This window comes from Rhinoraja longicauda, chromosome 12 (assembly GCF_053455715.1).
Source record: "Rhinoraja longicauda isolate Sanriku21f chromosome 12, sRhiLon1.1, whole genome shotgun sequence".
Taxonomy (NCBI): domain Eukaryota; kingdom Metazoa; phylum Chordata; class Chondrichthyes; order Rajiformes; family Arhynchobatidae; genus Rhinoraja; species Rhinoraja longicauda.
This window is the reverse complement of record NC_135964.1, coordinates 53,560,545-53,631,703: the sequence shown is the minus strand read 5'-3', so window position 1 is coordinate 53,631,703 and position 71,159 is coordinate 53,560,545. Positions and strand designations below refer to the sequence as shown.

Below are 71,159 nucleotides of genomic sequence, written 5' to 3'. Positions count from 1 at the left end.
CAAGGGTTATGTGGAGAAGGCAGGAGAATGGGGTTAGGATAGATCAGCCATGATTGAATAGACTTGATGGGCCGAATGGCCTAATTCTGCTCCGATCACTTATGAACATGAACTTTATAAACCTGTGGTAGACACAAAATGCTGGAGTAACTCAGCGGGTCAGGCAGCATCTCGGGAGAGAAGGAATGGGTGACCTATGTAAGGTCACCCCTCAGTAGGGTTTTGCCAACTGTCCCATGTTAGCCGGGACTTCCCGTATTTTCTCGCTAAATTGGTTTGCCCCGTACAGGACAGCTAGGTTTGCCAACTTCCTCGCTCCTAAATACGGGACAAGGTGACGTCACCGCCCCGCGCCCCACGTGACTAGGTTAATTCCCGGAATGGCGGGACTGTCATATGTTGAAAGACTGGAGCGACTAGGCTTGTATACACTGGAATTTAGAAGGATGAGAGGAGATCTTATCGAAACGTATAAGATTATTAAGGGGTTGGACACGTTAGAGGCAGGAAACATGTTCCCAATGTTGGGGGAGTCCAGAACAAGGGGCCACAGTTTAAGAATAAGGGGTAGGCCATTTAGAACTGAGATGAGGAAAAACTTTTTCAGTCAGAGAGTTGTGAATCTGTGGAATTCTCTGGCTCAGAAGGCAGTGGAGGCCAATTCTCTGAATGCATTCAGGAGAGAGCTAGATAGATCTCTTAATGATAGCGGAGTCAGGGGGTATGGGGAGATGGCAGGAACGGGGTACTGATTGAGAATGATCAGCCATGATTACATTGAATGGCGGTGCTGGCTCGAAGGGCCGAATGGCCTACTCCCTGCACCTATTGTCTATTGTCTATTGTCTATTGTCAGTAGGGTTTTGCCAACTGTCCCAAATTAGCCAGGACTTCCCGTATTTTCTCGCTAAATTGGTTTGCCCCGTACAGGACAGCTAGGTTTGCCAACTTCCTCACTCCCAAATACGGGACAAGGTGACGTCACCGCCCCGCGCCCCACGTGACCTCACCCAGCCAGCGGCCACGTGCTCCCGCTCCACCAATAGCGGCCGCCCGGGCCAAGAGCACGTGGCCGCTGGCTTGGTGAGGTCACGTGGGGCGCGGGGCGGTGACGTCACCTTGTCCCATATTTGGGAGTGAGGTAGTTGGCGCCCCCTACCCCTCAGCCTCTTGCGTCCAGGGTGACGGAAGGTAGTTGTGTGTGGTGAAGGTCGGTGTGTCCAGCCCAATGACATCAGTGCAGGACCGTCTCTGGGCCAGTGTCCTTGGCCCAACTATCTTTAGCTGCTTCATCATAGACCTTCCCTCCATCTTAAGGTCAGAAGTCGGGATGTTTACTGATGATCATAATCATAATCATACTTCATTAGCCAAGTATGTTTTTGCAACATACGAGGAATGTCATTTGCCTCTACAGTCATACCAATAAAAAGCAACAGGACACACAAAGTACATTTCAACATGAACATCCCCCACAGTGACTCCTCCACATTCCTCACTGTGATGGAAGGCGAAAAAAGTTCAATCCCTTCCCTTCTTTGTCCTCCAGCTGTCGGGGGCCTCGAACCTTCCGTTGGCGGAACGATCTTGACTCCCGTAGCCAGTGGCGGGCTTTCCTCGTCGGGGCGATCAAGCTCCAGCATCGGGGGGGGGGGGGGGATCTCAGCTCCCCCGCTCCGGGCGATCTACCCCGGGTTGGTCGAACGTCGTGTGGCTTTTGGAGCTTCCCAACGTCGGTCTCAACCCGAGACTGCAAGCTCCTCGATGGTGATGTCCGCAGGCCACGGTTGGAGCATCGTTCCCAGGCAAGGAATTGGCTCCGATGGTAAGTCCACGGCCCTGCGGTGGGGCTCAATAGACAATAGGTGCAGGAGGAGGCCATTCGGCCCTTCGAGCCAGCACCGCCATTCAATGTGATCATGGCTGATCATCCACAATCAGTACCCCGTTCCAGCCTTCTCCCCATACCCCCTGACTCCGCTATCCTTAAGAGCTCTATCTAGCTCTCTCTTGAATGCATTCAGAGAATTGGTCTCCACTGCCTCCTGAGGCAGAGAATTCCACAGATTCTCAAAGTCAGTCCTGAGCAAGGCCGCCAGCTCCACGATGTTAGGCCGCAGAGCGACCGGAGATACGATCCACTAAACAATCGTATCTCCGGCAAGGTAAGAGACTGAAATCTTCAATCCTGTTTGCAACTCCTCACTAGAGTAAGCCACACAACCAAACCTTCACACTGGAAACTGGCGGTTAACAATCACCCCCAGGAGACGTTCACCAAGGCAGGGTCGCACCTCCTCCAATCCTTGACACCCATCACCATTAACTTTACTTTAAGAAGGAACTGGAGATGCTAATTTTAAAACCAAAGATAGACACAAAGAGCTGGAGTAACTCAGCGGGACAGGCAGCATCTCTGGAGAGAAAGAATGGGGAAACTTCATCCATTCCTTCTCTCCAGAGATGCTGCCTGTCCCGCTGAGTTACTCCAGCTCTTTGTGTCTATTTTTAGTTTAGTTTGTGATAGTCCCAGCCTCAGCTACCTCCGACGGCAGCTCGTACCATACACCCACCACCCTCTGTGTGGAAAAGTTACATCACAGGCTCCTAACAAATGTTATGACTTATTGAATTGAATTGAATAAATTGTATTGGCCAAGTATGTACGCATACAAGGAATGTGCCTTGGTGCTCTGCTCGCAAGTAACAACACGACATACAGTAAACAATTAAGAATAAAATATAAAACATTAAAAATAAAACATTATAGTTTAAACATGTGAGGAATGAAATAAAATACCAGAGCAAAAGGAGGGACAGACTTTTGGTTGTTGAGTAGAGTTGCTGCTCGTGGACAAAAATGATCTGGCGACGTGGTTGGGCCAGGGCTGTGGTGGAAAATGTGGCCCGGTAAAACCATAGACTTGAACAGAATGGATCGATGTGCAAACCACGTCAGGAATACTGCTGGTCACCACAGGCCTGTCGGCATTCAGAGTTAGTGAACAATCGGTTCAAAAATCGATTGGCCAGGAATACCAAAAACATCATAACTTGATATTTAAGTCGTCCAGTTTAGAGATACAGCGCGGAAACAGGCCCTTCGGCCCAACGGGACCGCGCCGACCAGCGATCCCCGCACATTAACGCTATCCTGCACACACTAGGGACAATTTACAAATTTCCCAAGCCAACTAACCTACAAACCTGTACGTCTAGATAGAGCTCCTAAGGATAGCGGAGTCAGGGGGTATGGGGAGAAGGCAGGAACGGGGTACTGATTGAGAATGATCAGCCATGATCACATTGAATGGTGGTGCTGGCTCGAAAGGCCGAATGGCCTCCTCCTGCACCTATTGTCTATTGTGGGAGGAAACCAGAGAACCCGGGAAAAACCCACGCAGGTCACGGGGAGAACGTACAAACTCTGTACAGACAGCACCCGTAGTCAGGATGGAACCCGAGTCTCTGGCGCTGTGAGGCAGCAGCTCTACCCGCTGCGCCACCGTGCTGTTTAGTTTAGTTTATTTATCGTCACATGTACTGAGGTACAGTGAAAAGGATTTTGTTGCGTGCTAACCAGTCAGCGAAAAGACTACATAATTACAATCAAGCCGTCCACTGTGTACAGATACGGGATAAAGGGAGTAACAAGATAATAGCAAGATAAAGTCCAATTAAAGATAGTCTGGGCGTCTTCAATGAGGTAGGTGGGAGGTCAGGGCCGCTCTCTGGTTGTGGTAGGATGGTTCATTTGCCTGATAACAGCCGGGAAGAAACTGTCCCTGAATCTGGAGGTGTGCGTTTTCACACTTCTGTACCTCTTGCCTGATGGGAGAGGGGAGAAGAGGGAGTGGCCGGGGTGGGTGAGACAGACAATAGACAATAGACAATAGGTGCAGGAGGAGGCCATTCGGCCCTTCGAGCCAGCACCGCCAATCAATGTGATCATGGCTGATCATTCTCAATCAGTACCCCGTTCCTGCCTTCTCCCCATACCCCCTGACTCCGCTATCCTTAAGAGCTCTATCTAGCTCTCTCTTGAATGTATTCAGAGAATTGGCCTCCACTGCCCTCTGAGGCAGAGAATTCCACAGATTCACAACTCTCTGACTGAAAAAGTTTTTCCTCATCTCCATTCTAAATGACCGACCCCTTATTCTTAAACTGTGGCCTTATTTATTCTGCTGCTGGCCTTGCCGAGGCAGCATCACCGTCCTGGGGTCACCATTCACCAGACTGGGCTAACCACAATCACACACTGACGGTCAGAGCTTGGTACATGTTTACAAGAACGATCCCAGGAATGAGTGGGTTAACCTGTGATGAGCGTTTGTGGGCACTGGGCCTGTACTCGCTGGAGTTTAGAAGGATGAGGGGGGACCTCATTGAAACGTACAGAATAGTGAGCGGCCTGGATAGAGTGGATGTGGAGAGGATGTTTCCACCAGTAGGAGAGTCTAGGACCAGAGGGCACAGCCTCTGAATTAAAGGGCGCTCCTTTAGGAAGGAGATGAGGAGGAATTTATTTAGTCAGAGGGTGGTGAATCTGTGGAATTCTTTGCCACTGAAGCCTGTGGAGGTCAAGTCAGTGGATATTTTTAAGGCAGAGATAGATAGATTCTTGATCAGTGCGGGTGTCAGGAGTTATGGGGAGAAGGCAGGAGAATGGGGTTAGGAGGGAGAGATAGATCAGCCATGATTTTCCAATCCGGATTCCGCTCAAACCACTGTACTGAAACTGCGCTCCTCAAAATCACAAACGACATTCTCCTCTCCTCCGACGCTGGCAACCTCAACATCCTCATCCTACTTGACCTCAGCGCCGCCTTTGACACCATAAATCACTCCATTCTCCTCACCCGACTTGAAACCTCCCTTAACATCACCGGCACAGCCCTATCCTGGTTCAAATCTTACCTCTCTGACAGACACCAGTTCATCTCCATTAACAACTGTAAATCCCCCACCGCTCCCCTCCCCCAAGGTGTCCCCCAAGGCTCAGTCCTTGGCCCCCTCCTCTTCATCCTCTACCTGTTCCCCCTTGGTCAATTAATCCGCCGTCATGGTCTCAACTTCCACTGCTTCGCCGATGATATCCAGCTCCTCATCTTCACCAAGTCAATCTCCCCCACCACACACTCTACACTGACAAACTGCATCACTGAAATAAAATCTTGTCTTCAATCAAACTCAATTGCAACAAATCTGAAATCATCATCATTGGTCCAAAAACGCTCACCAAATCCACCCAAAACTTCATCCTCACATTGATGGTCTCCCAGTATCCACCTCACCTCACATCCGGAATCTTGGAATCATCTTTGATCAAACCCTCTCCTTCGACAAACACATCAAACACATCACAAAGACAGCCTTCTTCCACCTCAAAAACATTGCCCGTCTCCGTCCATCCCTCTCCTCCACAGCTGCAGAAACCCTCATCCACGCCTTCATCACCTCCCGTCTGGACTACTGCAACAGCCTCCTCTATGGCGCACCCTCAAAAATCATCAGTAAACTTCAATACATTCAAAACTCCGCTGCCCGTCTACTCACCCACACCCCGATCCGTGACCATATCACCCCCGTCCTTTATAAACTCCACTGGCTCCCCATCCCCCAGAGAATCCAGTACAAAATCCTCCTCATAACCTACAAAGCCCTCCATAACCTGGCCCCATCCTACCTGACCGACCTCCTCCACAGGCACACTCCCACCTGCACCCTCCACTCTGCTGCTGCCAATCTCCTATCCCCCCACATTCGGACCAAACTCAGATCCTGGGGGGACAGGGCTTTCTCCATCGCTGCTCCCACCCTATGGAACTCACTACCCCAAAACATTAGAGACTCCTCCACACTCACCACATTCAAAACATCGCTGAAGTCTCACCTGTTCAGTACTGCCTTCAACCACTGAAGGTCACCTCACCTTCTGTCTCCTTTCTCTGTTCGTTTATTTATTTACTTATTTATCTATTTATTAATTTCCCTTATGTTCTCTAAATCTCTGTAAAGCATCTTTGAGTATATGAAAAGCGCTATATAAATAAAATACATTATTATTATTTATGATTGAATGGCATAGACTTGATGGGCCGAATGGCCTAATTCTACTCCAATCACTTATGACCTAATGACATGGTCTGGTTTCCTCCTACACTCCATAGAAACACAGGTTTGTAGGTTAATTGGCTTGGTATAATTGTAAATTGGTCTGAGTGTGTGTAGGATAGTGTTAGTGTAGGGGGATCGCTGGTCGCCACGGACTCGGTGGGCTGACCAGTGATCTCTGTATCTCTAAACTAAACTAAACCACTAATAGCACACAAGTGCTACATCCCACACACTGCCGGCACACGTGCTCGAACAAATCTCCCACGCATGCCCTCTCTCCCAGTCCCTCTACTCTGCCCCACCAGGCCCATCTCTCCCAGTCCCTCTACTCTACCCTACCAGGTCCATCTCTCCCTCCCTCTACTCTACCCCACCAGGCCCTCTCTCCCCCCCCCCCTCTACCCTGCCCTACCAGGCCCATCTCCCCCCACCTCTACTCTGCCCCACCAGGCCCTCTCTCCCCCTCCCTCCCTCTACTCTGCCCTACCAGGCCCTCTCTCCCCCTCCCTCCCTCTACTCTGCCCTACCAGGCCCATCTCCCCCCCCCCTCTACTCTACCCCACCAGGCCCTCTCTCCCCCTCCCTCCCTCTACCCTGCCCCACCAGGCCCTCTCTCCCCCTCCCTCCCTCTACTCTACCCTACTAGGCCCATCTCTCCCCCTCCCTCTACTCCGCCCTACCAGGCCCTCTCTCCCCCTCCCTCCCTCCCTCTACCCTGCCCCACCAGGCCCCTCTCTCCCCCTCCCTCCCTCTACTCTGCCCTACCAGGCCCCTCTCTCCCCCCCCCCCCTCTACTCTACCCCACCAGGCCCTCTCTCCCCCTCCCTCCCTCTACCCTGCCCGACCCTCTCTCCCCCTCCCTCCCTCTACCCTGCCCCACCAGGCCCCTCTCTCCCCCTCCCTCCCTCTACCCTACCCTGCCCTACCCTCTCTCCCCCTCCCTCCCTCTACCCTGCCCCACCAGGCCCTCTCTCCCAATCCCTCTACCCTGCCCTACCAGGCCCTCTCTCCCCCTTCCTCCCTCCCTCTACTCTACCCCACCAGGCCCTCTCTCCCCCCCCCCTCTACCCTGCCCTACCAGGCCCTCTCTCCCCCTCCCTCCCTCTACTCTGCCCTACCAGGCCCATCTCCCCCCCCCTCTACTCTACCCCACCAGGCCCTCTCTCCCCCTCCCTCCCTCTACCCTGCCCCACCAGGCCCTCTCTCTCCCCCTCCCTCCCTCTACTCTACCCTACTAGGCCCATCTCTCCCCCTCCCTCTACTCCGCCCTACCAGGCCCTCTCTCCCCCTCCCTCCCTCTACCCTGCCCCACCAGGCCCCTCTCTCCCCCTCCCTCCCTCTACTCTGCCCTACCAGGCCCCTCTCTCCCCCCCCCCCTCTACTCTACCCCACCAGGCCCTCTCTCCCCCTCCCTCCCTCTACCCTGCCCTACCCTCTCTCCCCCTCCCTCCCTCTACCCTGCCCCACCAGGCCCTCTCTCCCCCCCTCTACCCTGCCCTACCAGGCCCTCTCTCCCCCTCCCTCCCTCCCTCCCTCTACTCTGCCCCACCAGGCCCATCTCTCCCCCTCACCCCGGGCATTTTTAACAGATTCCCTTGTAGGGAAGGAACTGCAGATGCTGGTTTACACTGAAGATAGACACAAAGAACTGGAGTAACTCAGCGGGTCAGGCAGCACCTCAGGACAAAAGGAATAGGTGACTTTTCGGGTAGAGACCCTTCTTCAGACTGGACAGATTCTTGATTAGAGTGGGGGTGTCAGGGGTAATGGGGAGAAGGCAGGAGAATGGGGTTGAGAGGGGAAAGATAGATCAGCCATGACTGAATGGCAGAGTAGACTCGATGAGCCGAATGGCCTAATTCTGTTCCAATGACTTTAGGGACCGGCAGGGGCCAGGGATGATCCCAGTTCGGCAGTAACGTGGGTCAGTCGGCATTGCAAGTTCTCAGGCTCCACAAATGACCCTGCAGTGGATGTGTTTACTTCTATCAGAGGACACGCTGATTGTTAATCAGGATGTGAAGCACATCACCATATAAATATCATTGTCACTGAGTGACTAACAATAATATTTGTCCGTGGGCAGATGCGCTCCCTCGTGGGGAGTGACTGATTGCGGCCGGCCGTGGGGGAGAGCGCGCGAGGGGAGAGAGGCATTTCTGGTGATGACACGAGGGATTGTAACAGGAGCCCACGGGACGGTGCGCTGCCTCACCGCGCTGCTGCTGTTAGTAAACGCCCGGGAGATGGTGTCCAACGCAGCCAGGGTGAATTACAATGGTGAAGCGAGGAGCCAGGCCTGGAGGCACAGCACGCACAAACACAAGGCCAGGTGGCAAGGTAGGGCTGGGGGGCAAGGGACTGGCTGGACAGGGCTGGTCTGGGCTGGTCTGGGCTGGACAGGACTGGTCAAGGCTGGACAGGGCTGGTCTGGGCTGGTCAAGGCTGGACAGGGCTGGACAGGGCTGGTCAGGGCTGGACAGGGCTGGTCAAGACAGGACAGGACTGGTCTGGGCTGGACAGGGATGATCAAGGCTGGACTGGAGAGGGCTGGTCAAGTCTGGGCTGGACAGGACTGGTCTGGACAGGGATGATCAAGGCTGGACAGGGCTGGTCTGGGCTGGACAGGGCTGGTTAAGGCTGGACAGGACTGGTCAAGGCTGGTCTGGGCTGGTCAAGAGGGGATCTTATTGAAACATATAAGATTATTAAGGGGTTGGACACGTTAGAGGCAGGAAACATGTTCCCAATGTTGGGGGAGTCCAGAACAAGGGGCCACAGTTTAAGAATAAGGGGTCGGCCATTTAGAACGGAGATGAGGAAAAACTTTTTCATTCAGAGAGTTGTGAATCTGTGGAATTCTCTGCCTCAGAAGGCAGTGGAGGCCAATTCTCTGAATGCATTCAAGAGAGAGCTAGATCTATCTCTTAATGATAGCGGAGTCATGGGGTATGGGGAGAAGGCAGGAACGGGGTACTGATTGAGAATGATCAGCCATGATCACATTGAACGGCCTACTCCTGCACCTATTACACAGGGGGGGGTGGGGGCCTGGAACGTGCTGCCAGGGGTGGGGGTGGAGGCAGATACGACAGTGGTGTTGAAGAAGCTGTTGGACAGGCACATGGATACACAGGGAATGGGGGGATATGGATCACGTGCAGACAGAGGGGATTAACTTGGTTTCATGTTCAGCACGGGCACTGTGGGCCGAATGGCCTGTTCTGTGTTGCACTGTTCTGTGTTCAATGAACCAGCACTTTCCCCGACCATTTGACACTAGTCTCCCTTTCATTTTTTTAATTAGACCTTTCTTTACTTTGTCTCTACGTTGACGTGTTACCCTGGAACTAATGTCTCTGAGTGCAGGGAAAACTGCAGACGCTGGTTAAAATCGCAGATGGACACAAAATGCTGGAGTAACTCAGCGGGTCAGGCAGCATCTGTGGAGAACAGGAATGGGTGACGACATTCCTTCTCTCCAGAGATGCTGCCTGACCCGCTGAGTTACCCCAGCATTTTGTGTCCCCTAACATCTCCAATCCATGTATGGGCCTCCCATGACAAAGTCTGGCGGTGAGTTGGATTAAAGGGTTTCCCATCCCCTGAGTCCCACATTTCCCCTCCCCCCCTCCACCTCTCCCCGTCCCCGTCCCCTTCCACCCATATCCTCCTGTCCACTTTACGCGTCACCCCTCCTCCGTATCTGAGCCCCTCCCGTCTCCGCTTCACCTGCAGCCTTTGTCACTTGCTCCACCCATTTGACAATCACCCCCCTCACATGTATCCACCTATCACTCGCTAGGCTTTGCCCCCACCCCCACTGCTCTTTTCCAAATTTCGCCCCCCTCCCCACTCCAGTCTGAAGAAGGGTCCCGACCCGAAACATCATCTGTCCATGTTCTCCACAGATGCTGCCTGACCCGCTGAGTTACTCCAGCACTCTGTGAAACGTCACCTATCCATGTTCTCCACAGATGCTGCCTGACCCGCTGAGTTACTCCAGCACTCTGTGAAACGTCACCTATCCATGTTCTCCACAGATGCTGCCTGACCCGCTGAGTTACTCCAGCACTGTGTGTTTGCCTTGGTTTGAGGATTGTTTAAGTTTTAGTTTAGAGATACAGTGTGGAAACAGGCCCTTCAGCCCAGTTAGTCTGTGCAGACCAGTGATCACACATACACTATCCTACACATTAGGGGCAATTCACAGAAGCCAATTGACCTACAAATCCGCACGTCTTTGGGATGTGGGAGGACACTGGAACACCCGGAGAAAACCCACGCAGTCACGGGGAGAACGTACCAAAATGTGACAGGCCTGGATAGAGTGGATGTGGAGAGGATGTTTCCACTAGTGGGAGAGTCTAGGACCAGAGGGCACAGCCTCAGAATTAAAGGACGTTCCTTTAGGAAAGAGATGAGGAGGAATTTCTTTAGCCAGAGGGTGGTGAATCTGTGGGATTCTTTGCCACAGACGGCTGTGGAGGCCACAAGTTAGTGGATATTTTTAAGGCAGAGATAGATAGATTCTTGATTAGTGCGGGTGTCAGGGGTTATGGGGAGAAGGCAGGAGAATGGGGTTAGGAGGGAGAGAGAGATCAGCCGTGATTCAATGGCGGAGTAGACATGATGGGCCGAAGGGCCTAATTCTGCTCCTATCACGTGATCTTTTGAATGTGCAAGCTCTGTACAGACGGCGCCCACGGTCAGGATGGCAGCGGGGTCTCTGGCGCCGTGAGGCAGCGGCTCTGCCCGCCGGCAAGAACAGGAAAGCAGAGTATTACCTGAATGGTGGCCGATTGGGAGAAGGGGAGATGCAACGTGACCTGGATGTCATGGTGCACCAGTCATTGAAAGCAAGCATGCAGGTGCAGCAGGCAGTGAAGAAAGCGAATGGTATGTTGGCATTCATAGCAAGAGGATTTGAGTTTAGAAGCAGGGAGGTTCTGCTGCAGTTGTACAGGGCCTTGGTGAGACCGCACCTGGAGTATTGTGTGCAGTTTTGGTCTCCTAATCTGAGGAAAGACATTCTAGCCTTAGAGGGAGTACAGAGAAGGTTCACCAGATTGATCCCTGGGATGGCAGGACTTACATATGAGGAAAGACTGGATAGACTCGGCTTGTACTCGCTGGAATTTAGAAGACTGAGGGGGTATCTTATAGAAACATATAAAATTCTTAAGGGGTTGGAGAGGCTAGATGCAGGAAGATTGTTCCCGATGTTGGGGGAGTCCAGAACCAGGGGTCACAGCTTAAGGATAAGGGGAAGTCTTTTAGGACCGAGATGAGAAAACATTTCTTCACACAGAGAGTGGTGAGTCTGTGGAATTCTCTGCCACAGAAGGTAGTTGAGGCCAGTTCATTGGCTATATTTAAGAGGGAGTTAGATGTGGCCCTTTTTGCTAAAGGGATCAGGGGGTATGGAGAGAAGGCAGGTACAGGATACTGAGCTGAATGATCAGCCATGATCATATTGAATGGCGGTGCGTACAGGCTCGAAGGGCCGAATGGCCTCCTCCTGCACCTATGTTTCTATGTTTCTATGTTTCTCTCTGTGAGAGTGACTCTCTCCCTTGGCCTGCTTCATTCCCCCAGGGTCGGATGCTATTCTGGTCCCTTCCCCGTGGGGCTTGGACCAACACAGGACGTCGTGGCTGAGGAAGGGAGCGGGCAAACAGCAGATCCTCTACTGCCGAGTGGGAATCGGCTTCCACCTGCAGATACTGCCCAGCGGCAGAGTCAACGGGACCCACGAAAGCAGCCAGTACGGTGAGTGACGGGACAAAGCCCGGTGCCCTGCACGTCCCAGCCTGGCACCCAGGGGTGCCGACAGTCCCGTATTAGCTGGGACATCCCGTACTTTAGGCTAAATTGGTTTGTCCCGTATTAGGCCCGGGGCAGTGCTGTAGGCCCGGACACTGTAGGCCCGGACAGTGTAGGCCTGGACGCTGTAGGCCCGAAAAGTGTAGGCCTGGATTCTGTAGGCCCGGACGCTGTAGGCCTGGACGCTGTAGGCCCGGACGCTGTAGGCCCGGAAATTGTTGGTCCGGAGAGTGTAGGCCCGGAGGCCCGGGCGCTGCTTAACAGAGGTTGCGCAGCCGCCATTGGTGGAGCGGGAGCACGTGGCCGCTGGCTGGGTGAGGTCACCTTAACCCTTATATAGGAGTGAGATAGTTGTCAACCGTACTGGCACCAGAGCAAGAGTACGTGTCAAACGCAGGTACACAGCACCAGCTTAGTGGCGCAGCGGGTGGAGATGCCACTTCACAGCGCCAGGCACGCCGGCTCAATTCTGATCCTATCCATGTAGAGTTATAGAGTGATACAGCATGGAAACAGGCCCTTCGGCCCACCTTGCCCACACCACCCAACAATGTCCCAGCTACCTTGGTCCATATCCCTCCAAACCTGTCCTATCCGTGTACCTGTCTGTTTCTTAAACGTTGAGATAGTCCCAGCCTCAACTACCTCCTCTGGCAGCTCGTTCCATACACCCACCACCCTTTGCATGAAAATGTTAGCCCTCAGGTTCTTATCTTTCCCCTCTCACCTTAAACCTCTGTCCTCTGCTTTTTGGTTCTCCTACTCTGGGCACAAGACTGTGCATTAAAATGCTAGGTATCTATTGTACACAAGAAAATAACTGTGTACATTTTCCTTCATTCCCAATATGACAATATCTTGCAGTTAGGATGAATGTTTGCCTTTTACCTCTGAACATTAATAGCTTCATCAATTTGATGAACCTGTTAACTTCATTGTGTGGATGAAACTGTTTATCACAGTTAATCACAGTCCCGTTACACGAGAACCCTCCTTACAAACATTCATCCTTGCTTGCAGCACCTGCCACTAACAACCAAACTCCCTTCCATTGACTCCATCGGATGGCGGGACTGTCGTATGTTGAAAGAATGGAGCGGCTGGGCTTGTATACACTGGAATTTAGAAGGATGAGAGGGGGATCTTATCAAAACATATAAGATTATTAAGGGGTTGGACACGTTAGAGGCAGGAAACATGTTCCCTATGTTGGGGGAGTCCAGAACCAGGGGCCACAGTTTAAGAATAAGGGGTAGGCCATTTAGAATGGAGATGAGGCCCTTGTGGCTAAAGGGATCAGAGGATATGGAGAGAAGGCAGGTACAGGTTACTGAGCTGGATGATCAGCCATGATCATATTGAATGGCGGTGCAGGCTCGAAGGGCCGAATGGCCTACTCCTGCACCTATTTTCTATGTTTCTTTTTTTAAAATATTTTTTATTTTTGAAAAGCATACGTACAAATAGAAATTAAAAAAACACATTTGTTACAAAGTTCTTACATAGCTTCAATTTTAAAATTTTTGAAGAGAGAAAGTAAAAAAACCCCAAAAAACTATAAACTTGGGGAGAGAGAATAAGAGGGTTAAAAAAAAAGGATCTAACAATAAAACTTAAAGGGAGTAGATCCGGGAGACAATAACCACAGTTGTACATCCAACCCCTAACTCAAGTTTCAACTTTTAATTTAAATTTTTTATTTTAGTCCTGTGCCAAACCCATTTACTTTTCTAAAAATTCAATAAATGGAGACCATATTTTTAAAAATAACTCAGGTTTGTCGATTAAGGCAAACCTTATTTTTTCCAAATGCAGGGTCTCTGTCATTTCCATAGTCCACATTTTAATTGTGGGGGTTATTGGTTTTTTCCAAAATTTAAGTATTAATTTTTTCGCAGTTATTAGACTGTAATCAAGAAAATGTACCTGACTTACTGTAAAATTTGTAGTATGTTCTGATAATCCTAATATAATTAATTTTGGATCCATATCTAATTTTTTATTAATAACTTTAGAAACTATTTTAAAAATCTCCAACCAGAAGTTTTGCATTTTTATACAAGTTACGAAAATATGAGTTAAATTAGCTTCTTGAAATTGACATTTATCACAAATAGGAGAGATACTAGGAAAAATCCTATTTAATTTCGTCTTCGAATAATGTAATCTATGTATTATTTTAAATTGTATTAAGGAATGTCTAGTATTCAATGAACATTGATGTATATGTTGTAAGCTTTCATCCCATATATCTTGCATTATAAATTGATTCAATTCGTCCTCCCATGCTCGTCTATAAGATTCTGATGACGGAATGTCAGTGTCAAGGAGAGTATTGTAAATAAAGGATATTAATTTATTTGAATTATAATGTCGATTCAGGCATACATCAAGTGTTTCTGGACCTCTAAACTTATATTCTTGCATGTGTGATTTTACATAATCTCTAAGTTGTAAATATCTAAAATAATTATTAACATGTAATCCGTACTTCTGCTGTAAATCCTGAAAAGAAAGAAAAGTTCCCTTATGATAAAGATCTCCCACCCTTTTAATTCCATAACTTTTCCATTGAGCAAAGCCTCTATCTAAGACAGACGGTTTAAAAGAAGGATTATTCGCAATAGGAAGGAAAACAGATAATTTACTCCATTTTAACGTAAGCTTTAATTGTTTCCAGGTACGGATAACACTATGTATAATGGGATTACCTCCATATGTTTTTTTATTTAAATTTATTGGAGCTAAGAGGATCGCACCAATATCGAATGGTAAACAATCCTCTTTCTCCATCTTTAACCAATCCGGTTGTTGATCAGAATCATCCAACCAGCAGGTTATATTTTTAATATTAACCGCCCAATAATAAAATAAAAAGTTAGGTAAAGCAATTCCTTCATTAATTTTAGACTTACATAGATGTCTTTTATTTATTCTATGAGTCTTGTAGTCCCAAATAAAATTAGTAACAATTGAATCAATTTAAAAAAAAAACTTTTTTGGAAGATAGATCGGAATTGCTTGAAATAAGTATAGTAGCTGTGGAAGAAAGATCATCTTTATAGCATTACTACGACCAACTAATGATATAGGGAGTGTTTTCCAAAATTGGATATTTCTGTGTAATTTAGTGAGTAAAGGAGGAAAATTTAATTTAAATAAAGAAGTATATTTCCTAGTCACGTAAATTCCAAGATATTTAAACTTTTCATAGGCAATTTTAAAAGGAAATTGTTGAAGTATGGCCGGATTATGCTCCATTATTGGCATAATTTCACTTTTATACCAGTTAATTCTATAACCTGAAAATGAACCAAATTGAGTTATGAGATTTAATAAATTCGGAATGCTAATTTCTGGCTTTGTAATATATATTAATACATCATCCGCATATAAAGAAATTTTATTGGTTGTATGTTTAGTGTTATAGCCATGAATATCTGAATTTGATCTAATACTCTCAGCAAGTGGTTCTATAATAAGGGCAAATAGAAGCGGGGATAGTGGACATCCTTGTCTACAACCCCTAGATAAATGAAATTTTCTATGTTTCTATGAGGAAGAACTTTTTCAGTCAGAGAGTTGTGAATCTGTGGAGTTCTCTGCCTCAGAAGGCAGTGGAGGCCAATTCTCTGGATGCTTTCAAGAGAGAGTTAGATAGAGCTCTTAAAAATATGGGGAGAAGGCAGGAACGGGGTATTGTGGATGATCAGCCATGATCACAGTGAATGGTGGTGCTGGCTCGAAGAACCGAATGGCCTCCTCCTGCACCTATTGTCTCTTCTCCCCTCTCCCATCGGGCAAGAGGCACAGAAGTGTGAAATCGCACACCTCCAGATTCAGGGACAGTGTCTTCCCGGCTGTTATCAGGCAACTGAAGCGTCATCTCACCAGCTAGAGAGCGGTCCTGACTTCCCATCTACCCCACTGGAGACCCTTGGACTATCTTTAATTGGAATTTGTCTTGCACTAAACATTATTCCTGTTATCCTGTATCTGTACATTGTGCACAGATTGTAATCATGTATCGTCTTTAACTGGGCCAGCATGATGCAACAAAACAACTTGTCATTGTTCCTCCATTGGCAAAGTCAATGGATATTTTTAGATTAGAGATAGATTCTTGATTAGTCCGGATGTCAGGGGTTATGGGGAGAAGGCAGGAGAGTGGGGTTAGGAGGGAGAGATAGATCAGTCATGATTGAATGGCGAAGTAGACTTGATGGGCCCAATTCTGCTCCATATTAGCTGGAACATCCCGTATTTTGGGCTAAATTGGTTTGTCCCGTATGGGACCGCCCTTGTCCGGTATTAGGCCCGGACACTGTAGGCCCGGACAGTGTAAGCCCGGACACTGTAGGCCCGGACACTGTAAGCCCGGACACTGTAGGCCTGGACAGTGTAGGTCCGGAGGCCTGGGCGCCGCCTAATGGAGGTTGCGTAGCAACCCGCCTCCCGGATCGGGCGGCCGCCATTGGAGGAGCGGGAGCACGTGGCCGCTGGCTGGGTGAGATCATGCAGGGCGCGGATGTCACCTTGTCCCTTATTTGGGAGTGAGGAAGTTGGCAACCCTACTTATGAATGACCTCGATAAATGCGTCTAAACAAGTCTAAACCAAACTATTCTGTACTCATCTCCCCCAGTGTTGTGTGTGTCACTGTGAGCCGCGCGATGTGTGGACTCATGGCTGATCACTGCTCTCTCCGGCAGGTATCATGGAGTTCTTCTCCATCAAGGCTGGCATCGTCTGCATTCGAGCCGTGGTCAGTCAGCTGTTCCTTGCCATCACCAGCCAGGGGAAGCTCTACGGTTCAGTAAGTGTTGCCTTGCACACACACACCCTCGGGGAGGTGCAATGAGACCTGGGTGTCCTTGTACATCTGTCACTGAAAGTAAGCATGCAGGTACAGCAGGCAGTGAAGAAAACTAATGGCATGTTGGCCTTCATTGCATGAGGATTTGAGTTTAGGAGCAAGGAGGTCCTACTGCAGTTGTAAAGGGCCCTGCTGAGACCACACCAGGAGTATTGTGTGCAGTTTTAGACAATCGACAATAGGTGCAGGAGTAGGCCATTCAGCCCTTCGAGCCAGCACCGCCATGTTGTTAAGCAGGGAGGTTCTGCTGCAGTTGTACAGGGCCCTGGTGAGACCACACCTGGAGTACTGTGTGCAGTTTTGGTCTCCTAACCTGAGTAAAGACGTTCTTGCCTTAGAGGGAGTACAGAGAAGGTTCACCAGATTGATCCCTGGGATGGCAGGACTTTCATATGAAGAAAGACTGGATAGACTCGGCTTGTACTCGCTGGAATTTAGAAGACTGAGGGGGGATCTTATAGAAACATATAAAATTCTTAAGGGGTTGGAAAGGCTAGATGCGGGAAGATTGTTCCCGATGTTGGGGAAGTCCAGAACCAGGGGTCACAGCTTAAGGATAAGGGGGAAGTCTTTTAGGACCGAGATGAGAAAACATTTCTTCACACAGAGAGTGGTGAATCTGTGGAATTCTCTGCCACAGAAGGTAGTTGAGGCCAGTTCATTGGCTATATTTAAGAGGGAGTTAGATGTGGCCCTTTTTGCTAAAGGGATCAGGGGGTATGGAGAGAAGGCAGGTACAGGCTACTGAGCTGAATGATCAGCCATGATCATATTGAATGGCGGTGCAGGCTCGAAGGGCCGAATGGCCTACTCCTGCACCTATTTTCTATGTTTCTATGTTTCTAATGCGATCATGGCTGATCACTCTCAATCAGTACCCCGTTCCTGCCTTCTCCCCATACCCCCTCAGGGGTTTGAGGAAGGACATTCTTGCTGTTGAGGGAGTGCAGCGTAGGTTCACCAGGTTAATTCCCAGGATGGCGGGACTGTCATATGATGAAAGAATGGGTTGACTGGGCTTGTATTCACTGGAATTTAGAAGGATGAGAGGAAACATATAAATTTCTTCAAGGATTGGACAGGCTAGATGCAGGAAAATTGTCCCTGATGTTGGGGGAGTCCAGAACCAGGGGTCACAGTTTAAGAATAAGGGGTAGGCCATTTAGGACTGAGATGAGGAAAAACTTCTTCACCCACAGAGTTGTGAATCTGTGGAATTCTGTGCCACAGAAGGCAGTGGAGGCCAATTTACTTGATATTTTCAATAGTTAGATTTACAGTAGCTTAGTGCTAACGGAATCATGGGATAGGGGGAAAAAGCAGGAACGGGGTACTGATTTTAGACGATCAGCCATGATCATATTGAATGGGACGAATTCTACCTATTTTTGCTATGTTTGCCTGATGACTTATCTGTGTGGGGTGTGTTGTGCAGTTCCCACTAGGCTTGCCGGGACATCCCATATTTTGGGCTAAATTGGTTTGTCCCGTATGGGACCACCCTTGTCCTGTTGTGGAGATGAGGAACGCAGAGCCAGATCTAGCTTATTTGGACTGGTGAGACCACACCTGGAGTATTGTGTGCAGTTTTGCATGGGCATAACCTCAAGCAGGTGCGAGAGAGAGAGAGATAGCCTCAAGCAGGTGAGAGAGATAGCCTCAAGCAGGTGAGAGAGATAGCCTCAAGCAGGTGAGAGAGATAGCCTCAAGCAGGTGAGAGAGAGAGCCTCAAGCAGGTGAGAGAGATAGCCTCAAGCAGGTGAGAGAGAGAGCCTCAAGCAGGTGATTTAACCTAGCACACAATGTTGCAAAGTCCATGCAAAGTCCAGTGCCCCAAGCAAACAAATAAGATAAATCTGGCTCTGCGTTCCTCATCTCCACATTGTATTAGGCCCGGGGGCGCTGTAGGTCTGGACAGTGTAGGCCCGGAGGCCGCCTGACGGAGGTTGCATAGCCCGGGCGGCCGCCATTGGTGGAGCTGGCTGGGTGAAGGCACGTGGGGCGCGGGGCGCTGATGTCACCTTGTCCTGTATTTAGGAGTGAGATAGTTGCCCTCACTGTGCTGAACCCTAACTTCTTGTGTGCAGGAGACCTTCACTGAGGACTGCATGTTCAAGGAGCAGATGGAGGAGCATTACTACAACACATACGCGTCACACACGCACCCTCGCCTGTACGTGGCTTTGTCAAAGCGAGGAGCAGCCAGGAACGGAAGCAAGGCCCGCAGGTTCCACGCCAGCACACACTTCATCCCCCGGCCCATCAGGGGCTCGTGACCAAGGCTGACCGCTCCCTCCTCACCGCCACAGGCCGCACAACGTCAGCACCCCACGCACACCGTTATTTAAAGCATCGACCGTGGCTGTGGGGCTGCCAGCTGACAGACTGAGGGAAGGAAAGACACCACTCCCTGCCTGTAGAGAATTGTGTTTAAGGTTCAGTTTGCACTGCTGGTGGGGATCTGCAAGACTCCGACCACTGAACACAAGGGGCTGGAGTCAGGAGTCCAGGAATCCCACCCATGGGAGAATAGGGTTGCCAACTATCTCACTCCCAAATACGGGACAAGATAACGTCACCGCCCCGCGCCCCCTCACCCAGCCAGCGGCCACGTGCTCCCGCTCCACTAACAGCAGCCGCCCAGGCCAGGAGGCGGGTTGCTACGCAACCTCCATTAGGCAGCGCCCGGGCCTCCACTGTACGGGCCTACAGCGACCCCCGGGCCTACACTGTCCGGAAGGCAGGCACAGATTTTAACCAGCACCTGCAGTTTTTTTCCTACTACACTGTACAGGCCTACTGTGTCCAGGCCTACAGTGCCCTCCGGGCCTAATACGGGACAAGAGCGGTCCCGTACGGGACAAGCCAATTTAGTCCAAAATACGGGATGTCCCGGTTAATACAGGACAGTTGGCGACCCCTATGTGGGAAAGGGACGGGACTCCACTAACTTGCATTGTTCTACTGACTCAAAGTTGCTCGATCTAACACCGTAGAAAGCGTACCGTTGGTCAGCACGCATCACGGCTGGGTTTGGGAACAGTTCTGACCAAGGCACGAGAAACTGTGTAGCATTGTGGATGTAGCCCAGTCCATCACGCACACAGACCAGGCATCCCAGCATCCACTCCATCTACACCACGTTGCCTTGGGAAAGCAGCCGACACCATCAAAGACTCGTCCCGCCCTCTCCCTGTTCCTGTCCTGCAGGGAAAATATTCCCCACGTTGGGGGAGTCCAGAACCAGGGGTCACAGTTTAAGAATAAAGGGGAGGCCATTTAGGACTGAGATGAGGAAAAAAAGTTTTCACCCAGAGAGTTGTGAATCTGGAATTCTCTAGCACAGAAGGCAGCGGAGGCCAATTCACTGGATGTTTTCAAGAGATGGATTTAGCTTAGGGCTAACGGAATCAAGGGATTATGGGGAGAAAGCAGGAACGGGGTACTGATTGTGGATGATCAGCAATGATTATATTGAATGGCGGTATAAGAAAATAACTGCAGATGCTGGTACAAATCGATTTATTCACAAAATGCTGGAGTAACTCAGCAGGTCAGGCAGCATCTCGGGAGAGAAGGAATGGGTGACGTTTCGGGTCGAGACCCTTCTTCAGACTGATGTCGGGGGTGGGACAAAGGAAGGATGGCGGTGCTGGCTCAAAGGGCCGAATGGCCTCCTCCTGCACCTATTTTCTATGGAAGTTTGAAAGCGTGCACCACCAGTCTCAGCTTATTCCCTTCTGTTATCAGACTTCTGAACGGCCCTTCCATAAGCTAGGGTACTATCCCATTCACCTCTACCCCATTGTGGACATTGGACTTTGTCTGTGGAACTGATTCGCTACGATGCTGAGGTCCATATTCTGCACTCTGTATCATCCCCTTTGCTCCACCTATTGTACTTGAGTTTGGCCTGATTGTATTTAAATACAGTACCATCTGATCCAATGGAGAGCATGCAAAACAAAGCTTTCAATGTCCTGTCCCTCACTCGGTACACATGGCAATAATAAACCTGAACCATTTTGTGGAAGCAAAGGGACAAACATCTCCCAGGACTGAGTTCCATCTGGGTTTTCCACACTGGGTTGTTAATAAACAGAGGATGAAAGCAAACACCGTCATTCCCAAAGAACAGCCTCATCTGCATCTGAAAACGCTTCGGCCATCAGCACCGCGAGCAGCAACTCTCTCACTCTGAAACCAGCCTTTGTTACGAGACTGTCACAGAGCTGTTCCTTCACCAGGACTGGCACCGACCGGAGAGACAGACAGCATCGTGCGTTCCAAGTGCTTTCCGGTCTTTTGTTTACACTGCCTCTGAGCCCAATTTTGCACCTAACACTTTATTGCCGGAAATACAAAGGTTATTTGATATAAATGTTTATGTCCAGGTTTCCAAGTCAATAATTTGCTCAACACGTGCAATAAATCCGAGGTAAAATACTTCACACAAGCCCAGGCGGCGTCACGGTGGCGTAGCGGTAGAGTTGCTGCCTTACAGCGAATGCAGCGCCGGAGACCCGGGTTCCATCCCGACTACGGGTGCCGTCTGTACGGAGTTTGTACGTTCTCCCAGTGACCTGCGTGGGTTTTCTCCGGGTGCAAATCACTCTACTTATGATAGGACAGTTCAGTAAGGTGATAAAGAACGGATGCAGAACAAGACACACACGCAGATGCTTGTTTACAAAAAGAAAAGACTCTAGGTGCTGGAGTAACTCAGCGGCAAATATAGAAAACATGCATAACGTGACATTTCGGGTCAGGATTTTTCATCAGTCTTCAGACTGATAACAGTGGCACTGCTGTAGAGTTGCTGCCTCACAGCGCCAGAGACTCGGGTTCTATCCCGACTACAGGTGCTGTCTGTATGGAGTTTGTATGTTCTCGCCATGACCTGCGTGGGTTTTCTCCGGGTGCGTCGGTTTCACCCCATAGATGGGTTTGTAGGTGAATTAGCCCCTCTGTAAAATTGGCCCCTAGTGTGTAACGAGTGGATGAGAAAGTGGGATAACGTAGAACTGGTGTGAACGGTGATCGATGGTCAGCGTGGTCTTCGTGGGCTGGAGGGACGGTTTCCACAATGTATCTCTAACATTAACCAAGAAGACTAACAAAATTGAATGCAGGTTGTTACAGAGAACAACGGGAGAAATTCCATCAAAGGATAAAGAAATAGCAGGGAAATTGAACGCAATCTTAGTCTTTCTGCGGATGACACACAAGTGCTCCCGGAGAAACTATCGGACGCTCTATACTTGGTTTCTCGGCCTCCAGTTCAATCTGAGACAGGTGGACCTACGCCACAGAAGATTAGATCACAGCTCTTGGGACAGAAAGGGAAAAATATAACAAATTTATAAACAAGACTGAAATAGCTGTGCCCTTGATCTCCAGCACAAAAATACAGTTCCCAAAACAAGCTGACATTCTTGGTGGGATAAAGATGCAAAAGCAAGTATTTCAGGAATGAGAAGCCACTTGTTGTGTACATTCCATGTCCTTTCCTAACCTAAATTAGTGACATGTTGATAACTCTGCAAACTGACCCTGGACTTCCAAAACAGACCCCTTCATTGACGCAACTGTTTGATGGAATGAGAGGAAACCATTTCATTTTTCAGATATTTGGGGTGCTTTGAATTCCAAACTGAGCACTTGAGTGAGTTTTGAAGATGTACAAAGAAAAATAGAAAATAGGTGCAGGAGGAGGCCATTCGGTCCTTCGAGCCAGCACCGTCATGCAATATGATCATGGCTGATCATCCAAAATCAGTACCCCTTTCCTGCCTTCTCCCCATATCCCTTGATTCCCTTAGCTCTAAGAGCTAAATCTAGCTCTCACTTGAAAACATCCAGTGAATTGGCCTCCACTGCCTTCTGTGGTAGAGAAATCCAGATTCACAACTCCCTGGGTGAAAAAGTTTCTCCTCATCTCAGTCCTAAATGGCTGACCCCTTATTCTTAAACTGTGACCCCTGGTTCTGGACTCCCCCAACATGTGGAACATTTTTCCTGCATTTAGCCTGTCCAATCCCTTAAGAATTTTATGTTTCTTTCAGATCCCCTCTCATCCTTCGAATACAAGCCCAGTCGACCCAGTCTTTCATCATATGTCAGTCCAGCCATCTCGGGAATTAACCTGGTGAACCCAGGCTGCACTCCCTCAATAGCAAGAATATCCTTCCTCAAATTAGGAGACCAAAACTGCACACAGTACTCCAGGTGCGGTCTCACCAGGGCCCTGTACAACTGCAGTAGGACCTCCTTGCTCCTATACTCAACTCCTCTCGCAATGAACAGGGCTGGTCCTTGAGATGCATCAAGTATGGGGAGAAAATGCAAACAACAGTGGTTAAGACGATCCCCACCTCACCAAAGACAGACACAAAATGCTGGAGTAACTCAGCGGGACAGGCAGCATCGCTGGAGAGAAGGAATGGGTGACCCTTCTTCAGATCTTTGGTTTAACTCAGCATCTGCGGTTCCTTCCTGCACACTCCCCTCCCCACCACCTGGGGGAAGTCTGAGGAAGGGTCCAACCTGAAACGTCACCTATCCATGTTCCCCAGCGATGCTGCCTGACCCGCTGAGTTACTCCAGCACTCTGTGAAACGTCACCTATCCATGTTCTCCAGCGATGCTGCCTGACCCGCTGAGTTACTCCAGCACTCTGTGAAACGTCACCTATCCATGTTCTCCACAGATGCTGCCTGACCCGCTGAGTTACTCCAGCACTCTGTGAAACGTCACCTATCCATGTTCCCCAGCGATGCTGCCTGACCCGCTGAGTTACTCCAGCACTCTGTGAAACGTCACCTATCCATGTTCTCCACAGATGCTGCCTGACCCGCTGAGTTACTCCAGCACTCTGTGAAACGTCACCTATCCACGTTCTCCACAGATGCTGCCTGACCCGCTGAGTTACTCCAGCACTCTGTGAAATGTCACCTATCCATAGATTCAAGATATTGTCACAGGTACCAATTAAGGTACAGTGAAATTTGAGTTACCATTCAGCCATACTAAGTGAAAAGACACACAGCCACATAAATTTAACATAAACATCCACCACAGTGGATTCTACATCCCTCACTGTGATGAAAGGTAATAAAGTTCAATCAGCTTCCTCACCACCCTCTGACTAAAGAAATTCCTCATCTCCTTCCCAAAGGGATGTCCTTTAATTCTGAGGCTGTGACCTCTGGTCCTAGACTCTCCCACCAGTGGAAACATCCTCTCCACATCCACTCTATCTAGAGATGCTGCCCGACCCGCTGAGCTACTCCACCATTTTGTGTCTATCTTCGGTATAAAGAGGCATCTGCAGTTCCTTCCCACACGAGCAGGAACCTTCTCCGTCTACATTTGCAGTGTGGTCAGGCAGCCATTCTGAAGCTAGCTGCTCCAGCCCACACTGTGCGATCCTGTACACGGACGAGCACAAAGGCTGTTCAACAGATGGCTGCAGGGTTGGAATGCTGATGAAGCCGTGGGGTTGAGTGGAGAATACTGATGGAATCTCCCCCCCCCCCCCACCCCAGGGACCGGCAGAGATGCCGCCAGATCCACCCGGAGACCAGGAATTAATTCACCGCGGAGCTGATCTGCATTAATCAGAGGCCAAAGCAACGGCAGAAGCAGATTGAAATGTCGTGTGCTGGGAATCGCAGGGAAGGCAGATAGAAACCTAGCATAGAAAATAGCAGGCCATTTGGCCCTTCGAGCCAGCACCACCATTCATTGTGATCATCCACAATCAGTAACCCGTGCCTGCCTTCTCCCCATATCCCTTGATTCCATTAGCCCCTAGAGCTCTAACACTCTTTAAAATGTATCCAGTGAATTGGCCTCCACTGCCCTCTGTGGCAGAGAATTCCACAAATTCACAACTCTCTGGGTGAAAGTGTTTTCTCACCTGAATTTTAAATGGCCTCCCCTTTGTTCTGAGACTGTGTGGCTGTGCAATGCTGCAGGCAAGGTCCTAGCTCCACCAGCATCGCAACAGGAGCCTTAGTTTAGAGATACAGCGCGGAAACAGGCCCTTCGGCCCACCTGGTCCGCGCCGACCAGCGATCCCCGCACACTAACACTATCCTACACACACTAGGGACAATTTACGTTTATACCAAGCAGCCAATGATCCTACAAACCCTGTACATCTTTGGAGTGTGGGAGGAATCCGAAGCACCCGGAGAAAACCCACGCAGGTCACTGGGAGAACGTACAAACTCTGTACCGACAGCACCCGTAGTCAGGATGGAACCCGGGTCTCTGACGCTGTGAGGCAGCAGCTCTACCCGCTGCGCCACTGTGCCGCCCGTTGTTGCAGCCCTTCTCTGGGGTGTAGCTAACATAAGAATTGGGGGGGGGGGGGGGGAAATTTAATGGGAAACTGAGGGGTAACATTTATTTTTACACAGAAGGTGGTGGGTGTATGGAACGAGCTGCCGAAGGAGGTAGTTGAGGCAGAAACATTTGGACAGGTACATGGATATGTCAGGTTTAGAGGGATATGGGCCAAATGCAAGCAGGTGGGACTAGTGTAGGTGATATATGTTGGTCGGCGTGGGCAAGTTGGGTCGAAGGGCCTGTTTCCACTCTGTACGGAACAAACACATGCCTGCCACACCATGTGTGTGACTCAGTAAAACACATTAAACAGAGAAAGACACAAAATGCTGGAGTAACTCAGCATCTCTGGAGAGAGGGAATGGGTAACGTTTCAGCTCGAGACCCTTCTTTAGACTGAGAGTCGGGGGAGGTGGAGACTTGAGATATGGTGGGGTAAGATGTGAAAACAACAGATCAAAGCAGATGACAATCGGGGAAATGTAGAATGATTCCGACCCGAAACGTCACCTGTTTTTTTCTCTCCAGAGATGCTGCCTGTCACACTGAGTTACTCCAGCATTTTGTCTATCTTCGGTTTAAACCAGCGTCTGCAGTTCCTTCCTACACATTTAACAGAGAGCTTCAGGACAGCAAACACACGCGCAAACCCCACACACACACACCCCACACACACACACCCCACACACACACACACCACACACACACACCCCACACACACACACCCCACACCCCACACACAAGCACACCCCACACACACACAAACACACCCCACACACACACAAGCACACCCCACACACACACAAACACACCCCACACACACACAAGCACACCCCACACACACACAAACACACCCCACACACACACACAAGCACACCCCACACACACATACACACCCGCACAACGCTTCCAAATTTCACACAGTGGCTCTGGAGGGCAGCCTGCCAGGTTGGTGTTTATTGCCCAAGTTTGCGGTACATCTCAGGAGGCGGTCGACAGTGACGAGGAGAGTCAAGGGCTCGCAGTAAACAAAGTGGGAGCGACATCTTCTGGCCGCCGAGGTAAATGCCTTCATGAAAGGAGGAGACCGTGTTGTGTGTCTGTCCCCGCCCGGGGCCTCGGCTCATCTCAACAGCAGCTGTCCCACCAGCCAGGTGCAACCGTTCCAGCTCCCAGTTATTCAACTTTCTCAAACATCTTCAGGACTTTTGCAGCTGATGAACCGTTGTGTGGGAATGGGACTGGATGGGAATGGGATGAGATGCCAGTGGAAGTGGGGCACTCCCTCACTCCTGCCCTCCCTCAGTCCCGCCCCTCCCTCCTTACCTCCACGGACTGGGGACTCGGATTTGAAGGTGACAGCGGTGCCTCTCGCAGCACCTGCACTGGCAGAGTCGCCCTGGGGCTGAGGTACACGACCTCAACCACAGCGAGCACCTCACAGAGCAACGGGGCAAAGCAAGCTCCCATTGCCTGGCCAACAGACAGAGAGAGAGAGAGAGAGAGAGAGAGAGAGAGAGAGAGAGGGAGAGAGAGAGAGAGAGAGAAAGAGAGAGGGAGAGGGAGAGAGAGAGAGAGAGAGAAAGAGAGAGTGTGTGAGAGGCAAGAGAGAAAGTGTAAGAGAGAGGGGAGAGGGAAAGTGTATGAGGGAGAGAGGTTAGAGAGAAAGTGTGAGAGAGAGGGGGAGAGGGAGTGTGTGAGGGAGAGGAGGTTAGAGAGAGAAATTGTGAGAGAGTGAGACAGGGAGAGAGAGAGAAAGTGTGAGAGAGAGCGGGGGAAGAGAGAGTGAGAATAGTGTGTGAGGGAGAGAGGGTGAGAAGGTGTGTGTGAGAGAGCGAGATATTGAGTGAGAGGGGGTGAGAGCATCGACCACCTCACTGAATGAGCTAAGGGGACACTATGCTGGGGGTCCACAGAGGGGAAGAGTCCGAGTGTCTGAGCCGGACCCCTTGTTGTAAGGCAGCTGTGGTGGGCTCAGAGGCCCATGGCCAGGGGCCATTTGCTGGTGGTGAACGAGACTCGCTTGTGCCGAAGGACGGAAGGGGAGCCAGGCGAGGAGTTGGCCTTCAGCACGCTGTGACGAGGCTGCTGCTTCGGGTCGAAGGCGACGCGGGACGTCCCAGCGGGGCTCACCAGAATGCTCTTGTCTGTCCTTTTGAATTCTGAAAATTAAAACATTAAAACCTGAACAACAGATCTGAAAACATTGTATCTTTACATAACACAGCTCATGTTACCGACAGCATGGAAATGGCACCTCAGTCCAACACATCTGGACCAACACAGGCTCAAGGTGAAGGGGAAAACAATTTAGCCCAGAATACGGGACAGATGGCAACGCTAGTCCTGGGTCTCCCCCATCGTCAGAGTGAGTGAGGCCAAATGCAAATTGGAGGAACAGCATCTCATATTTCGTTTGGGCAGCTTACAGCCCAGTGGTATGAAGATTGACTTCTCTAACCAAGTAACCCCGGCATTCCCTCTCTCTCCACCCCTTCCAAGTCACACCAGCTTCTCCTTTTCACCCAACAAACAGCTTAATGGACAGACAACAAAAAGGCTTGTGTAACTCAGCGGGACAGGCAGCATCTCTGGAGAGAAGGAGTGGGTGTCATTTCGGGTCGAGACCCTTCCTCAGACTGATGTCAGGGGAGGAAGTGGGACTTTGTCTAACCCTAACTTTGTCCCGCCCCCTTCCCTGACATCAGTCTGAAGAAGGGTCTCGACCCAAAACAACACCCATTCCTTCTCTCCAGAGATGCTGCCTGACCCGCTGAGTTACTCCAGCATTTTGTGTTTACCTTCGACTTAAACCAGTATCTGCAGTTTAACACGTCACCCCTCAGCCTCCTTTCCTCCAGGGAATGGGACCCAGCCTGCCCATTCGCCCCTGACAACCCAAGCCCTCTTGTCCAGGCAACATCCCGGTGAATCTTTTCTGTACCCTCTCTGGTACAAACATGCAATAAACAGAATGGGAATTGTACAAGAACTAGCAGCAACACTCAGTAGGTAATTCTGTCTTGCCTGATTAACACATTTTACCTGCTGTTGTGTTCTTTCTCAGTCCAAAACGTACTTTCTTTGCATGAGAAGTCGACATGGTTTTAATCTGTGGGAGCAGAAGAAAAAGAGCATACTTCAAAAAACAGCAGGGACGTTTTGCATGGGCCTCTTGGTTAAAAATAGCACAAAGGCCCATTGGGCATCGTGACATAAAGCTCCAGGAGTGGTCTCAGGGTGCAGAGAGCAGAGAGCTTGGTGGAAACACAATGGTTTAATGGGGTCACAAGGAACGGCAGATGCTGGAGTAACTCAGCGGGTCAGGCAGCATCTGTGGAGAACATGGATAGGTGACGTTTCACAGAGTGCTGGAGTAACTCAGCGGGTCAGGCAGCATCTGTGGAGAACATGGATAGGTGACGTTTCACAGAGTGCTGGAGTAACTCAGCGGGTCAGGCAGCATCTGTGGAGAACATGGATAGGTGACGTTTCAGAGTGTAAACTTGTAAACCTGCCCCCAGACCCAACACGGAGCAGTTTGTTGATCAGAGCCGAGGAAGGAGAGTCCTCACCTCCTTACGCCGTCGCCTGGGGGTGGACTTCACGCCCCCCACTCTCCTGAAGAAGAGGGGCTTTGGCACGGGAATGCTTTCGAACTTCACAAAGGCGCAGGGCTCTGTCGCGCTTGGCGCCGGGATCGGAACATTTGGCCGGGCATCATCCACAGTCACACCCGGCTGAAAACAAAACCACACCATTTACACAAGGTTGATCACTGATACCACTGGTGGTTAAACCAGCCAGCCCAACACTGCCACCTCAGCCTCCAACAATACCACTGGTGGTTAAACCAGCCAGCCCAACACCACCACCTCAGCCTCCAACAATGCCACTGGTCAAGTCAAGTCAAGTCAATTTTTAATTTGTATGGCACATTTAAAAACAACCCACGTTGACCAAAGTGCTGTACATCAGTTCAGGTACTAAGAAACGAACATACAATGGCACACAAACATAACAGCACACACATAAACAGTTCACAGCGCCCCCTCAGAGGGCCTCAAACGCTAGGGAGTAGAAATAGGTTTTGAGCCTGGACTTAAAGGAGTGGATGGAGGGGGCAGTTCTGATGGGGAGAGGGATGCTGTTCCACAGTCTAGGAGCTACCAGCCAGCCCAACACCACCATCATGGCCTCCAACAATACCTAGCTTAGTTTATTATTACGTTTATTTTAAGTAAACATGATGAAAGAATGGGCCGACTGGACTTATATTCACTGGAATTTAGAAGGATGAGTGGGGATCTTATCGAAACATAAGATTATTAAGGGATTGGACGGGCTTGTTGCAGGAAGAATGTTCCCCATGTTAGGGGAGTCCAGAACCAGGGGTTGCAGTGTAAGAATAAGGGGAGGCCATTTAGGACTGAGAGGGGTAATAACTTCTTCTCCCGGAGTTGTGAATCTGTGGAATTCTCTGAAGTGGAGGCCAATTCACTGGAAGTATTCAAGAGAGAGTTGGATTTAGCTCTTAGGGATAACGGAAACAAGGGATATGGGGAGAAAGCCGGAAGGGGGTACTGATTGTGGATGATCATATTGAATGGTGGCGTAGGTTAATTGTCCCCAGTGTGTGTAGGATAGTGTTAGTGTGCGGGGATCGCTGGTCAGCGCGGACTGGTGGGCCGAAGGGCCTGTTTCCGTGCTGGATCTCTAAACTAAACTAAATCATGCACGACCTTATGACAAAGGGCGTAACGTTGAGTGCAAGATGGTCCAGTGACGTGCTGCCGACAGAAGGGGAGAGTTGGGCGAGACATACTCACACTGCTCCTCAGCTTCAGCTTCTTGCCAAGCTCCACACACTGCTCCGCTGCCTTCCTCTTGCTCCTGACCCCTGGCTGGCTGGCCGGCACTTCACTGCCACCAGCTGCCTTCTTGCTTTGCTTCTGAAGCTTCACCACGTCCCTCTTCACCTTCTTGCAGACCACAGGCTCCTTGGGAGTCGAGCCCTCGGGCCAGCTGGTCCCGTTGGATAGTGGGACCTGCGGCAGCACCTTCTTCTTCCTCTTCCTCTTCCTCTTGGAGACCAGCGTCACCGAGTCGGCGGTGCCGGGCAGGGGAGGTAGATCTGCCTCAGATTTGATCACTTGCTCTTTCTCGACATTCTCCTGTCGCTGACTCTCAGTCCTTGGCTCATCACTGCCGCCCACGGCCGACTCTGGCGTCAGAGATCCGTCCACCACGATCAACCTCCTCTTCTTTTTCTTCAGGAGTTCCCGGAGTGACCCTGCCTTGGTCTCGGACACCTCCTTGTCAGCCCCCTCTGTTGAACCCTCGTTCTCGCCCGCCCCCGATGGCAGCCTTCCTTTAGGGCACCGCTTCTTCTTATTCTTCCCTTTCCCGGGCTTTTTCTTATCTGGAGAAACACAAACTGACTTTCAGAAAAGATCTTCAAGAAAATAAGAGTGTGGGAGTTGGGAGGTCATGTCGTTGTTGTACAAGATGTCGGTGAGGCCGTGTTTAGAGTATTGTGCAGGAAGGAACTGCAGATAGACGCAAAGAGATGGAGAAGGGTCTCGACCCGAAACGTCACCCATTTCTTCTCTCCAGAGATGCTGCCTGCCCTGCTGAGTTACTCCAGCTTTTTGTGTCCATCTCCGGCTTAAACCAACACCTGCAGTTCCTTCCTACACAGGGAACTGCAGATGCCGGTTTACACCGCAGAGACACAAAATGCTGGAGTAACTCAGCAGGACAGGCAGCATCTCTGGAGAGGAATGGGGGACGTTTTGGGTCGAGACCCTTCTTCAGACTGACGTCAGAGGGGAGGCAGATACATAGATAAGGAAGTGTAAGTTGTGAAATCAGGGCAGAGGGAATGGAGTTCAAAGAAAATGGAGATCATTGTTAGCTGGGAGAAGGTAACAACAAAGCAGAGATAAAATGTAGTCGGAGACAGTAAGACTGGTCTGAGAGTGTAGAGTATTGTGCTCAGTTCTGGGCACCATGTTATAGGAAAGATGTTGCCAAGCTGGAAAGGGCACAGAGAAGACTCACGAGGATGTTGCCAGGGTCACATCTACAGGGAGAGGTTGAGTAGACTGGTACCTGGAGCGCAGGAGGATGAGGGGTGATGCTTGCACAGATTCTCTCGCCCAGAGTAGGGGAATCGGGGACTAGAGGACAGAGATTTAAGGTGAAAGGGAAAAGATTCAATAGGAATTTGAGGGGTAAACTTTTTCACACAAAAGGTGGTGGGTGTATGGAACGAGCTGCCAGAGGAGGTAGTTGAGGTTGGGACTATCCCAACATTTAAGGAACAGTTAGACACGTACATAAATAGGACAAGTTTGCGGGGATATGGGCCACGCTCGGGCAGGTGGGACTAGTGTAGCTGGGGCTTTAACATCGTGGAGCTCGGGGTCCCTGGTTGGGGACAGATTTCGGCAACTCCAAGCTGCAGGAGTTTCGACCGTCCCGATGCGGGGGTTTTGACCGCCCCGACGTGGGAGCTCGATCACTGGCTGCGGATGGTTCGACTCCCCCGCCCGCGACAGGAAAGAAGATAAAAGACTTAAATGCCGACCATCACAGTGGGGAATGTGGAGGAGCCGCTGTGGTGGATGTTTATGTCAAAGTTTTATGTAGTTGTGTGTCTTGTTGCTTTTTTGGTATGACTGTACGGCAAATCAAATTACTTGTATGTTGCAAAACATACGTAGGAAAAAAACTGCAGCTGCTGATTTAAATCGAAGGTAGACACAAAGTGCTGGAGTAGCGTAGCGGGTCAGTCAGCATCTCGGGAGAGAAGGAATGGGTGACGTTTCGGGTCGAGACCCTTCTTCAGACGGATGTCAGGGGAGGGGGTGGGACAAAGAACGTCACCCATGCCTTCTCTCCCAAGATACTGCCTGACCCGCTAAGTTACTCCAGCATTTTGTGTCTACGTTTGTTGCAAAACATACCTGGCTAAAAAATTACAATTATGATTATGTTGGCCGGTGTGGGCAAGTTGGGCCGAAGGATCAGTTTCCACAGTGGATCACTCCATGACTCTAAAATCACAATCCAATTCAGAGAGGGGGGGGGAGGAGGGGAGGGGGGGGGGTCAGTATCACAGCGTGGAGAGCATCTTTACCCACTCCTTCGTCCTTCCCCAACACAGCCCTTTGCAGTCTTTGCTTCCTCTTCTTCTTTCTCCAGTTAAAATCATCTTCATCTTCTTCGTCTGAAGACGAGTTACAAGGAATGGCATCTTGAGGAAAGATTCCTGCAAACACAGATTGCATAATCACGAGATGTTAATTTAGTTTAGAGAAGTAAAATTAATTCTCTGCCCACTCTCCCAACCTGTCCAAGTTCCTCTGCAGAGTCTTGGAGCGGTGGAAGAATGGAACCAGGCCCTTTGGCCCTCTGACCATCGATCGCCCGTTCACACTAGTTCCACGTTACCCCACTCCCTACACACCAGGGGGCAATTTAAGCTACAAGCCCGTAAGTCTTTTGAGATGTGGGAGGAAACCAGAGCTCCCAGAGGAGACCCACGCGGTCACAGGGAGAATGTGCAAACTCCACACAGACGGCATCTGAGGTAGGGATCAAGCCCATGAAAACCCAGATTCTGAAACAGCTGCATCCCTGTTAATATCATATACAAACAGTTCTCGGATGCTAGAGATTTATTCCCAATCTTCCAACCCACCTCCTTTTGGCACTTGCACTTTGTAACTGCTACACCATATTCTATATTGTTTATTTTTCCTTTTGCACTACGTGGTGTACTTATGTATAGTATGCATGAATAACACGCAAAACAAAGTGTAGTTTAGAGATACAGCGCGGAAACAGACCCTTTCGGCTCACCGCCGACCAGCGATCCCCGCACCTTAGCACCATCCTACACCCACTAGGGACAATTTTTACATTTACCAAGCCAATTAACCTACAAACCTGCACGTCTTTGGAGTGTGGGAGGAAACCGAAGATCTCAGAGAAAACCCACGCAGGTCACGGGGAGAACGTACAAACTCCGTACAGACAGCACCCGTAGTCGGGATGGAACCCGGGTCTCCAGCGCTGCATTCGCTGTAAGGCAGCAACTCTACCGCTGCGCCACCGTGCCGCCCTTTTCACTTAATCTCGATGCACACGCCAATAATAAACCATTACAGGACAATGTTACCTACTGAAAACCGGTCAACCTAGCCACGAGGAATCACATGAGCAACCAGGGAAGGTCATGCACGCTGAAATAATCTACAGAACTTGCACTTTTTTAGAGTTAATGCGTCACTGAGATTAATTGTTCGCTTGAATGCACTGCAGAATATTAGTAACGTGTAAAGCTGGAGTCAGCTTGTGTCACAGGTCAGTGGTTCATCCTCACCTTCAGCTAAGTCCCGGAACCTAGAGAGAAGAGGAAACGGACAGTATTTAGTGGACGATACAAGCTAACACATCCGGCAGCACCAAAGCCCCTGAGCAGTTCAACAAAGGCAAGCATTACCAGTCACAAAACTGACCAGCCCAGCATTGCCCTCGACACTTTCCCCAAAGATCACATTCCTCAGAGCATCTCTTTGGGCCATGGAATGGGAGTCGGCAGCTGAATGAACAATAAACTGTAAAACTGAGAGAAATGGGGTGGCACAGGGGTGCAGCTGTGGAGATCTGCAGGGGTCGGTGCTGGGGCCGCTACTCTTCACGTTGTATATTAATGATTTAGTTGAGCGGATTGAAGGCTTTATGGCCAAGTTTGCAAATGATACGAAAATAGATGTCGAGGGCAGGTAGTGCAGAGAATGCAGGGACTCTGCAGAAGGACTTGGACAGGTTGGGAGAGTGGGCAGAGAAGTGGCAGATGCGGGAGAAGACGGCAGGGGAAGAGAAAAGACATTCTGGCCTTCCATCACAGTGAGGAGGTGACTGGAGGAGACTCACTGTGATGGATGTTTCTTTTTTTTTTGTTTTGTGTTGGTTGTGATTGTGTGTGAAATTGTTTATCTTTATTGCTCTATTGCTGCACTGTGGGTGACCTTTCATTTCACTGCACATCTTGTATGTGTATGTGACAAATAAACTTGACTTGACTTGGAATATAGTGTAGCGAGGTGTGGAGGTGTGGAGTCGTGAAGCACTGTGCCACCCTGTGAAGGTGTGAAGCTGCCTCAGCGAGCCGGTCCCAGAGCAGTGGATGAAAGCTCTGCAGAGTTTGTACGTGGAGTCAGGCAGGAGAGGCTCTTACTTTCTCACCAGCTTGTACAGGCACTTCCGGTTGTGGGTGGGAGTGCCCGCTCTGCTGGACAGCTGGAACAGGTGGTCAGCTACAGCCCCGTAGTCAAACTGCGGAAACACAACCGGTACATCCACGTCATAACCACACGCCAAACACCTGCAGCCACCAAGGACGTGACCTCTACCTCCTGCGTTACACGTTGCAAGAGTCTAGAATCACCAGCGTTTAATTGTCACATGTACCGAAATCAGAACAATGAGATTCTTGCCTGCAGCAGTAAAACAAATCTGTAAGCGCAGTACTCATAAACAATGTACAGATGAACAAACTTCAAATGGAGAATTCTTTACATATTGTATTGATCGCTAGTGCACTGTCCTAAATGTAAACCAGTCCGTGGAAGAAACAAGACACAAGCAACTGTGGATACTGGCTTACAAAAAAAGTACTGGTCGGCAGGTCAGGCAGCATCTGTGGAGAACATGGATAGGTGACGTTACACAGAGTGCTGGAGTAACTCAGCGGGTCAGGCAGCATCTGTGGAGAACATGGATAGGTGACGTTACACAGAGTGCTGGAGTAACTCAGCGGGTCAGGCAGCATCTGTGGAGAACATGGATAGGTGACGTTACACAGAGTGCTGGAGTAACTCAGCGGGTCAGGCAGCATCTGTAGAGAACATGGATAGGTGACGTTTCACAGAGTGCTGGAGTAACTCAGCGGGTCAGGCAGCATCTGTGGAGAACATGGATAGGTGACGTTACACAGAGTGCTGGAGTAACTCAGCGGGTCAGGCAGCATCTGTGGAGAACATGGATAGGTGACGTTACACAGAGTGCTGGAGTAACTCAGCGGGTCACGCAGCATCTGTGGAGAACATGGATAGGTGACGTTTCACAGAGTGCTGGAGTAACTCAGCGGGTCAGGCAGCATCTGTGGAGAACATGGATAGGTGACGTTTCAGAGTGCTGGAGTAACTCAGCGGGTCAGGCAGCATCTGTGGAGAACATGGATAGGTGACGTTACACAGAGTGCTGGAGTAACTCAGCGGGTCAGGCAGCATCTGTAGAGAACATGGATAGGTGACGTTTCACAGAGTGCTGGAGTAACTCAGCGGGTCAGGCAGCATCTGTGGAGAACATGGATAGGTGACGTTTCGGGTCGGGACCCTTCTTCAGACTGATGGTTATGTGCGGAGGGTAAGGAGGGAGGGAGGAGCGTGGGGGAGAAGGCGGAAAGAAAAGGGGGCTCCAGTCTTGACACACGCAACTCCTCCCCACATTCCAACCGCCTGTTCAATCCCAGTGGCCATTACCTGGAGGACAGGACCAACATCATTGATATTGTGCGACTGCTTTGGCCCCTCTGCGGCTCCGCCCAGCTTCACGAGCCCAGCATCTTCCCCCGACGCCGATCCTGTGGATATATTATCAGACTGATCTTACGGAGGTGCACATAATAAAATCACGAGAGGAATAGACCGGGTAGACGCAGAGTCTCATGGTAGACACAAAAGGGTCTGAAGAAGGGTCTCGACCCGAAATGTCATGCATTCCTTCTCTCCCGAGATGCTGCCTGACCCACTGAGTTACTCCAGCATTTTGTGTCTACCTTCGATTTAAACTAGCATCTGCAGTTTTTCTCCAGCAGTGTCTCATGCCCAGAGTGGAGGATATAGGTTTAAGGATGGGGGGGGGGAAGATTTAATAGGAATCTGAGGGGTAACTTTTCCATAAAGAGGATGGTGGTTGTATGGGACGAGCTGCTGGATGAAGTAGTTACTATCTCAACATGTAAGCAACATTAAGACAGGTACGTGGATGGGACAGCTTATGGGGAGTGTGGGCCACACACAGGCAGGTGTAGACCCGTCTGCCACCCCAACCCACCTGTATCCACCTATCACTCGCCAGGATTTGCCCCACCCCAACTACTCCTTTCCAACTCCCCCCCCCCCGCCCCCACTAATGCACTACAAACACTGAAGAGTCCCGATCCAAAACGTTGCCCGACTATTCCTTTAGTTTAGTGATACAGCTTGGAAACAGGCCCTTTGGCCCACCGAGTCCTTGCCGACCCACGATCCCCACACACTAACACTACCCTACACACATCATGGACAATTTATTTATACTTATAAAAAGCCAATTAACCGACAAACCTGTGCATCTTTGGAGTGTGGGAGGAAACCGAAAATAGAAACATAGAAAATAGGTGCAGGAGTAGGCCATTCGGCCCTTCGAGCCTGCACCGCCATTCAATATGATCATGGCTGATCATCCAACTTAGTATCCCGTACCTGCCTTCTCTCCATACCCCCTGATCCCTTTAGCAAAAAGGGCCACATCTAACTCCCTCTTAAATATAGCCAATGAACTGGCCTCAACTACCTTCTGTGGCAGAGAATTCCATAGACTCACCACTCTCTGTGTGAAGAAATGTTTTCTCATCTCAGTCCTAAAAGACTTCCCCCTTATCCTTAAGCTGTGACCCCTGGTTCTGGACTCCCCCAACATCGAGAACAATCTTCCCGCATCTAGCCTCTCCAACCCCTTAAGAATTTTATATGTTTCTATAAGATCCCCCCTCAGTCTTCTAAATTCCAGCGAGTACAAGCCCAGTCTAGCCAGTCTTTCCTCATATGCAAGTCCCGCCATCCCAGGGATTAATCTGGTGAACCTTCTCTGTACTCCCTCTAAGGCAAGAACGTCTTTCCTCAGGTTAGGAGACCAAAACTGCACACAATACTCCAGGTGCGGTCTCACCAAGGCCCTGTACAACTCAAGTCAAATTTATTTGTCACATACACATACACGATGTGCAGTGAAATGAAAGTGGCAATGCCTGCGGGTTGTGCACAAAAAGAATTACAGTTACAGCATATAAATAAAGTTAATAAGTTACTATTATTGTCGACAAAAATTTAGTCTCTGGGGTTATAAAAGTTGACAGTCCTGATGGCCTGTGGGAAGAAACTCCGTCTCATCCTCTCCGTTTTCACAGCGTGACAGCGGAGGCGTTTGCCTGATCGTAGCATCTGGAACAGTCCGTTACTGGGGTGGCAGGGGTCCCTCATGATCTTGCTTGCTCTGGATCTGCACCTCCTGATGTATAGGTCCTGCAGGGGGACGAGTGTAGTTCCCATGGTGCGTTCTGCCGAACGCACTACTCTCTGCAGGGCTATCCTGTCCTGGGCACAGCTGTTCCCAAACCAGACTGTAATGTTGCCGGACAGGATGCTCTCTACAGCCCCAGAGTAGAAGCAATGAAGGATCCTCTGAGACACTCTGAATTTCCTCAGTTGTCTAAGGTGGTAAAGGCGCTGCTTAGCCTTACCCACCAGTGCGGCAATGTGCGTTGCCCACGTCAGATCCTCTGCGATGCGGACTCCCAAGTATTTGAAACTGCTCACCCTATCCACAATAGACCCATTTATCTCCAGTGGCGTGTACGTCCTTGGATGTTTAGCCCTTCTGAAGTCCACAATCAGCTCCTTTGTTTTAGTGACATTCAAGAGGAGGCTATTGTCCTGACACCAGAGTGCCAGATCAGCCACCTCCTCCCGGTAGGCCTTCTCATCGTTGTTGGAGATCCGGCCCACCACCACAGTGTCATCAGCAAACTTGATGATGGAGTTTGAGCTGAACCTGGCCCCAGTCATGTGTGTACAGGGAGTACAGTAGGGGGCGAAGGACGCAGCCCTGGGGGGATCCTATGTTCAGGGTGAGGGAGCTAGATGTGTGTTCCCCCATCCTGACCACTTGGGGCCTGGCAGTGAGAAAGTCCAGGACCCAGGCACACAGAGGGGTGCTAAGCCCCAGTTCCAGCAGCTTCTCAACCAGTCTGCTGGGAACTATTGTGTTGAATGCTGAACTAAAGTCAATGAACAGCATCCTCACATAGCCCCTCTGGCTGTCCAGATGAGAGAGAGCGGTGTGTAGAACCTGGGAGACCGACCGCATCATCCGTGGACCTGTTCGGACAGTATGCGAACTGTAGTGGGTCCATGTTGCGAGGAAGGAGGGCGCAGATGTGCTTCTTGACTAACCTCTCAAAGCATTTCATGACAACCGAGGTGAGGGCCACCGGTCGGTAGTCATTTAAACACGCTGGAGAGGCATTCTTTGGCACCGGTACAATGATGGATCTTTTGAAGCATGCAGGGACCACGGACTTTGCCAAGGAGAGGTTGAATATTGTGGTGAGCACTGGAGCAAGCTGAGTAGCACAAGACTTTAGTACTCGCCCAGATATACCATCTGGGCCTCCAGCTTTCCTCGTGTTCACACGCGTCAGGGCCCACCTCACCTCATGCTCGGACACCAAGAATGTGTGCACATCCCCGGCGGTGGATCCCCCTCCAGCCTCGCTAGCCAGCGCCCCTTCGGTGCTGTTTTTAGACGGCGAGCTGGTGGTGTTACCCGTCTCAAACCGTGCGTAAAAAGAGTTCAGGTCACCAGCTAAGGAGGAGCCGGCACTTCCGGTTGAGGGGGTGCTGGACCTGTAGCTAGTTATAGTCCGTAGCCCCTGCCAAAGGCGCCTGGTGTCCTGCTGCTCCATCTGTGACTCCATCTTGTCCCGGTACCTCTTTTTTGCGTCCTTCACTGCCCTTCGCAGTCGGTATGACTCTCCCTTGTAGTCGTCCATGTTGCCGGATGCCAGGCCGGAGTTGTAAGCAGCGGTGCGAGCATTCAAGGCCACACGAATAGACCTGTCCACCCAGGGTTTTTGGTTAGGGAAGATACTGACCCTTACCGTGGGGATGATGGTATCGGCTATTGTGGCAATGAAGTCCGTAACCGCTTCCGCAAACTCATTTACGTCTCTGGAACTTTCTTGGAACATGTTCCAGTCGACTTCGCTCAGTGCATCCTGCAGCATGGCCTTTGAATGGTCAGCCCACCGCTTTACGTCCCTCGTCACTGTCGCTTCCCGTACTATCCGTTGTTTGTACTCCGGCAGCAGGAAAATGGCAGCGTGGTCAGATTTCCCAAAAGGAGGGAGAGAAACGGCCTTGTAGCCTTTCCTGAACGGCGTGTAGCAGTGGTCCAAAGTTCTTTCCCCCCTGGTGACACACGTGATGTGTTGGTAGAAGTTGGGCATGACCTTTTTGAGATTTCCCCTATTGAAGTCTCCAGCCACCAGCACAGCCGCATCAGGGTTCTTGTTTTGGTGTTGACACAACACATCGTGTAGGGTGGACAGTGCCACGTCGGTGTCCGCATGCGGTGGGATATAGACGGCTGTGATGATCACCGAGCTGAACTCCCGGGGTAGGTAGAATGGTCGGCATTGGATAGTTAGATGTTCCAGGTCCGGCGAGCAGGAACGAGAAAGCGTCTTAATATTTCCAGGATTACACCAGTTATTATTGGTCAAGAAGCAGACTCCTCCGCCCTTGGATTTCCCGGATTCTTCCGTTCTGTCCGCCCGGAAAACAGTGAAGGACTCGGATGGGCAGATCACCTGGTCAGGCACCAGCGGGGTCAGCCATGTTTCAGTCAGACAAAGGATGTTACAGTTCTTTATGTCCCTCTGGAATCTGATCCTTGCCCTCAGGTCATCCAGCTTGTTCTCCAGGGACTGGACGTTGGCCAGAAGTATGCTGGGCAGAGGTGGACGTAAGGCTTGGGTTCTCAGCCTGTTCCCAATCCCCCCTCGCTTCCCTCGGTGTTTTTTCCGACTTTCCCACTGACCTGCGCTCCCACTGCTGCTGCCGCGGTGCGCTCCTTTGATGATCTCTATCGGTATATCGGTGAGTAGTTTTCTGTTTAATAGTGCTCCAGTAGCGCTCGAGTTTAATTTTACGAGCGTTTCCCGGTCGTACATTGGTTAATGCTAAGTGCTAGCACACGCTAGAGCACTTAGGGATAATTTTAAAGTAAACATACCAGTTTAAAACGCACAGTTCCCGCAGAGCTACCACGACGGCGACTGGACTGGACCGCCCTGCTCCTAAACTCAAATCCTCTTGCTATGAATGCCAACATACCATTCGCTTTCTTCACTGCCTGCTGCACCTGCATGCTTGCTTTCAATGACTGGTGCACCATGACACCCAGGTCACGTTGCATCTCCCCTTCTCCCAATCGGTCACCATTCAGGTAATACTCTGCTTTCCTGTTCTTGCCGCCAAAGTGGATAACCTCACATTTATCCACATTATATTGCATCTGCCATGCATTTGCCCACTCGCCTAATCTATCCAAGTCACTCTGCAGCCTCCTAGCATCCTCCTCGCAGCTAACACTGTCACCCAGCTTCGTGTCATCCGCAAACTTAGAGATGTCGCATTCAATTCCCTCGTCCAAATCATTAATATACACTGTAAATAACTGGGGTCCCAGCACTGAGCCTTGCGGTACCCCACTAGTCACTGCCTGCCATTCCGAAAAGGACCCGTTTATTCCTACTCTTTGCTTCCTGTCCGCCAACCAATTTTCTATCCACCTCAAAACTGAACCCTCAATACCGTGTGCTTTAAGTTTGTACACCAATCTCCTATGTGGGACCTTGTCGAAGGCCTTCTGAAAGTCCAGATATAACACATCAACTGGTTCTCCCTTATCCACTCTACTAGTTACATCCTCGAAAAATTCTATAAGATTCGTCAGACATGATTTGCCTTTGGTAAATCCATGCTGACTTTGTCCGATGATTTCACCACTTTCCAAATGTGATGCTATCACATCTTTAATAACTGACTCTAGCATTTTCCCCACTACCGATGTTAGGCTAACTGGTCTATAATTCCCCATTTTCTCTCTCCCGCCCTTTTTAAAAAGTGGGGTTACATTAGCTACCCTCCAGTCCTCAGGAACTACTCCAGAATCTAAAGAGTTTTGAAAAATTATCACTAATGCATCCACTATTTCTGAGGCTACTTCCTTAAGCACTCTGGGATGCAGCCTATCTGGCCCTGGGGATTTATCTGCCTTTAATCCATTTAATTTACCTAACACCACTTCCCGACTAACCTGGATTTCCCTCAGTTCCTCCATCTCATTAGACCACCGGTCCCCCGCTATTTCCGGCTGACGGCTTATGTCTTCCTTAGTGAAGACAGAACCAAAGTATTTGTTCAATTGGTCTGCCATCTCCTTGTTCCCTATGATCAATTCACCTGTTTCCGACTGCAAGGGACCTACATTTGCCTTAACTAATCTTTTTCTCTTGACATATCTATAAAAGCTTTTGCAGTCTGTTTTTATGTTCCTTGCCAGTTTTCCCTCATAATCTATTTTCCCTTTCCTAATTAAGCCCTTTGTCCTCCTCTGCTGGACTCTGAATTTCTCCCAGTCCTCTAGTATGCTACTTTTTCTGGCTAATCTGTATGCTTCATCTTTTGTTTTAATACTATCCTTGATTTCCCTTGTTAGCCACGGATGCACTACCTTTCCTGGTTTGTTCTTTTGCCAAACTGGGATGAACACTTGTTGTAGTTCATCCATGCGACCTTTAAATGCCTTCCATTGCATGTCCACCTTGGACATTGTCTATCTTGGACAATTCACGCCTCATACCCTCAAAGTTGCCTTTCTTTAAGTTCAGAACACTTGTTTCTGTATCGACTTTGTCACTCTCCATCCTAATGAAGAACTCTACCATATTATGATCACTCTTGCCCAAGAGGCCTCGCACAACAACACTGCTAACTAACCCTTCCTCATTACTCAATACCCAGTCTAGAATGGCCTGTTCTCTCGTTGGTTCCTCGACATGTTGGTTTAGAAAACCATCTCTCAAACATTCCAAGAAATCCTCTTCCTCAGCACCCCTGCCAGTTTGGTTCACCCAATCTATATGTAGATTGAAGTCACCCATTATAACTGCTGCGCCTTTAGTGCATGCATTTCTAATTTCCTGCTTGATGCCATCCCCAACCTCCCTACTGCTGTTAGGTGGCCTGTACACAACTCCCACTAGCGTTTTCTGCCCCTTAGTGTTTCGTAGCTCTACCCATATCGATTCCACTTCCTCCAAGCTAATGTCCTTCCTTTCCACTGCTTTAATCTCCTCTCTAACCAGTAACGCTACCCCACCTCCTTTTCCTTTCTGTCTATCCCGCCTGAATATAGAATATCCCTGGATGTTGAGCTCCCAGCCTTGGTCACCCTGGAGCCATGTCTCCGCAACCCCAACTATATCATAATCATTAATAACTATCTCCACATTTAATTCATCCACCTTATTACGTATACTCCTTGCATTGAGACACAAAGCCTTCAGGCTTGTTTTTACAACTCTCTTACCCCTTATACAATTATGTTGAAAAGTGGCCCTTTTTGATTTTTGCCCTGGATTTGTCTGCCTACCACTTTTACTTTTCACCTTGCTACCTGTTGCTTCTACCCTCATTTTACACCCCTCTGTCTCTCTGCTCCTGCTCCCATCCCCCTGCCACATTAGTTTAAATCCTCCCCGACAGCACTAGCAAACACTCCCCCTAGGACATTGGTTCCATTCCAGCTCAGGTGCAGACCGTCCTGTTTGTACTGGTGCCATGAACTTGGCTGCTGCTGCATTCCCCTGATGAGCCATCTCCCCCAACAGTATCCAAAATGGCATATCTGTTTAGGAGGGAGATGACCGCAGGGGACTCCTGCACTACCTGCCTACTGCTACGCTGGCTAGTGGCCACCCATTTCCTTTCTGTCCGCAGAAAAAACCCGTGCGGTCACAGAGAGAACGTACAAACTCCGTACAGACAGCGCCTGCAGTCGGGATGGAAGCCGGGTTTCCGGCGCTGAAAGCAGCAACTCTACCGCTGCGCCACAGATACCGCCTGCCTCCACAGATGCCGCCTGGTCTGCTAAGTTACTCCAGCACTTTGTGTTCTGCTCTAGACTCTAACATCTCCACTTCTTTGTGTCAGACGTTATTTGCTGAGAATGGAGGAAAAGCAGCAGACAAGTTCCTGCCCAACACTCACACTCTGTTCCTGGGATGTGACGGAGGTTGTACTCAAAACTATTGCTATCTACATGTCTGCCAGGCCTCTCTCACATTAGAGGTCAGTCTCACCGTTGATCTTTGGCAATGGTTTTGGTGGCTTCACGCTCTCTGGGCTTGACCTCAGTTCCTCAGCCCACGTGTCTTCATCCTCACTGGCCTGCAGCTCGTCCATCAAATCCTCTATCGCAAAAGGCGCCTGGTCCACCATCATCTCGAAGATGCCCTGGGTGATCATGTGAAACAGAGTACGACTGCAGCCACCGCACAGCCAGCGGCGAGACAGGAGTTAGTTCAGCACACCGACCACCCACATGGGTCAACACCCACCCACCCTGCACTGAAGTAGAGTCCACCCACTGGTCACCCACATGGGTGAACACCCACCCACCCTGCACTGAAGTAGAGCCCACCCACTGGTCACCAACATGCGTGCACACCCACCCACCCTGCACTGTAGAGCCCACCCACTGGTCACCCACATGGGTGAACACCCACCCACCCTGCACTGTAGAGCCCACCCACTGGTCACCCACGTGGGTGAACACCCACTAACTCTGCACTGAGGAGCCCACCCACGTGGGTGATCACCCACCCACCCTGCACTGAAGAACCCACCCACTGGTCACCAACATGCGTTGACACCCACCCACCCAGCACTAAAGTAGAGCCCACCCACTGGGGTGAACACTAGGACGCCAACTTCCTCACTCCCAAATTCAGGACAAGGTGCCGTCACTGCCCCTCACCCAGCCAGCGGCCACGTGCTCCCGCTCCACCAAGATTTAATAGGAATCCGAGGTGTAACGTTTTCCACACAGTGGGTGGTGGGTGTATGGAACGAGCTGCCAGAGGAGGTAGTTGAGGCTGGGACTATCCCAACATTTACTTTGCAGTTGGACAGGTACATGGATAGGACAGGTTTGGAGGGTTATGGACCAAGCGCAGGCAGGTGGGACTAGGGTAGCTGGGACATTGTTGGCCAGTGTGGGTGAGTTGGGTCGAAGGGCCTGTTTCCACACTGTCACTCTGTGACTAACACATGAACCCTCAGTCACAACAGGCAGAGACACGGACAATGCAAAACTTACTCCTTGGTTTTGGCGGCAATTCGGCAGAAAGGTTCGATAAACTTCAGGTTCTGTTCTGCGGTTAACTGGAACAAGCACAAATAAAGTCGTTACGGGAAATGTGCAGGAAGGAACTGCAGATGCTAGTTTAAACTGATAATAGACACAAAGTGCTGGAGTAACTCAGCAGGGGGCAGGCACCATCTCTGGAGAGAAGCAACGCGTGACGTTTCGGGTCGAGACTGTTCAGTCTGAAGAAGGGTCTCGTCCCGAAAGGTCACCATTCCTTCTCTCCAAAGAATCTATCTATCTCTACTTTAAAAACACCCATTCCTTCTCTCCCGGGCGGGATGCTGCCTGCCCCGCTGAGCTATTCCACAGTTTGTGTCTATCTGAAGTTGTCACAGGATTGTACACACCATTTGCTGCAGCTCAGGAAAAGCAAGGGAGGAGCAAGTGAACACGAGCCAGCATTTAATGAACGTCTTTGGCCACACTTGCCCATTAGGGTGAAGGACAGTGTATTTTTTTCAGATAGTGTGGGAACAGGCCCTTTGGCTCACTGTATCCGTGCCGACCAGCGGTCACCCCGTACACTAGTTCGACCCTACACACTTTACCAAAGCTTATTAACCCACAAAACTCTACATCTTTGGATTGTGGAAAGAAACCCGAGTACCAGGAGAAACCCACGTGGTCACAGGGCGAAAGTAGGAACTCGTAACAGACAGCACCCAGTCAGGATCGAACCCGGGTCTCTGGCGATGTCAGGCAGCACCTCCACCCGCTCAGCCACTCGTGAATGTGGAGGAGTCACTGTGACAATAGACAATAGGTGCAGGAGTAGTCTATTCGGCCCTTCGAGCCAGCACCACATCCAGTAGTGGATGTTCATGTTAAATTGTACTTTGTGTTTTCTGTTGCTTTTTATTGGTATGACTATGGCAAATAAAACTCCTCGTATGTTGCAAAACATACTTGGTTAATACAGTATGATTATGATATGATTATAATTCAAAAGTGAAGAATGAAATAAAATACCAGAGCAAAAGGAGGCTACAGACTTTGGTTGTTGAGTAGAGCTACTGTTTTTATGTCTGGCTGTGGCTGCTTTGACAGTCCAAAGTCGCCTTCCAGAGGGAAGTGCTTCAAAGAGTTTGTGGCCAGGGTGAGAGGGGTCAGAGATGATCTTGCCCGCTCGCTTCCTGGCCCTTGTAGTGTACAGTTCGTCAATGGGGAGGAGGTTGCAGCCAACAACCTTCTCAGCTGATCGAACGATGCGCTGCAGCCACCGGACATCGTGCTTGGTGACTGAGCCGAACCAGACCATGATGGAGCAGGAGAGGACAAGGGTGCTTGAGGGAGAAATGATTGCTGTTTATGACAGCACTGGATGAACTCCCGATGTGATGAAGCCCACGAGGCTACAGACTTAGGGATGGAAGTGAAGAAAGGCTTTTTTAGCCAGATAGCGTCCTGTCCCATCTATTTCTATGGTCCTGTGATAAACCTCATCTCAGTCAAACACAGCTTCCAACAAAAAGACTTTGAAGAAATTAATGGAAGCAGCAGCTGAGTGGAATCTAGTGGAGCGGTTCAGCTGCTGGTGCCAAAGGAACAAGTAAAATCAAGCCTTGGAATCTTGTTCGATTTTACAATAGACAATAGGTGCAGGAGGAGGCCATTCGGCCCTTCGAGCCAGCACCGTCATTCATTTTAATACTGTTTCGGAACAGGTGCAATGGCGTTGCACCCTGTGGGCAGAGATGTTCAGGACTAGCGATTGTTGCAAGACTGCTGAACCTGCAGCTTTGTAGGCGGCACAGCGGTAGAGTTGCTGCCTCACACAGTCCCAGAGACTCAGGTTCGATCCTACCGGTTGCTGTCTGTACGGAGTTTGTATGTTCTCCCTGTGACCATGTGGGTTTTCCACGGGTGCTCTGGTTTCCTCCCACATTCCCAAGACGTACAGGTTTGTAGGTTAATTTGGCTTTGGTAAAAATTGTGAATTGTCCCTTGTGTGTGTCGGATAGTGTTAGTGTGCAGGGATCGTTGGTCAGCTCAGACTGTTCCCGCAGTGTATCACTAAACCACAGCCAATTAGGAGACACCAGGTTGAAGAAATTCGCTTTCCTTACCTGCTCTGTGCCCACTTTAGCCAGCTCTTGCAGGTAGATGTCGATGAAATGATAGCGAACGCCACTGGGCGCAGCATTCCTGGCGGTATTCAGCACCTCATCCGTCACGCACCGCAGGAATCGGCCGACAACACTGAAAACACACACGAATCAGGACGGCTCACCGAGTCACCAAATAAGCCGCTGTCCTCGCGAGTAAATGCTACTCAGCTGAACAATCCAGCTTCTACACAGCTGAATCATAACACAACACTATCAAATGCCTTAGTATAGCACTAATATACTATAGAGATACAGCATCAAAACAGGCCCTTCGGCCCAACTTGCCTGTGTTGACCAAGCTGCCCCATCTACACTAGTCCCACATATCAGCGTTTACCCCATATCCCTCTAAACGGTTCCTATTCACATACCTGTCCAAATGCCCTTAAATTATGTTAATGTCCCTGGCTCCACCGCCTCCTCTGGCAGCTTGTTCCCTGTACCCATCTCCTTTTGTATGAAAAGGCTCTTCAAATTCATATTAGACAATAGACGCAGGAGGCCATTCTGCCCTTCGAGCCAGCACCACCATTCAATGTGATCATGGCTGATCATTCTCAATCAGTACCCCGTTCCTGCCTTCTCCCCATACCCCCTGACTCCGCTATCCTTAAGAGCTCTATCTAGCTCTCTCTTGAATGCATTCAGAGAATTGGCCTCCACTGCCTTCTGAGGCAGAGAATTCCACAGATTTACAACTCTCTGACTGAAAAGGTTTTTCCTCATCTTCATTCTAAATGGCCTACCCCTTATTCTTAAACTGTGGCCCCTGGTTCTGGACTCCCCCAACATTGGGAACATGTTTCCTGCCTCTAACGTGTCCAACCCCATAATAATCTTATATGTTTCGATAAGATATTGTCTTTCCCCTCTCACCTTAAGCCTCTGTCCTCCAGTTCTCCATTCCCCTACTCTGTGCATTCACCCTACCTAGTCCCCTCAGGATTTTATACATTTCTATAAGATAAACCCTCACCCTCCTGCACTCCAAGGAATAAAGTCCAAGCCTTCCCAACCTCTCCCTTTAGGTCAGCCCTCACGCCCTGGCAACACCCTCACAAACCCTCTCTGCACTCATGCACTGTACCAACGCAATGCTGCACATTAGCGCTGTATAAATGCACTAATGCTGTACTAGTCCAATGCTGCATACAGTGCCCTCCATAATGTTTGGGACAAAGACCCATCATTTATTTATTTGCCTCTGTACTCCACAATTTGAGATTTGTAATCGAAAAAAAAAAAATCACATGTGGTTAAAGTGCACATTGTCAGATTTTAATAAAGGCCATTTTTATACATTTTGGTTTCACAAAATGTATAAAAATTACAGCAGTGTTTATACATAGTCCCCCCATTTCAGGGCACCATAATGTTTGGGACACAGCAATGTCATGTAAATGAAAGTAGTCATGTTTAGTATGTTGCTGCGTATCCTTTGCATGCAATGACTGCTTGAAGTCTGCGATTCATGGACATCACCAGTTGCTGGGAGTCTTCTCTGGTGATGCTCTGCCAGGCCTGTATTGCAGCCATCTTTAGCTTATGCTTGTTTTGGGGATGATAGCTCTCTACCTGCATTGAGGCATTTAAACACACCTGAGCAATTACAAACACCTGTGAAGCCATGTGTCCCAAACATTATGGTGCCCTGAAATGCGGGGACTATGGATAAACACAGCTGTAATTTCTACATGATGAAACCAAAATGTATAAAAATACCCTTTAATAAAATCTGACAATGTGCACTTTAATCACGTGATTTTTTCTATTACAAATCTCAAATTGTGGAGTACAAAGGCAAATAAATAACTGATGGGTCTTTGTCCCAAACATTACAGAGAGCTCTGTAAATGCATTAGTGCTGTACTAGTCCAATGCTGTATAAAAGCACACTAGTGCTGTACTAATGCAGAGCTGAATCTGCTCAGCCTCTTATCTGTCCATTGCTGTACACTAAACGTTGATATCTCTAAACTAAACTAAAGTTTGGTTTAAATGTGTGGTTTTACAGTTGTCCAGCTTGATGCAAGTAGGCTGTATTTGAAGGAGCGTGAAGCTGCTGTCACCTTTCATCCCAGCCCGTGCTCTTCAGTTCCTGGAGAAACTGCCTCAGTACCAGGCGGATCAGCTGCCAAGGAAAGGCACAGTGTTAATGATTTAACCCCCGTAGTTTAACACTACATCTCCAATGTCTGACCTCGGTGTGCTGCTGCCCTGTGATTCCACAAGACCACAGCAGTCCTGGGTTCCATACCTGCTCACTGTGAGTCAAGTCAAGACCACCCCAGAAGGGAACAAAGAAATTCTTACTTGCAGCAGCACAACAGAAAGGTATGGTACTCTGAAAACCCATGGTAGACAACTAAAGAAAGTTATATTTGAAAAAACAAACATGTAAACAATAGAAGTGCAAAGAGAAAAATAATGCCCCATGTCTATGCAGTTCAGAGCTTATTTGTAGATTGTGTTTAGTAGTCTGATGGCTGTCGGGAAAAAGCTGCCCCTGATCCTGGATGTTACAATTTACAGGCTCCTGTACCTTCGTCCCGGTGGCAGAATGGTATCAAATCAGGGAGAGCTCACGCAAGCAGTCTTTTACCCAGATTAGGGAAATGGAGACACAGGTTTAAGTTAAAGGGGAAAGATTTAATTAGAACCTGGGGAGCTGTTATCAGGCAGCTGAATCATTCTGCCACAACCAGAGAGCAGTGCTGAACTACTATCTACCTCACTGGTGACCCTCGGAATATCCTTGATCGGACTTTGCTGGCTTTACCTTGCACTAAACGGTATTCCCTTATCATGTATCTGTAAACTTATATTCACAAATTGTCTTTCTGCTGACTGGTTGGCACACAACAAAAGCTTTTCACTGTACCTCGGTACAAGTGACAATAAACTAAACTGGATTAAACTCAGCTACAGTAACACTCACAGTGTAGAACTTATCCATACGCAGACGATCGATCCCATTCCACTCGCGATTCATGGTCTGGAAGAAGGTCTCCAAGAACAGGAACTCTGGGGCAGAGGAAGACGGAGACGGTTTAGTTCACTCTTCAAACACATCGTCACACTCCCCACCGCCTTCTCTTCACCCCAACCCCACCCATCCCAAGTTATTCATTTATGCCAAAATCCCATCGTCATAGAAGGCTTCCCATGAAGACCAATCCCATGTCTTCCACCAGTCACCAGCTTCCTTCCATCCCACCCACAAAAGCAATTTAAGACTTAGAATGTGTAGGAAGGAACTGCAGATGCTAGTTTAAACTGAAGATAGACACAAAATGCTGGAGTAACTCAGCGGGTCAGGCAGCATCTCCGGAGAGAAGGAAAGGGTGACGTTTCGGGTCGAGGCCCTCTTCAGATTTCAGTCTGAATGAAGGAGCGTCACCCATTTCTCTCCAGAGATGCTGCCTGCCCCCCTGAGTTACTCCAGCATTTTGTGTCTGGCATGAGACTTAAAGTAGCGGACAGAACGAGCGACAACTCACTGGCATCCAGATTCCTGAAAGTATGTACAAGCTGGGCAATGGACTCTGCCAGTTCTTCCTGCAAGGAGAAAGGAGAAAGGTTTTATTGGGTTAAATAATGTTGAAATGAAATCCTTCACTTCAAATTAACGATTAGCCTTGAGCCAAGATTCAGTGTCAGAGTCAAAGCAGGTAAACATGTTAGATCCCGCATCAGCACCCAAGTAGTTGGTGGACCCCCACCCCCCAGCACATCACAGAGGCGCAGCGGTAGAGTTGCTGCCTTTCAGCAGTAGAGACCTGGATTCGATCCCGACTACGGGTGCTGTCTGTGTGGGGTTTCTAAGTTCTCCATGACCGCGTGGGTCTTACCCGGGGGCTTCCGTTTCCTCCCATATTCCAAAGACGTTCAGGTTTGTAGGTTAATTGGTTTCTATAGATTGTCTAGTGTGTAGACAATAGACAATACACAATAGGTGCAGGAGTAGGCCATTCGGCCCCTCCAGCCAGCACCACCATTCCATGTGATAAGATGTGTAGGGTTGAACTACTTGGTGATTGCTGGTCGGCACGGACTTGGTGGGCCAAAGGGTCTGTTTCCGCGGCGTATCTCCAAAGTAAACTAATCAGTGCCGTCAGACAATGTGCAAACTATACCAAGATTCGCACACCAAAGGGAGATTTATTCAGTCCCGACTCTGAGCGGCTCTCTGACTGCCCAACTTGCATCAATCTGTTGTCCAGTTGACTACTCTTCACTAACACTGGGCAGGGGAGGCTTAACCTGGTCTGTGTGCAGCAGAGCAGGGCTCTAACCCGACCCAGATTATCCATGGACCTTTACCTGCAGGAGAGGTTTGTCTTGCATCCACATGCAGTAGAAGATGCCCTTCCATATTTTGAGTAACTCGTCTTGACTGAAACCACCTAAAGATATATACATAACGTTTTAATGGTGCATTAAACACTACACAACCACAATTTAGAAATAACACGAGGTGTCAGGGGTTATGGGGAGAAGGCAGGAGAATGGGGTTAAGAGAGAAAGATAGATTAGCTATGATTGAATGGCAGAGTTACTTGATGGGCCGAATGGCCTAACTCTGCTCATCGCTTAAGAACAATTAAGCCGTGTCCAAAGAAGGGTCTCGACCCGAAACATCACCCATTCCTTCTCTCCAGAGATGCAAGTAAATGGATGAAGGGGAGCCAGTGGATGTAGTGTATCTGGACTTTCAGAAAGCCTTTGATAAGGTCCCACACAGGAGATTGGTGAGCAAAATTAGAGCACATGGTATTGGGGGTAGAATTTTGACATGGATAGAGAATTGGTTGGCAGACAGGAAGCAAAGAGTAGGAGTAAACAGGTGCTTTTCAGAATGTCAGGAAGTGGCGAGTGGAGTGCCGCAAGGCTCGGTGTTGGGACCGCAACTATTCACCATACATATTAATGATTTGGAGGAAGGAATTAGAAGTAACAATAGCAAGTTTGCAGATGACATAAAGCTGGGTGGCAGTGTGAACTGCAAAGAGGATGTTAGAAGGTTGCAGGGTGACCTGGACAGGTTGAGTGAGTGGGTAGATGCATGGCAGATGAGGTATAATGTAGATAAATGTGAGGTTATCCACTTTGGCGGCAAAAACAAGGAGGCAGATTATTATCTCAATGGTGTCAGGTTAGGTAAGGGGGAAGTGCAGCGAGACCTGGGTGTCCTTGTACACCAGTCACTGAAAGTTGGCATGCGGGTACAGCAGGCAGTGAAGAAAGCTAATGGCATGTTGGCCTTCATAACGAGAGGATTTCAGTATAGGAGTAAAGAGGTTCTTCTGCAGTTGTATAGGGCCCTGGTAAGACTACATTTGGAGTATTGTGTACAGTTTTGGTCTCCTAATTTGAGGAAGGACATCCTTGTAATTGAGGCAGTGCAGCGTAGGTTCATGAGATTGATCCCTAGCATGGTGGGGTTCCTTCCTACACAGGAACATTAGGGTCATGAACAGGTGGAATAAGTCGCTCAGATTGGTAAACAGGCCGTAGTTCTGTGGAATACTCCGCCTCAGAAGGCAGTGGAGGCCAATTCTCTGAATGCATTCAAGAGAGAGCTGGATAGAGCTCTTAAGGATAGCGGAGTCAGGGGGTATGGGGAGAAGGCAGGAACGGGGTACTGATTGAGAATGATCAGCCATGATCACATTGAATGGCGGTGCTGGCTCGAAGGGCCGAATGGCCTCCTCCTGCACCTATTGTAGTTACCTGTCCATAATCTCCAGAGATGCTGCCTGACCCGCTGAGTTACTCCAGCACCATGTGTCTTTTTATAGGAAGGATGTGACTGTGCTTGAGCGTGAGAAGAGAAGAGGCAGTAGGACTTTACCTGGACTGGGGGACTTTAATTACATGGAGTGATTGGATAGGCTTGCTTTCCCTGGAGCACAGGAGGTTGTGAGTGGCAATCCAAGAGAATTATCAAAAATTACAGTGCATTGATTTAGAATGAGAGGAAAGGATTTTTAAAAGAGATCCAAGGAGTAACTCTTTTGTCCAGAGAGTGGTTGATATCTAGAACTCAGATGGAATTAGGTCCTATTACTATAATTAAGAGGCATTTGGACATAAATCAGCAAACGACTCACCGGGTCAGGCAGCATCTCCCATTTCGGGTGGAGACCCTTCTTCAGACTGATGTCAGGGGTCCACCCCACCGCCTAGCCCTGGAGAGCCGTGATACCCTCACCCCCTCCCTCCCTCCCATCTCATCTCATCACCCCACCACCTACCCCCAGAAGGTCACGCTGGGCCTAGCTCCCCCCCCCCACCCCCGAGTGGCTGGGTCTTCCTCCCCCCCCCCCCCCCTCCTGCGCGGCTGGGTCTTCCTCCCCCCCCTCTTGCGCGGCTGGGTCTTCCCCCACCCCCCTGCGCGGCTGGGTCTTCCTCCCCCACCCCCGAGTAGCTGGGTCTTCCTCCCCCACCCCCCTCCCCGCGCGGCTGGGTCTTCTTCCCCCCCCCCCTCCCCGCGCGGCTGGGTCTTCTTCCCCCCCCCCCCCCTGCGCGGCTGGGTCTTCTTCCCCCCCCCCCCCTGCACTGCTGGGTCTTCTTCCCCCCCGAGAGGCTGCGTCACCCCCGCCCCCTACCCCCCGCCGTGCCCCATGCGGCCCTACACCTCAGCACCCTCCTCTCACCGCCCCCGGCGCTGGGCCTTGACGCCCTCACCGCCCCCGCGGCTGGGTGTCCCTCACCGCCTTGCCCCACGCTGCCCTCCCCTTGCCCCTGGAGCCTGAAGCCTAGGCCGCGCCGCTGCCCTCCCCGCCTCACTGCCATGGCAACGCACGTGTGCGGCGCGGAGAGCAGAGTCCCCCCTCCCCAACCCGCCCGGCCAGCCCCAGCCCCCGCCCGCCCAGTACCTGAGAGGCGCTGCGAGCGGGCGCTGAGGTACCGCCGCAGCTTCTTGACGGCGCGGTCGCGGAAGCGCTTCTCGTTAGAGGCGAGGCGCTGAGCGAACTGGATCTCCGCCGCCGCCATGCCGGGCGGGGACTGCCGGGACAGTGGAGGACCAAGCCAGCACGCATGCGCGCGTCCACCCCTCTCCAAGCGCACGCATCATCACGTAACACCAATCTACGTGCGTGCGTCATCGCGTCATCGCGTCACCATGGCGACCAGGATCCTCCCTCCATGGCCGCCGTTCGACCTTCTGTGTCATCAAATCAAATCAAATCAATTGCTTTTATAGTCTTTCAAAAATAAACTTGAATGAAATTGTCGTTACCATGCAGTCACAAACAATAAAGAGCACAAGACACACAACCGCACAAGTTTAACACGGACAACCATCACAGTGATTCCTCCAGGCACACCCTCACTGTGATGGAAGGCAATGAAAAGTCTTATTGCCTCCTCCGTTCCTCTCCCACGGTCAGGCAGTCAAACTGCTGCCTCGAGGCGATCGATGCTCCCGACTCCTGAAGCCCCCGCCGGGCGATGGAAGGTGCCGCGGCCGAGCCAACCATGCAGGGCAATAGACAATAGACGCAGGAGGAGGCCATTCGGCCCTTCGAGCCCTTCAATGTGATCATGGCTGATCATTCTCTATCAGTACCCCGTTCCTGCCTTCTCCCCATACCTCCTGACTCCGCTATCCTTAAGAGCTCTATCTAGCTCTCTCTTGAATGCATTCAGAGAATTGGCCTCCATTCCACAGATGCACAACTCTGACTGAAAAGGTTTGTCCTCATCTCAGTTCTAAATGGCCTACCCCTTATTCTTAAACTGTGGCCCCTTGTTCTGGACTCCCCCAACATTGGGAACATGTTTCCTGCCTCTAACGTGTCCAACCCCTTAATAATCTTATATGTTTCGATAAGATCTCCTCTCATCCTTCTAAATTCCAGTGTATACAAGCCTAGTTGCTCCAGTCTTTCAACATATGATAGTCCCGCCATTCCGGGAATTAACCTAGTAAACCTACGCTGCACGTAGAAGGTCCTGCGAACGGGTCGATCGAGCCTTGCGATTCGGGGCGATCGAAACTGCTACGGCTGGAGCTCCCAAAAGCCGGTTGCCAGCCAGGGACCTGCGAGCTCCCGATGTTGCGGTCCACAGGGCCCGCGGCCGAAGCCTCTGAGATGGTAAGTCCACGCCCTGTGACCGGAGCCTTCAGGTCAGTCCCGGCTGGAGGCCGCCAACTCCACGGTGTTAGGCCGTAGCGCGAACGGAGATATGACATGGAAAAAGGTTGCATCTCCTTTGAGGAAGTGATTTAGAAAAAAAAAGGATTCCCCCACCCCCCCACCACCCTCCACATATACACAGCTAAAAATAGGTTATTACATTACATTATTAGCCCAACTGCTAATTCCCTCCCACACCCACTCGCTTCAGGCCACCTTCCCAGTACTTGTTGTATGGCCTACTCTTGCATTTATTTTCTATTTTTTTCCTGCTAGGGTTTTCCAACTTCCTCACTCCAAAATACTGGACAAGGTGACGTCACTACCCCGCGTCCCACATGGCCTCACCCAGCCAGCGCAGCAGCCACTTGCTCCCGCTCCACCAATGGCGGCCGCCCGGGCCGGGAGGTGGGTTGCTGCGCAGCCTCTGTGAGGCGAACACACTCCGTTAGCCTACATTGTGTGACATAGAGCGGTCCCATATGACACAAACCAGTTTAGCCCAAAATACAGGATTTCCCGGCTAATACGGGACAGTTGGCAACCCGTGTTTCTGCCTCCACCTTCCTTTCAGGCAGTCTACTCAGGTTACAGGTTGTGTAGGAAGGAACACAAGTAGTACACTGTGGCAGTGCACAGAGTCACCATTTTGTTGCCATTTCCAAGTCCCAGTTGTTGTAAGTGCAGGGATTGTGACCTGACCATGAAGGTTTGTTGTCCTGTCAGTGTTGCAGGGTCGGCAGGCCAAGCGTAGCCCTGGTGTCCTCTGCCACTGCTCCACGGCTGTAGGCCGCGTGTAGTCCACGTGCTCGGCTTCGGAGCGGCGCCCAGTCCAGCCGAGCCCTGGGCTGCTGCAGGGCCTCCAGCAGCCCACTCCCTCATCGAGGCTATGCACCCCCTCCCTCCCTCAGCCAGTCTGCTCACCGGCCCTCCAGCTGGGTCCCGTGAGTCCTTGATCTGCAGCGGCTGATCTGGGCCTTCCAGATGGAACTCCCTATAACTCCCCCTCCCATACTAACCTTTCAGTTCTCAGCCTCCTCCACTGTCAGAGTGAGGCCCAGTGCCAATTGGAGGAACAGCACCTAATATTTTGCTTGGGCAGCTTACGCCTCAGGTGTATGGACATTGAAGGTAGGCACAAAATGCTGGAGTAACTCAGCAGGACAGGCAGCATCTCTGGATAGAAGGAATGGGTGACATTTCGGGTCAAGACCCTTCTTCAGACTGATGTCAGGGGAGTGGGCGGTATGGAGATCGAATGTCGTCAGAGACAGTAAGACTGGTGGGAGAACTGGGAAGGGGGAGGGGACGGAGAGAGAGGGAAAAGAAGGGTTATTTGAAGTTAGAGAAGTCAATGTTCATACCGCTGGGGTGTAAACTGCCCAAGCGAAATATGAGGTGCTGTTCCTCCAATTTGCGCTGGGCCTCACTCTGACAATGGAGGAGGCCCAGGACAGAAAGGTCAGATTGGGAATGGGAGGGGGAGTTAAAGTGCTGAGTAACCGGGAGATCAGGTAGGTTAACGCAGACTGAGAGAAGGTGTTTAGCGAAAGGATCGACGAGCCTGTGCTTGATCCCTTCTTCAGAAACGTCACCTACTCCTTTTCTCCAGAGATGCTGTCTGACCCGCTGAGTTGCATACAGCTATCTTTGGTTGAAAAAAACAATGGAGCAATGAGAATGGACATTTTAGACTGTGATCTGGTTCAGGATGCTGAAAGGAATGGTGCAAACAAACTCAAAAACAACTTCCATTGGATAGGTCCTTGAAAAGGAGAAATCTGCAGGGCGATGGGGAGAGAAAGGATTGAAATGCTGAGAGATGGGCCATGCTGTGGAAGCCAAGTCAATGGATATTTTTAAGGCAGAGATAGAAAAATTCTTGATTAGTACGGGTGTCAGTGGTTATGGGGAGAAGGCAGGAGGACGGGGTTAAGAGGGAGAGATAGATCAGCCATGATTGAATGGCGGTGTAGACTTGATGGGCCGAATGGCCTTATTCTTCTCCTATCACTTATGAACATGAACATATGCGTGAGGCTGATGGACAGTAAAGAGGCATCTTGAGGATGAAAGGACTTAAATCCCCTGACACTTGGGTAGGAGGTAGTCAGCTTCACTTTGAGTGAGGATCAGATGGCATGTCAGACTGAGCGATGTCTTATTTACTGCTTCTCAGGTGGAGTGGTGGACTCTTGTTCTGACCTTGATCATTATCTTTGATGCTTCAGGCACTTTTAGCATCCTCCCAAAAATGGTAAAGATATGTCATTCAAGTGGCAAGTTCCAGAATGGAGTCCTCGGACTGCCAGCTCCAGCACTGTGCTTTTGCTGAGAAGCATTAACACAGGTGGGAATTCTTTGCACACAAACATGAAAAATGTCTAAACCTTTACAACCAACGTTTATTTTTCAGTAAATTACCTTGGCTAGGATATTGATTCACACCACAGCACACTCTACCGCCCGTGTTAAACCACCTCCAGTAGAATCAGTAAAATCAGTAGAATCTGTCACTGCACCCGTTTCTATGAATTTTTAAACTGTTGTGAATTGTTCTGTTACCAGCTAGTGTGTGAATGAGTTTCCTGGCCTGGTCCATAAAGCTCACACTGCACAAGTAAGCCATCTCCTCTTCACAGCCCCTTTCTTCAGCCTTCCCCGGAAGCACCTTCCGCTTCCGCTTCCGCTTCTGGTTCTGGTTCTGGTTCTACTTCTACTTCTGCTTCTGCTTCTGCTTCTGCTTCTGCTTCTGCTTCTGCTTCTACATCACCAGTGTCCTCCACGACAGGGTTGTCATCGTCAGCGACTGGCTCGTTGGCATTGTCCCCAGCGACGTCTGTCTCAGTGGGATCAGCTGTCGGAGCCTCCGACTCGGCAACATCTGCCGCAGGTGCTTCTGCCTCTTTGGCATCCGCGGTGTGGGCTGAAATCACATTGGTATCTGTCTCAAGGCCCTCTGTGGCTGGGGTAGCACCCTCTGTCTCGGGAGCCTCGGAATCCGGCACCTTTGCCTCTTCAACGGCAGCCTTTGCCACTTCTTCAAGTTTTTCTTCTGCCTCCTTTGATACTTCAGACTGAAAGGCTGGAAAGGTAAATTGAGGCAGCTCAAGTTAAAATACTGTAGGAGGGAATTTTGTACTATGTCCGTAGCCTATATCTGACTTTACTCAGATAGGCACAGACACAAAATAAAACAGCTCATAGATCTGTCCATCGATCAAGTCGGTTTATTAAAGGCCTTTGCGATATACTTTGGGAAACAGTGTGAGCAAGCCCAAACTGCTTCAATAAACTATAGTAACCACAACATTTTTATATCCTCATGGCACAATGGTTACTGGTGGTGTAAAAATAAATCATTAATCAATGTCTTTGTAATCTTCCATCTTTGTCTTGCTCCTGAGTTAACTTTAACCTTACGTTTCCTGTTGTTTTGAAATTCTCCCTCCCACATATCTAATAAGTAGATAACATAAATGTCAAGATTCTACCGGCTGGATGGGGTCCCCTCATTAAAGAGATGGTTTATTAACCTTCAGGAGACTTGCCTGTTAAACACAGTGATGAAGAGCAGCTGTAATATCAAGGTTGCAATGGAGAAGCACCTAGACAGAACTGCGAACGACTATGCCCCCTCAGTAGATAAGGAAGCCTGTTTTTCAGCAGAGTGTTTCAGCTTTGCTTTTCTGACTACATTCTTGGCCATTTTGGCCATCAGGCTTCCCCAGTCGGTGAGCTCTAGGGTTTAACCATATTATAACCTACTCATCTTCCTTATAATTCTCAAAATTCCCAACAACAAATACTGTTGATGGTTTGTAGTGATGTTTAACACGTGTCTCCCTCTGTACATAGTGGGATTCAGGAACTCTATCGATACCCTGCTTTAACAAGTTTGTTAGCAGGTCGCACTGAGGATAATGTGAGGCCAACCTTCTTTCCCACTGTCACCAGACTCTTAAGTTTATCATTGAGTTTATCTTGAACTCTATCATAAGCGAAGGTTGTATTACCGATCTCCCAATGAACTTTGTTGTGATCCTAACTCAACGAGTCAGGCAGAATCTCTGGAGAAAAGGAATAGGTGAAGTTTCAGTTCAAGACCCTTCTTCAGACGTGGTATGAAGAAGGGTCTCGATACAAAAAGTCACCCGTTCCTTCTCTCCAGAGATGCTGCCCATCCCGCTGTGTTACTCCAGCACTTTGTGTCAATCTTTGGTGTAAACCAGCATCTGCAGTTCCTACCTACACACTTTGTTGTGGCCCATGCACTTTCTCTGTGCCGTAACATTCTGCCCTCAGTTTCCTTTCACTCTTTGTTCCACCTAACCCTGCTTCACAATGTCTGAAAAAGACTGCTGTTAAATTGGCCACTATCCCAAACACATTTCATAGTTGAGGCAGGAAAATAAAGATAAATAAATTGCCTATTGCAAAAATCAATATGCTTCACATCCAGTGTAGGAAAGAACTGCAGATGCTGGTTGAAATCGAAGATCAACACAAAATGCTGGAGTAACTCAGCACGACAGGCAGCATCTCTGGAGAGAAGGAATGGGTGACATTTCGGGTCAGACTTTGGGTCTGAAGAAGGGTCTCGACCGAAACGACACCCATCCCTTCTCTCCGGAGATGCAGCCTGTCCCGCTGCGTTACTCCAGCATTTTGTGTCTACCTTCAAAGACCTGCTCCACTCACTGCCATCAGAGATTATCTACAAAATGAGGACAAGAGCCTGGCCAGAGAGAAGCCTGGAACTGGAGAGTTTACTATGCTTCAGCTCAGCAAACTTGGTCACCGCATCAGCATTAGAACAGCACAGGGTATGTGTAAACATCATTCAATGGGTGGCTGGTAGCACCCTCTGACTACGTGACTTTGATCTGGATGTTACTGTCCACTTTCAAGAATTGTCAAAATATCAATGAATTGGCTTGGAGCATAGAACAGAACAGCACAGGAATAGGCCCTTCAGCCCACAATGTCCGTGCCGAACATGACACCAAGTTAAACTAATCTCCTCTGCCTGCACGTGATCCATATCCCTCCATCCCTGCATATCCATGTGCCTGTCAAAAAGCCACTTAAACACCACTGTGAAGACTGTGAGCAATAGCACAGACAATGAGTCAAATATCCTTCACATTCAATGAAAGTGATTTATTTACGGGCACCACCGCTGCTGTGCTTGCCTCCTCCACCACCCCAACATGGCGTTCCAGGTCCCCACCCCCCTCTGTGGGGGACCGCTGTGCCTGCCCCCTCCACCACCACAACATGGCGTTCCAGGTCCAGGTCCCCACCCCCCTCTGTGGGGGACCGCTGTGCCTGCCCCCTCCATCACCCCAACATGGCGTTCCAGGTCCAGGCCCCCACCCCCCTCTGTGTAAAAAACAACTTGCCCCACACATCTCCTTTAAACTTTGTCCCCTTCACCTTAAGTTAAAGCTTAACATTTTTACCCTGGGGAAAAAAGTAATGACTTCTAGCAAGTCTCCCTCAGCCTCTGAAATTCCAGAGAACCAATCTAAATGTGCCCTCTGCTTACAGTTGATGCCCTCTAATTCAGGCAGCATCCTGGTGAACATCTTCTGCACCCTCTGCAAAGCCTCCACATCCATCCAGTCATGGGGCGACCAGAACTGCACACAATACTCCAAATAAGGTGGAATCAAAGTCCTATGACTTTAGTGTTTGCTTAGATCCATAGTGTGTAAGAAGGAACTGCAGACGCTGGGTTAAACCAAAGATACAGACACAAAACGCTGGAGTAACTCAGCAGAGCAGCAGGCAACTCTGGAGAGAAGGAATGGGTGACGTTACGGGTCGAGACCCTTCTTCAGACTGAAACGTCACCTATTCCTTCTCTCCAGAGATACTGCCTGTCCCGCTGAGTTACTCTAGCTTTTTGTGTCTATCTTAGTTCCATAGTATTCTGCAAACCATTTGTTTCAACTATGTAGGAAATGTGAAGTGTCTCCATTTGCTACTTTGATATCTGCACATAAAGTATATTCCAAAATAGGGCAATTTATTCACAGGCAAGTTTTGACTTTATGGCTTTAAGACCTAAGCTCTTAATACCTTGCTCTGCCTGCTCGAAAGTGAGACTGGGCCTGTAAATAAATTAGTTTCATTGAATGTGAAGGATATTTGGCTCATTGTCTGTGTTATTGCTCAGTCTTCATAATTCTCCTCCCACTGTTATTCATCTCTCTTATTCTGAACCTCTTACTCCTTTGTCCCATGTGTGTTTATCGAGCAATGCATCTCCACACCACAGCCAATCCCCGTGGGAGCAATGTGTAGGAAGGAACTGCAGATGCTGGTTTAAATCGATGGCAGACACAAAATGCTGGAGTAACTCAGCGGGACAGGCAGCATCTCTGGAGAGAAGGAATGGCCTGTTTCCTTTATCAACGTTACTTTTTCGCTTATATTCCAATCTATTTGGAATCCGTCAGGACAAATCTTTTGTTTGTTTGTTTGTTTTTATGTCTTGTTTGCTTTGTAAAGCGTCTTTGAGTATCTTGAAAAGTGCTATATAAAATAAATGTATTATTATTATTATTATTATTATATCTCTCTACATCACTGTATATATCTCTCGTTTCCCTTTCCTCTGACCCTCAGACTGAAGAAGGGTCGAGACCCGAAACGTCACCCATTCCCTCTCTCCAGAGATGCTGCCTGTCCCTCCGAGTTACTCCAGCATTTTGTGTCTACCTGTGGAAGCAAGTTCCGTGCTCTCACTGTCTAAATTAAGGTGTCTTCCTAAATTTACTCATGGATTTTATGCGGCTACATAAAATGTACGTAGGTGAAGACTCACATGGTGCATACTTGGTCAACCCCGAGATCTTCTCTGCCTTCCACTTCAGGACGGTCATAGTTACAGCTTCTTCCTCCTCTACCTCTTCTTCAGTCTTGTCCTGTTGCAGAGAGAATGGTTTGTGTAACATCCCACACTTTGTAATATGTATCCAGAACTCTGCTGTTGTATTGTATGGCACAGTAACTACAATTCATGGAGCACTCAACCGTGGATGGTCTAGGTTCCCTCCCAGTTTGATACTCTCTCCATTCCAGGTTTCACCCCCATCATGATCTGAATATTTATTCTGACCCTGCTTTCACATACACTCCCCACCATCACCATAAGTTCTAGGAGTAGAATTAGGCCATTCGGCCCATCGTCTACGCCGTCATTCAATCATGCCTGATCTATCTTTCCCTTTCAACCCCATTCTCCTGCCTTCTCCCCATAACCCCTGACACCCGTAGTTATCAGGAATCTATCAATCTCTGCCTTAAAAATATTCATTGACTTGGCCTCCACAGCCCACTATGGCAAAGAATTCCACAGATTCACCACTGACTAAAGAAATTCCACCTCATCTCCTTTCTAAAGGTACACCCCTTCTGAGGCTACTGCCTCTGGTCCAAGACTCTCCCATTAGTGGAAACATACAATTGACCTTTCACTATTAAGATTCAATGAGGTCCCCCTCATCCTTAACTCCAGGTTGTAACCAGGTTGAAATGATTCACTTTCTGGGATCTGGGCCTTGCTAATTGGCTTGAGGAAAGGTAGTGGTGAGAAACATAGAAACATAGAAAATAGGTGCAGGAGTAGGCCATTCGGCCCTTCGAGCCTGCACCGCCATTCAATATGATCATGGCTGATCATTCAGCTCAGTAGCCTGTACCTGCATTCTCTCCATACCCCCTGAGCAAAAAGGGCCACATCTAACTCCCTCTTAAATATAGCCAATGAACTGGCCTCAACTACCTTCTGTGGCAGAGAATTCCACAGACTCACCACTCTCTGTGTGAAGAAATGTTTTCTCATCTCGGTCCTAAAAGACTTCCCCCTTATCCTTAAGCTGTGACCCCTGGTTCTGGACTCCCCCAACATCGGGAACAATCTTCCCGCATCTAGCCTCTCCAAACCCTTAAAAATTTTATATGTTTCTATAAGATCCCCCCTCAGTCTTCTAAATTCCAGCGAGTACAAGCCCAGTCTATCCAGTCTTTCCTCATATGTAAGTCCCGCCATCCCAGGGATCAATCTGGTGAACCTTCTCTGTACTCCCTCTAAGGCAAGAACGTCTTTCCTCAGGTTAGGAGACCAAAACTGCACACAATACTCCAGGTGCGGTCTCACCAAGGCCCTGTACAACTGCAGCAGAACCTCCCTGCTTCTAAACTCAAATCCTCTTGCTATGAATGCCAACATACCATTCGCTTTCTTCACTGCCTGCTGCACCTGCATGCTTGCTTTCAATGACTGGTAAACCATGACACCCAGGTCACGTTGCACCTCCCCTTCTCCCAATCGGTCACCATTCAGGTAATACTCTGCTTTCCTGTTCTTGCCGCCAAAGTGGATAACCTCATATTTATCCACATTATATTGCATCTGCCATGCATTTGCCCACTCGCCTAATCTATCCAAGTCACTCTGCAGCCTCCTAGCATCCTCCTCGCAGCTAACACTGCCACCCAGCTTCGTGTCATCCGCAAACCTAGTGAGCCACCTTCTTAACCGATGGTCTTGCCCTCATGGAGATTTAGATTTTAGACTTTAGAGATACAGCGCAGAAACAGGCCGATCAGTCCACCAAGTCCACGCCAACCAGCAATTAACACTAACATTAACACTATCCTACACACGAGGGACAATTTTCAATTTTACCGAAGCCAATTAACCTACAAACCTGCAGGTCTTTGCAGTGTGGGTGGAAACAGGAGCTCCCAGAAAACCCCTCTGGTCTCTCCCGCGTACAAACTCCGTACAGACAGCACCCGTAGTCAGGATTGAACCCAGGTCTCTGACGGTGTAAGGCAGCAGCGCTACCTACCGCTGCACCACTGTGCTGCCCCAGAGATAGGGATGTTTTTGGAGCCAGCTCTTCCTCAAGCTAAACACAAAGTGCTGGAGGAACTCGGCAGGTCAGGCAGCATCCCTAGAAGGAATGGATAGGTGGCGTTTTGGGTTGGAAACCTTCTTCAGACGTTGACAGCTCATTGTCAAGTCATTGGTGACACCACACTATTGGAAGGATGTTGGATAGAGTGCAGAATGGCCAGGACTGGATGAGTGAGCTTGAGTTTTCGGGAGAAGGACGGATAGGCTGGGAGTTTTTCTTTGGACATTGGAGGCTGAGGGGTGGCCTCATTGAGGTGTACAAGATCATGAGGCATGGATAAAATGAACACTCACAGTCTTCTTCCCCAGAGTAGAGGATTCTAAAACTAGAGGGTATAAAAGAAATCCCAAAATTGAATACCGACAGAAGCATTCTGCTCCCAGTGAATTAGATGTTTATAAATACATAGATGAACAAGCAAAATGATGGGAATACCAGAAATCTGAAATAAATACAGAGAATGCTGAAAATTCAACATCAGTGGGGAGATAAATAGGGTTAACGTTCCAGGTGATAACTTTTCTATTAAAGGTAGCCACAAAATGCTGGAGTAACTCAGCGGGTCAGGCAGCATCTCGGGAGAGAAGGAATGGATGACGTTTTGGGTTGAGATCTTCTGAAGTTAGAAATGTCAATGTTCATACCACTGCGGTGTCAACTGCCCAAGCGAAATATGAGGTGCTGTTCCTCTTTTCTATTAAAGTTCTATACAGACATTGAAGTGCCTTGAGAAAACCACAAAGTGCTGGAGGAACTCAGTGGGTCAGGCAGCATCTATGGAGGGGACGGACAGACGACGTGTTGGAGGAACCACAACATTATCTGTCCTGTTGTAATCATCGATAATCCTTCATTGCCCACTAAACCACCAATTTTAGTGTCATCTGTAAACTTACCAACCTTGCCACATACATTCATATCCAAAATCATTAATATAAATAATAAACAGTTTAGTGCGGTGCCGAATTCAGTGTGGATCCTGCCAGCCCTGCTCCCTATTCTACGAGGAATGGAAAGCTCAAAGCCATAACTCAAACAAGTCAACATTTATCACAATGTTATTCCTGTCATTGCTGCCAGGCCAATTATCTGGTTTTGTGTGTTTATAGACAATAGACAATAGACAATAGGTGCAGGAGAAGGCCATTCAGCCCTTCGAGCCAGCACCGCCATTCAATGCGATCATGGCTGATCACTCTCAATCAGCACCCCGTTCCTGCCTTCTCCCCATACCCCCTCACTCCGCTATCCTTAAGAGCTCCATCCAGCTCTCTCTTGAAAGCATCCAACGAACTGGCCTCCACTGCCTTCTGAGGCAGAGAATTTCACACCTTCACCACTCTCTGACTGAAAAAGTTCTTCCTCATCTCCGTTCTAAATGGCCTACCCCTTATTCTTAAACTGTGGCCCCTTGTTCTGGACTACCCCAACATTGGGAACATGTTTCCTGCCTCTAATGTGTCCAATCCCCTAATTATCTTATATGTTTCAATAAGATCCCCCCTCATCCTTCTAAATTCCAGTGTATACAAGCCTAATTGCTCCAGCCTTTCAACATACGACAGTCCCGCCATTCCGGGAATTAACCGAGTGAACCTACGCTGCACGCCCTCAATAGCAAGAATATCCTTCCTCAAATTTGGAGACCAAAACTGCACACAGTACTCCAGGTGCGGTCTCACCAGGGCCCGGTACAACTGTAGAAGGACCTCTTTGCTCCTATACTCAACTCCTCTTGTTATGAAGGCCAACATTCCATTGGCTTTCTTCACTGCCTGCTGTACCTGCATGCTTCCTTTCAGTGACTGATGCACTAGGACACCCAGATCTCGTTGAACATCCCCTCTTCCTAACTTGACACCATTCAGATAATAATCTGCCTTTCTATTCTTACTTCCAAAGTGAATAACCTCACACTTATCTTCATTAAACTGCATCTGCCATGTATCCGCCCACTCACACAACCTGTCCAAGTCACCCTGCAGCCTTATTGCATCTTCCTCACAATTCACACTACCCCCCAGCTTAGTATCATCTGCAAATTTGCTAATGGTACTTTTAATCCCTTCATCTAAGTCATTAATATATATCGTAAATAGCTGGGGTCCCAGCACCGAACCTTGAGGTACCCCACTGGTCACTGCCTGCCATTCCGAAAGGGACCCATTTATCCCCACTCTTTGCTTTCTGTCTGTCAACCAATTTTCTATCCATGTCAGTACCCTACCCCCAATACCATGTGCTCTAATTTTGCCCACCAATCTCCTATGTGGGACCTTGTCGAAGGCTTTCTGAAAGTCGAGGTACACCACATCCACTGACTCTCCCCTGTCAATTTTCCTAGTTACATCCTCAAAAAATTCGAGTAGATTTGTCAAGCATGATTTCCCCTTCGTAAATCCATGCTGACTCGGAATGATCCTGTTACTGCTATCCAAATGCTCAGCAATTTCGTCTTTTATAATTGACTCCAGCATCTTCCCCACCACTGATGTCAGACTAACTGGTCTATAATTACCCGTTTTCTCTCTCCCTCCTTTCTTAAAAAGTGGGATAACATTTGCTATCCTCCAATCCACAGGAACTGATCCTGAATCTATAGAACATTGAAAAATGATCTCCAATGCTTCCACTATTTCTAGAGCCACCTCCTTAAGTACCCTGGGATGCAGACCATCAGGCCCTGGGGATTTATCAGCCTTCAGTCCCATCAGTCTACCCAAAACCATTTCCTGCCTAATGTGGATTTCCTTCAGTTCCTCCATCACCCTAGGTTCTCCGGCCCCTAGAACATTTGGGAGATTGTGTGTATCTTCCTCAGTGAAGACAGATCCAAAGTAACGGTTTAACTCGTCTGCCATTTCTTTGTTCCCCATAATAAATTCCCCTGCTTCTGTCTTCAAGGGACCCACATTTGCCTTGACTATTTTTTTCCTCTTCACGTACCTAAAAAAACTTTTGCTATCCTCCTTTATATTATTGGCTAGTTTACCCTCGTACCTCATCTTTTCTCCCCGTATTACCTTTTTAATTAACTTTTGTTGCTCTTTAAGAGAGTCCCAATCCTCTGTCTTCCCACTCTTCTTTGCTATGTTATACTTCCTCTCCTTAATTTTTATGCTGTCCTTGACTTCCCTTGTCAGCCACAGGTGTCTCTTACTCCCCTTAGAGTCTTTCTGCCTCTTTGGGATAAATTGATCCTGCAACCTCTGCATTATTTCCAGGAATACCTGCCATTGCTGTTCTACTGTCTTCCCTGCTAGGGCCTCCTTCCAGTCCATTTTGGCCAGCTCTGCCTCATGCCTCTGTAATCCCCTTTGCTTTTGCTATACTGTAATACTTGTGAATGATTTGATTCCCTGATTCACGATAGTATATTCCTGAAGAACCTGATTACTTAGATGACCACAAGTTACAAATGCATCTCCTGGGACAGGTTTTAATCATAGTTGCCGTAACATCCTGCCACGGAATGTTATCACTGGGATTTACCTGTTCTATCTGAATATATTCACCATGCTGTTCACATCCAAAGTCAAAGACGTATTTTCCACGACCTGTGGGCTGCAGAAATATGGAAAGAGATATCTTAGCCAAATTCAAAATGGCAGAAATATTTCAGCATAGGTTTGGTTATTTAACCCAACTGGTCCAAGCTCGCTCCCATTCCTTTGCATCCTGACATGACCTTCTCCATCATTGTCTCCTTCTCCTACACCCTCTGAGCCGTTAAATTTTGAGGAAGGACATTCTTGCTATTGAGGGCGTGCAGCGTAGGTTCACAAGGTTAATTCCCGGGATGGCAGGACTGTTGTATGTTGAAAGACTGGAGCGACTAGGCTTGTATACGCTGGAATTTAGAAGGATGAGAGGGGACCTTATTGAAACATAAGATTATGAAGGGATTGGACATGTTAGAGGTAGGAAACATGTTCCCAATGTTGGGGGAGTCCAGAACCAGGGGCCACAGTTTAAGCATAAGGGGTAGGCCATTTAGAACAGAGATGAGGAAAAACTTTTTCAGTCAGAGAGTTGTAAATCTGTGGAATTCTCTGCCTCAGAAGGCAGTGGAAGCCAATTCTCTGGATGCTTTCAAGAGAGAGCTAGATAGAGGATAACGGAGTCAAGGGATATAGGGAGAAGGCAGGAACGGGGTACTGATTGTGATCTCATATGGAAGTGAAACAATAATGCCCATAAATTCCACTGTGAAGGGGGAGGGAGAGCAGCCATGATCACATTGAATGGCGGTGCTGGCTCGAAGGGCTGAATGGCCTACTCCCGCACCTATTGTCTAATGTCTATTGTCTATTATCTAAATGGGGTGCTCTGCTGCTGGTCTCAGCCATTCCATATCGGAACAAGTTCCATATTGTCACTGCTGCCTGGGTTAAGAAAGTTCTCCTGAACCCACTCATGGATTTACTATTTCTGACATGCATCTAAGAGGAAGGAGCAGTGCAGGAGTCATGAACCATGGCTGCTCTCCCTCCCCCTTCACAATGGAAGTTATGGGCATTATTGTTTCACTTCCATATGAGATGCACCACCTGTGGAACCACATTTCCCATCGACCATCAGATGGTGGTTAAACCCAACTGATGAATTATGTTTAACCTTTGCAATAGTTTTAAGAAGCATATTTACACAGATCCTTTTGAAGATCAATGCACTTCCACAGATATACATCTGTTAGAAAGCTTAGATCCCAAGACCATGGCCAATTCCGAGCCTCGCTGGTGATAGGCCTTTGGTACAAAGCCTCAATTATGTTGCTCAGATTTGTCCATGTTCAGGAAGTAAACCTCTGGCCTCGTTCCAAATCGGTTTGATAAGTAACCAGGAGAGGAAGCAACAGACTAGGGCGGCACGATGGCGCAGCGATGGAGTTGCTGCCTTACAGCGCTTGCAGCGCTAGAGACCCAGGTTCAATCCCGATTATGGGGACTGTCTGTACGGGGTCTGTACACACGTGACCTGCGTGGGCCAAAGGGTCTGTTTCTGTGCTGTATCTCTAAACTAAACTAAACTAATTGTACAGGCTCCAAGTTCATTGTTTTATGTACGCAAGGGATCTAAGTGCAGAGTTTCATGTAAACAGGCGTCTTACATATTGCTTCAATAGACAATAGGTGCAGGAGGAGGCCATTCGGCCCTTCAAGCCAGCACCGCCATTCAATGTGATCATGGCTGATCATTGTCAATCAGTACCCCGTTCCTGCCTTCTCCCCATACCCCCTGACTCCGCTATCCTTAAGAGCTCTATCTAGCTCTCTCTTGAATGTACACAGGCTCTGGTTATTGTTGTGATATTGCTGGGACTACTTTGTGTATCCAAGAACTACTTTGTATGGCTGTGTATATAAGTGATGGGTATGATTAGGCGGTCACTCTGGATGCAGGTGGCCACGGAATAAACAGCCTGGAGTTGAGCTCCACCATGATAACATCTTAAACATGTGTACTCGTGGTCCTTCCAGAGTCACAACAAAGGTACAACAAGTACCGGACCACGAAGTACAACATGGTGGCAGCGGCTTGGTGTTTCGCCTAGGGAGGGAATGAAGCATGCCCGAGCAGAAAAGGTTAAAAAGAAAAAAAAAGAAGAAGAAAAAAAGCCCTGAAGGGAAACAAAACAAAAGAAAAGTTTCCAGCTTGGTACGGGACGTTTGGAGTGTATCCCGACAGGGCCAGTGTGAGTTGGTATAGTTACCTGCTCAGTAGTCGGCGCCGAGTTGCCGACGTGACGCTGCAAGCTGCTGGGGGCGGTGCGTGTAGGCCCACGTCGCGCCCCAGCACCTGTGTAGGCCCGAGATTAGAAGCCTGCGACTGCTTCGCGGGGGGAAGACCGGGAGACCCGACACACACGGAGATGTGCGGTGACCGGGGAAGACCGGGAGACCCGACACCCACGGAGGTGTGCGGTGACCGGGGAAGACCGACACCCGCGGAGGTGTGCGGCGACCGGAGGAGACCGGGAGACCCGACACCCACGGAGGTGTGCGGTGACCGGGGAAGACCGACACCCGCGGAGGTGTGCGGCGACCGGGAGACCCGACACCCACGGAGGTGTGCGGTGACCGGGAAAGACCGGGAGACCCGACACCCACGGAGGTGTGTGGCGACCGGGGAAGACCGACACCCACGGAGGTGTGCGGTGACCGGGGAAGACCGACACCCACGGAGGTGTGCGGCGACCGGGAGAGCCCTGGAGGAGACCGACACCCACAGAAGTGTGCGGCGACCGGGAGAGCCCCGGGGGAGGCTGACACCCATGGAGGTGTGCGGCGACCGGGAGAGCCCCGGAGGAGACCGACACCCACGGAGGTGTGCGGCGACCGGAGGGGGTCGGCGACCGGAGGGACCGACCACCCGCGGAGGTGCAGCGGCCGGTAAGGCCGAGGCACTGCGTACTTACCCAGGCGCGTCGACCGGAGAGTCGGGAGGCCCTGGGCCCGAGGCAGCGGGCAGCGCGTTCGAATTTGAGCGGCAGCAGCCGGGAGCGCCTGTGGGCGGGGCCGGGGAGCACCTGTGGGCGGGGCCAGCGGCAGCGCGTTCGAAAAGTTGAGCGACAGCTGCCGGGGAGCACCTGTGGGCGGGGCCAGAGCGCACTGCAGAGGAGGCGCGATCGCACCGTGATTACAGCAGTGGGAGCCCAGCAGTGGGAGCCCAGCAGTGCCAGCCCAGCAGTGCCAGCCCAGCAGTGGGAGCCCAGCAGTTGGAGCCCAGCAGTGGGAGCACAGCAGTGGGAGGCCAGCAGTGGCAGGCAAATCATGGTGGTGGAGCATCTAGAGTCTACACTACATTTGATCTACACAATACGTCTTCTTGAGGGGAAGATATGGAACAAAATGAATATTTTGTGTTTAATGACCTGTGTAGTGATCTGTGTACTGAAAGCTTAATGTATTATATTTGATGCTTTTGTATAAATGTATATATCTGTAGAGTGACCACACGGAGTGAGTGACCACCCGGAGATGAGTGACCACCCGGAGATGAGTGACCACCCGGCGATGGGTGAAATTCCGCAGAGGAGTGACCACCATGATGGCGAAAAAAGCAATTGTGTTTAATTGTGTTTAGTTGTGTTATTGGTTTTGTTTGCAAATAGCAATGGTGTTTTGGTTTTGTTTGTTAAATATATTTTAGCCCTCGAATGGTAAAGAAAACAATTTTATATAAGACAAGGGGGATGTTGTGATATTGCTGGGACTACTTTGTGTATCCAAGAACTACTTTGTATGGCTGTGTATATAAGTGATGGGTGTGATTAGGCGGTCACTCTGGATGCAGGTGGCCACGGAATAAACAGCCTGGAGTTGAGCTCCAGCAATGTAACCTTTTACACAAGTGTACTTGTGGTCCTTCCAGAGTCATTAAAGGTACAACAGGTACCGGACCACGAAGTACAACAATTATGGGTTCCACTCCCTGGGACAAGGCTCGTGGCATGT

General features: G+C 49.4%; 3 protein-coding genes across 3 annotated transcripts in view; 1 reads left to right on the top strand and 2 right to left on the bottom strand.

Annotated features, from left to right (window-relative positions):
• Nucleotides 1-8,285: 8,285 nt before the first annotated feature.
• On the top strand, nt 8,286-19,097 carry LOC144598470 (fibroblast growth factor 4A-like). Its single transcript, XM_078408612.1, has 4 exons — nt 8,286-8,460; nt 11,719-11,892; nt 16,658-16,761; nt 18,909-19,097. Exons 1-4 carry the CDS (start codon nt 8,286-8,288, stop codon nt 19,095-19,097), a joined length of 642 nt encoding a protein of 213 aa, XP_078264738.1.
• Nucleotides 19,098-26,098: 7,001 nt separating this feature from the next.
• Nucleotides 26,099-53,641, bottom strand: rrp1 (ribosomal RNA processing 1). The gene is made up of 16 exons (XM_078409757.1): nt 53,501-53,641; nt 50,943-51,025; nt 50,120-50,177; nt 49,558-49,643; nt 48,689-48,750; nt 46,578-46,710; nt 44,461-44,525; nt 43,442-43,623; nt 35,733-35,833; nt 34,427-34,524; nt 33,569-33,588; nt 32,321-32,452; nt 30,006-30,598; nt 28,752-28,916; nt 28,222-28,288; nt 26,099-27,338 (listed from the first exon to the last, which is right to left on the bottom strand). The coding sequence occupies exons 1-16, from the start codon at nt 53,616-53,618 to the stop codon at nt 27,151-27,153; spliced, it is 2,151 nt and encodes a 716-aa protein (XP_078265883.1). The 5' UTR covers nt 53,619-53,641; the 3' UTR covers nt 26,099-27,150.
• A 3,543-nt stretch (nt 53,642-57,184) lies between these two features.
• LOC144598617 (uncharacterized) overlaps nt 57,185-71,159 on the bottom strand; it is a 26,781-nt gene continuing 12,806 nt past the window's right edge. Inside the window, exons 6-8 of the mRNA XM_078408825.1 lie at nt 67,195-67,266; nt 61,602-61,701; nt 57,185-57,851 (exon numbers count right to left, since the gene is read on the bottom strand). Coding sequence (XP_078264951.1) covers nt 57,418-57,851; nt 61,602-61,701; nt 67,195-67,266 — 606 coding nt within the window. The 3' untranslated portion in view covers nt 57,185-57,417. The remainder of the gene's footprint in view (nt 57,852-61,601; nt 61,702-67,194; nt 67,267-71,159) is intronic.

Bases quoted from the DNA above. Each gene is read 5' to 3' on its own strand.
- LOC144598470 (XM_078408612.1), top strand. From the start codon at position 8,286: ATGACACGAGGGATTGTAACAGGAGCCCACGGGACGGTGCGCTGCCTC. The intron at 11,893-16,657 runs GTGAGTGACGGG...TCTCTCCGGCAG, and splicing joins CCACGAAAGCAGCCAGTACG to GTATCATGGAGTTCTTCTCC. The intron at 16,762-18,908 runs GTAAGTGTTGCC...TCTTGTGTGCAG, and splicing joins AGGGGAAGCTCTACGGTTCA to GAGACCTTCACTGAGGACTG.
- rrp1 (XM_078409757.1), bottom strand. From the start codon at position 53,618: ATGGCGGCGGCGGAGATCCAGTTCGCTCAGCGCCTCGCCTCTAACGAG. The intron at 48,751-49,557 runs GTGAGTGTTACT...TTTCCTTGGCAG, and splicing joins GTATGGATAAGTTCTACACT to CTGATCCGCCTGGTACTGAG. The intron at 30,599-32,320 runs GTAAAGATGCTC...GTGTTTCTCCAG, and splicing joins GGGGAAGGACGAAGGAGTGG to ATAAGAAAAAGCCCGGGAAA.